The following is a 65,897-nucleotide window of genomic DNA, read 5'->3' on the forward strand; positions in this document are numbered from 1 at the left end:
CCTCAAACTGACCTTTGAGGTGACTTTGATTTGGACTGTTTGTAATAATATATTGAAATTTTTTGTTTTTAGGAAAGAAAGAAAGAAAGAAAGAAAGAAAGAAAGAAAGAAAGAAAGAAAGAAAGAAAGAAAGGGACCAGTGGCGTATCCATAATTGGGGTATAGGGTGGCACCGGCCTCCTCTGGTGTCTCTTCCACAACTAGTGCTATTTTATTTCTACGTGCTCAATCTCAATGTCAGTCTTACAAAGACAGTAGACTAGCGTTGTTATATAACTTTTACTGAACTATATTGTTATTGTACAGTGACACCAACAAATGTAAGGTTTAGCTTTGGCTTCCTCCCAAAGTCCAGAGACATGCAGTTAGCAGGGTTTGATTAACTGGTGATTCTAAATTGGTCATAGGTGTGAATGTGAGAGTGAGTAATTGTCTGTCTCTCTCTGTTTACCCTGTGACACATGACCTCCCCCAGGGTAACGATAGACTCCTGCAGAAAAAGAATTATTAAAGTGATGTAATTAGTTAAGATCAGATAGTTAGATGCATATGATCATTCAGTTCCTTTAAATTTAGGTACTTTGAAATATTTTGATCCTAAACATTTGAACCAATAGACCATCTAATTCGGATTATAACTTTTACATAAGTAGAGTCTAAATCCTTGTTTTGCCAGCTGCTAACTGTAATATGACGTTCTTGTGACACACCACTTTTCGTGTAATGCACTTGAAAAATCCTGGAAACACCTCCACTATTTTTTCGACATTGTTTTCCTGTTAAATACTTTTCTCGGGGGAATACCTTTTTATTTTATGTCTAATTATAGACATGAAATAGACCAGCTGTCACTGTCAATACCAGGGGCACTGGAAGCACTTGGTGATGTAATTAAGACACATCAAATCTAAATTATCAAAACAAAAGAAACCACCAAGTGACTTTAAAAAACGCTCTCACGTTTTCTAGAGAATTTGCTCAATTCCAGACTGAGATTTGATGGACTGTAACGATTAAAGCTGATGAAGATTTACGGGCGGGGGGTCCCGGTTTGTTAACCACCCACTGAGCCGGTCTCATGATTTCTGCATGACCGGGCTTTGTATCTGAGTTCTGGGCACACTGCCTTTTGTTCTCGCGCCCTCGGTGGGCGGCCGACAGGGCCCGAACCAGCACAGAGCCTCTTTTCACCGTTTGCTCGCCCATCACTCCGCTCCGCACGCGGCCAGGAGCACGTCCCCCCCGTCCACCCCTTTCTCTCTCTCTGCAGCTGAGCGGAAGCTCGGCTGTGCCATTTCTTACGAAGTGATCGGCCCAGATCGGAAACTTTACGCATCGTGTGCTTTCGTCAAGAATGAGTAAGACAGGGCAACGTGCCGCCAAGCGCGTCTAGGTTTCTTTAGAACACACCCATAGGAAGGCGGACTTAATTTTGAAGATACATAAGAGGTGTAGATACGAGGTTTATTTTAAACTGGATACACAGAGGCTGGCACAAACCCAACAAAGCGGTAAAACTTTAATTTTTAAACTTACTTTGCTGATTCATTTATGTCATTTATTACTGTAAAGAGATTTACTTTGCTTGAACTTAATTGTTATATTCTTTAGTGATACTGCTCATATAAAAGTGTTAAAGTAGCCTGTTGGGTGTAAAACATTTTTAAACTTTAATCCGGACATCAGTTCAGCATCATCTCCGGCTCCATCGCACCACATGGGTTATAATGCTCTCTGTAGACATCACTGAAGCGTTATTTTGTGCTTTATATGGATAGGAAATAAGGCAGGGCAGTAATTTAATTGGGAAAGATGAGGTTATATCACTTTTTCACTCTTTATAACTTTAAAACTGGGGAGCGAACAAGTGGAAGGTGAACAGAGAAATAGAGGGAGGGGCTTACTGTCATTGCTCTAACAAATTCTCCATCACAACTGACAGATTCACACATTGCCGAGAAGTGTCTCAACTGCCTGCGCATAGAGTCTCCCTTAACAGAATCCATTAGGGGTACGTACTCTATAGCTCTTAATATATATAAGAGGCTTCTTTTCTTTGTAAACCTCGAGATCCATAAAGATTGTCTGATGCTGGATTTTGATCAAAATATGGTTAATGTGTGTGTTTGCTTTGCTTATTGTTTTTCAGGTTTTCCTGCTGACTGCTTGCACACAGGTGTGCGCATAAAGAATTAAGACTCCCGCTGTCCTTTCTGTGAACATCAAACAGAAGAGATCAGGATGCAGCATCTGGATGATGACAAGGTGAACATCATAGTCTTTCGCTTATGCTCTTGTATAAGTGTCGCTGGTATTGTTTTCATTGGCATTCATTTTCATGATCAGAAATCAATTTGAACCTTTTTGACAATGAGCCAAATGCGTTGCACTGGAACGGATGCTGAGTTTCACTACCAAAAACCACCAAAGGATGAGTTTATGTGAGGCAAGTCGGAGTGAGCCTTATACAATAGACCTGCTGGTTTTCTGTATTTTTCCATGTTGGCAAAAGCAGGAGTGGCGGATGAGGGTTTGAGCACTTCAGGACATGAGTAAGAGAGTGTGATTGGGAGTCGAGACTGTTGGCTGGCAAGTCTGAACTTGAGCATGTCATAGTTCCTTGTTTTTATTGCGTCCTGCCTTGGAGAGAGGTGGGATGAGGGCATAGCAGTCCGACTGCAAACTTCCTTATAACAATAGCACAATGTTGTGATGCGTGCAGCACAGAGGAGTTAGTGTTATTGCTCATATAAATGAGCTTAATGCACCTGCTTCCCTGCTATCTCTGAACTTAGCATTTTGCAAAGCATTGCTGCGGTTTCTCTTTTGCAAGACGTTTCTTGCAGTTACTTCATTTTCATGGTTATTTCTTAACTTTTTTCTTTACATAATCTTGGACAGGCCAGACAATTGCATGATAGCATGAATGTGGAAGCTGAGTTCTGCTTTCCTATTTTATTATTATTTTAAGACAGGCATCAATCTAGACTAACTGCATGTACTTATTTATATTTTATTATTCTATTATTAATGTGAGAGGAAAAATCAGTCAGCAGTAAGACAAGAATTTAAGAGAGTCGAGTTTAGAAGGCGAAGTTCAAGCAGCTGCAGACTGATGCTTTCTTTTTTTCTTTTAGCTGAATCCTTAGTTGCAAACCAAAGTTGGACTAGTATGCAAATTCTACTCCAAAGTCATTAAAGAAAAATAGATATTGAGCAACACTGTGGGCTTGGCTGCTGATGTTACTAGTAACCTACAAATGGCACATGCATAAACAAACATGTGAATGCATGACTGTACAACCGCATGCCTCGGGACAAGTCGATACAACCCAGAGTCAGATGCGTTATGGTTGTAAGATATGTAATGCTCCGCTGCTCAGCTGGACACGCCCCAGTAAGAGGGGATTTTTTTAAGGGTGATTTTAAAGTCACATCTTAGGTAACACACACGTTTACACATGCACCCAGGAGCACCCGCTACACTCAGCCTCCATCTCCTCCACAATCAGACACACATAACTCTTATTTGCTCTTCAGATAACGCAGTGGTAATGTCACTGTTATTCTCAAAAATGAGGTCACTTCCAACATTTTTACCTTTTCTTCCCTCGCATCTAAAAGTCTTAGTTTGAATTAGAACTAACTGGAATTGTGAAATTGTCTTTAGTTCACCAACGTATGTCCTCATTACTACTGCAGTTTTCTAAAAGCAGGACTGACTGCAACCGCACAGACCCCACACATTATTGAATGTCACAAATAGCTAATTCCGCCCTAACACCTGTACGTTCAGCTTGTTTTAAGCGGTGATATCTCAGTGAGAAGCAGTGCAGCGTGCAGCCTCAGTCCTGGTGAAATATTGTCACTTATCAGCCCTCTGTCTTTATTTGGCTCGTCAGTTCCTCTTGCACGCTGTTTCATTCTGAGCCATGTGATATTTTCTGATAACTACAGCACACTGGAAATGAGTGCTGTAAACTACTTTTTCATTCTGAGCCATGTGGCAGTTTAAGATAGCTACATTGCACCAGCATTTTTCCTGTTTTGGTGATAGTACGGGAATTTGGTTTCCTGTAAAAATGTAGCATTTGAAAAAAGGGTTAACCACATGCAAAAATGGGCAGCTTGTTTGAGGCAGTCTGTGAGCAGCTGTTTAGAAGTCAGAATGTTGCTAATATTGAGGCAGTCTGTTCTCAAAAACTTTCAAGATGTTTAATCTGTCCAGACAGTGATATCATGTACGATAAATGGACAAGTCTCTGTGTGCTTATCTTGGCAGGACTGTTTCTAAAAGTGTCTGTTTTTGACTTGAGAAACTATAAAAAACAGGCTCCTAATCCATCTGATGAATGTTTCACGGATGCTGCTTAGTCGAGTTAATGTTGCATCAGCAGCAGATTTCGAAACTAGATGGATTAAACTTGATTAACATGGATTTCCTTTAATTAATGAGCCTGTTTGGACATTAGCCTTTCCTCATTAGATCGGAGACATGAAGGAAAGCTTTTGCAACAGTTCTTAGAGATTGTTATGTAACAATCTGTAAGGATGTAATCGTTAGGTTAGTTTTAAAGTCAAAGCGAAACTTGGATCGAGAGTCACATTTTCTCTTTATGCTGCCCACACGTAGCATGACTGAAGTACGGCGTCATTTAAACCAGTGTTCAGTTCTCCTTAGCTGAATGATTTTACATATTGGAAATGTCACTCCTCAAGCAAACCGTGCCAGTGTAAGGGATTAATGTGAGGTGTATTAGCTTGTTAGTATGCGCTAAGCCCATTTTAATTCTGAAACAAGCAGGAGCAAACACTCACAATAGGATTCAGACTTAGTCTCTCAGGGTGTCTTTAGCTACTTATCAGGGAAATACCTCAGAGCCACAAATCACGGCGCTTTGTTGCATTGCAGCGGGCCTACAGTTACTAATGCAGCGATGCGAAAACAAGAAGCGAGAGCAGATGGAGAAAGGCTCATTGTTTGTAATTACCAGTGTGACTGTAAACAACGAAAGCTTTGTAAAGCCCAGAAGAGGACATTCAAACTGAGGGACTGATTGGAGAGAGGCTTCATAGGCAATTTATTGTGGCAATAGATAATAACTCGGTGTTTTCTCCTCTCTCAACAGCCCAAGAAGAAGTTGACGCCTTACCTTCTCTACTGCGTTTCAACAGCAGTCATCGGCTCCCTACAATTTGGCTACAACACCGGCGTCATCAATGCACCCGAGCAGGTGTGTGATTGATTGAGTTCATGCACAGTTTTTCCCACGTTTTCAAAATGATAACTGGACTGGTTCTTATGTAGTGCCTTATGTAACATGTCTCACTGACCCATTCAACCACATTCATACAAGCACTTTTTTTCCTAAGTGCTTTCTATGTAACTTTCACACTCTTATTAAAAATTGTGAGCAACTAGGGGTTGCCCAAGGATACTTTGGCATGCAGACTGGACCAACCAGGAATCGAAACACCATCCTTCTGATTAGTAGATGTTCCTCCTGAACCACATCCACCTCTACAGAGAACATTAAAGCAGTCTGCACCATTCCTACATTAATCATATATGCATCCCTCTCATTCCCTCATATTATTGCAGTGATGACTGAAATGATACACAGTTGAGACATTTCTGGTGGTCAGTATTAACATTTGACCTACATGAGGGGTGTCCAACTCCAAGCCTCAAGGACCGATGTCCTGCAGGTTTTAGATGTGTCTTTGATCAAACACAGCTGATTTAAATGGCCAAACTACTTCCTCAACATGTCTTAAAGTTCTCTAGATGCTTGGTAATGAACTAATCATTTAATTAAGGTGTGTTGACCCAGGGTGATATCTAAAACCTGCAGGACACCGGCCCTTGAGGCCTGGAGTTGGATGCCTCTGGCCTACATGTCTGCTCTCATTTGTATAATGAGGATGGTAAAAGTTATACTGCCCCCATGTGGAAGAGTTAAAAACACCCCCTAAGTGACACTACATCTGGTAGACTTTACTGATGTTTCGTGAAATAATAATAATCTTAACACTCCAACCTTTTTTTGTTTGTTTTGTCAGAAACTGCGGACATTTTTCACTAATGTGTCTCAGAGCCGATACGGGGAGCCTTTTGAGCCACAGACAGTTACTCTGGTGTGGAGTTTTGCTGTGGCCATCTTTAGCGTGGGAGGCATGATCGGGTCCTTCTCTGTTGGAGCAATGGTTAACAAATTTGGCAGGTGAGAAAATCAAAGATAAACACTGTGGTGGTGGGACCAAACGATCTACTACTGAGAGTGCTTTACAGACTCTGATTTCCCTGGTTACCTATTTCACTTCTGTTTTTGTGTCTTACCACCAGGCGAAAGTCCATGCTGATGAACAACATCCTGGCTCTACTCGGTGGCGGTATGATGGGACTGGCAACTCTGAGTCAATCTTTTGAGATGGTCATCATCGGCCGGTTCATCATCGGTGTGTTCTGTGGTCTATGCACGGGTCTGACACCCATGTACGTGGGCGAGATCTCTCCCACCGCTGTCCGCGGAGCCTTCGGCACGCTGCACCAGCTGGGTGTAGTTATTGGCATCCTGGTGGCACAGGTACACAATCACGCTCAACACTAAACATGCAAACCGACATAATAATCTTTTCCTTTTTATAGAAGGCCACATTTACTCTCAACAGATACCATGTTTTATAAGCCGAACACTTTTTATTTTTATTTGAAGTAACACACTTTTTGCTTTTTTCCACCTCATTTCATCAAAATGGTGTCCCTCATCAAATGTCTCCAATCATATTCATGAATAAATTTCACATGACAGAGTGTGTATAATGAAAGAGGAAACAGACACTGCTCTGATAAAAGGCAGTGTAGCTAAAAACACTGGAGAGCTCACACTTTTCTGCACGTACCTGTGTGTGCGTGTCTGTGTACTCATAGCTGAAAGAGAAGAATTTCATATACCAGGAGTAAATTGACTCAAATGGGTCAATTTTATGCACCTCATTCCCTCATTATTTTTGCTGTGTGTTCCTCAGATCTTTGGTCTGGAGTTTTTGCTGGGCTCAGACACTCTGTGGCCTCTCCTGCTCGCTCTGACTATCCTGCCTGCCGTACTGCAGACAATCATGCTGCCCTTTTGCCCTGAAAGCCCTCGCTACCTCTTCATTGTTCTCAAACAAGAGGAGGAGGCTAGAAAAGGTCAGTCTTAAGTCAGTTTGCATACTTACAAACCAAGTTGGCAAAGTCGGGTTGGTGAGACCGATTCTGACTGATTTTTAATGATGTGTGGGAAACTTTACTTTGTTATATAACACTCCAGGCTGCTTTTTTCTTACTTATACTTACCTCCTCCTCCTCTTTCTTTTATCTATTTTACTTTTTGTAGCTCTGGTGCGTCTGCGTGGCACTGAAGACGTGGATGATGACATTCAAGAGATGAAGGAAGAAGGGAATAAGATGGCCATGGAAAAGAAAGTGACCATCTTAGAACTGTTCCGCTCGCCAAACTATCGCCAGCCAATCATTATCGCTATTATCCTGCAGCTCTCCCAGCAGCTGTCTGGCATCAACGCTGTGAGTAGACGTCACATCCCATAATACAGCGGCGTGATAGGGATATAATTAGCACATGTCAGACTGTGAGAAAGCGTCATGTGAGAAAAGCGATCTTTAAAGTTAGCCACGAATGCTTAAAGGAGCATTCATTGAATTCACACAAATGTTTTTGACAAGCATGTAAGAAGATGTGCTTCTTGGCTTCGGGCAATGTTAGATCGAGTGGAATAATTTAAGGCTGATTGGAAGAAGATAAGCACAGTGGTATTTAATAGCTATTTTGTTAATAAGGTCATGTAACCAGGCTGACTAAATTCATTAGCAGCTGCTGTGTCTGACCTGACAATCACTGTGAAGCAGCCTGGAGCTAAAGGCTGCAACATTAACACTCATGACCCATATCACTCACCAGAAAGACGCTGGTGCAGTTTTACACGCTGCTACGCGAATCGTTTTTTGTGCAACCGTTCCAAAACGTGCATTTATCAGATTTTGTATAGTCAAATGACTACACATGGAGAATTTCCATTCAGGTCTGCACTGTATCCTTGCACTCTCACTGCTCTCAGCAACCTTGTTTCCAGCCTCAACAGGAGGAAAGAAACTATTAAAGCCACTGTGTGACTACTGTAGCTGCTGAGCATAAAGGAGAATTTTGTTACAAGAGAATCAGATAATATATCAGGGGTTAGTGATGAGGCAAAAAAAAAAAGACAGAGAGGAAAAACTGAGTGTAATAGAAAATAAATACAGAAATGAATGAGTAAATAAACACATAATTACAAAAACTTACAATATAATAAAGATTTTTTATAAAACCTTCTGTTAATCTTGTTGTGATGGAAAAGAAAAATACCCTAAATATGATAGTATTAATTAAGTGTTCATATTGTTTCACTTCTTTCATGTTGCTAGACTCAAATGCAAGTCTTGCTCCATCTGCAGCATCAACTTCAGCTGTTTTTTTTTTTTGATCTGCCAAAAAGCGTCTAAAAACAAACTGATGCATGTGCAGTGAAATCATGTTCTGAGCACTTTTTATTCATCCGAATCAATATTAACTGACTTTTCCTTCATGTCCTCTTTCAGGTCTTTTACTACTCCACAGGCATCTTTAGTAACGCTGGTGTATCTGAGCCCATCTACGCCACCATCGGCGCTGGAGTCGTCAACACAGTGTTTACTGTGGTCTCTGTAAGTGTCTGAGTGCGCAGGTGGTTTAGTTAATCCAGTGCAGGTTAAATATTATGTTGAATGTCAGTCGATAATTGCGTTTCTTTGAACTCCAGCTCTTCCTGGTTGAACGGGCGGGACGCAGGACGTTGCACCTGATTGGACTGGGTGGAATGGCCATCTGCGCCCTGATCATGACCATCTCCCTGTCCTTAGTGGTGAGTTCCTCGCTGTAAAATAAAAATGAGAAGCCAGCCTATTGCTGCTGCATTACATCTTTTCCTCATGCTCTCTGTTTCTTTCTCCGAGCAGAAGACCACCCCATCTCTAAGTTATCTGGCAATTGTGGCTGTGTTTGGCTTTGTTGCCAGTTTTGAGATGGGTCCAGGTCCCATCCCCTGGTTCATCGTGGCTGAGCTCTTCTCCCAGGGGCCCCGACCTGCAGCCATGGCCGTCTCTGGTTTCTCAAACTGGACTGCCAACTTCCTGGTGGGGCTGGGTTTCCCTAGACTGGAGGTATTTTTCACATTTATCATCCCTGCAGAAAATGTTCACATGCACACACATGTACAAAATATTAGTCGTCTTCCAGTTTGTCTCACAACAAACATCCCTCTGATTTTCCCAGGAAATTTGTGGCCCTTACGTCTTCATCATCTTTATGGTCCTCCTCATCTTGTTCTTCATCTTCACCTACCTACGAGTTCCTGAGACAAAAGGGAGGACCTTTGACGACATTGCACAGGGATTCGCCGCCAGGGTGGAAAAACCCTCCCATTCCCCGGTGCCTGAGGCAGTTGTGGTTGAAAACAAAGACCCTGCACCGATGTCCCCCACAGAAAAAGTTCCCATGGTGAATCTTCCTTCAGAAGCAAAATGAAAAACTGTAGAAGATACGAAGGAAGATTTGGTGCAAAACAAAGCCGACAAACATGGGCCTTGCACATAGCTAGTGTAAAAGTTCTATTATTATATATACTATTTTATATTTATATATTAAGTTATATTGCATAAGTCAGAAATAATGAAAGGTATGTGTTTGGAAGAAGCCATTTCAGTGTACTAATGCAAAAAATAAGTTTTAGTATTTTATATGTGTGCTTTTAAAGTGCCTTTTAAAAAAATGAAAGAGTGTTTTTAAAGATCCCTCCCAGCTAGAAATGCTTAATTAATGGACAGAATTCCTCTTTAATCCTGCTTTAAACACGGTCTACACTTAAATGAATTACCAGTATTTAAGGTTTGTTGACATTTCCGGTGCCAGCTCCCATCCTTTTTTTTAAGAAGATCAGCATATGTTCTGTGTGAGGTCTTCAGCTACCAACAGTGTTAAAAGGTTGCAGGATTTGGGGGTTTATGTATTGAGGTCAAGCTTGAAAAGACGGATTTGGAGTTCGGTTGTTTGACCCCCAAAAAAGAAAAGATTGACTTGCTGTCCTGTCTGAAATGCCTTGTTGCCTGCCTTGAGGCAGAAAAAAAAGCACTGAGGAGGGTTTAGCAGCAGTTCCTCTCCACTTCAGATCCATATAGATTTTGAATAAATATATTTATGCATGTAGAAAACAAAGACTTCCTCTCATCCAGCAGTAGCACCACATCCCCTGACAGCAAAGGATGTCTCTGCTTGTCCGCTGTTTGGATGCGACAGCGTTTGTGCCGAGAAAGAAATAAAACAAGGCGACTTCTGTAAGCCGGAGCCGTCTGCATCAAATGTAATATTTGTATGAGGATGAGAGAGACGTAGTCTAGCACTGCCAAGCCTGAACAAAGCCTCTTTAAGGCTTCTCAAAAAAACAAAAGCTTACCTCTTTAGTTTGCAGATTTCACTGCAGGGTACAAAGTAGAACGTGAAAAAAAAAACTGCTAGCGTTTACAGCTCAGATTGGATTTTAGAAACTCAGGTGGCCAAATGTGTACGTTTATAGCTCCTAACTGTTACAGCACAGAAAGGATATTTATCCACCACTGTACTTGAAACTCTTTCCACATCTGTAGAGCATTTGAGAGAAGCAGCTATTGCAAAGTAGGTCGTAAAATAAAATACAGTTTTAAAGCAGTGTTTTAAAGTATTTGCTAGTGTGAAACTGTTACCTCATTTGAGGGATGTGTAGAAGCACATTGCGGTCTACTGATAACTAAACACACATCTCAGTCAAAACAGGTCATTACACACGCTAGACGATGTTGAATTAAAAAAAAAAACACTACGTGAATTGTATTTATTTTAGAACCGAAGTATCATTGTTTGCATTTGTTTCTAACTGTTTGAAATGATGTGTATGTATTGTAAAGGCTCCAGTTACTGCACACTGAGCAGCATCTTCTTCTGGGTGTGCACAAACTGATGAGCTTAGCAGGGTTATGTTAGCACTTTGGCAGTCAGACTACTGAATAATAATTGCGCATACTGTTTGTGCCTGTTACATGTAAATATGTCGCATGTGCTCGAGAGGTGTGCAGTTTTCACTTGTGAAACCTGTCACTTCCACTTTGATTTTTCTTGCACTCTGCACTCCTAGCATCACTGTATCAGACACAGTTGTGTTGCTTTGCAGTTTTCACATTTTTAATATGTATATTTTGCTCTTTTGTTATCTCTTTTTTGTTTGTGTAAATAAACAGAAGCAATTAGCCAAGTTGAGCGTGTGTCAGAGTTAGAGATGACCTTTGCTGCTCTGCATTTCGTGCGAGACACTTGGCTTAGAGAAACCAAGAAGAAAAAGTTTTACATGTTTCAAGGGAAAAGTGCCGCCTGACTAATGAGCGTAAACATCATAAGTTTTGTAAGTTTATAAGGCCACAAGTCAAAGCCAGTTAGTTATCATGAATGTTTAATGTTAACTGTCGCTCTGTGGTAATCCATCGGGCAACCACTTCTCCACTGCAGCGTTTCCTTCTCGTTTCGCTGTGGAAAAACCTCAGTGAGCTGTGAGGCGCAGTAATACAACACAAGCCACGAGCGCCGCTGTTGATGAATCAGGTTTAAATAATACATTTGTGTGTTGTGTTGACATTTTTGTTACGAGCTCAAAAATCAAATCAGAAGACGCAGAGGGAACTTCCTGTGATCTGTTTTTAAATCACTGATCTCGTGTTTCTGAGGTCACATCCAAAGGGACTCGCTTTTCAGAATAGCAAAAAGACACTGATTACGATGCTTCATTTAGAATTTGCTCGCAGACAAAACTGAGGCGAAAGTTGATATTAAAGGTTTTTGTCATTAGTATTGTAATACATTATCCGTCTTCAGTTTAAGCTGCGATCATGGCTCAAATTTCCATAATGCTTTGACAGATGAAGAGTCTGCTGAGTACCTGTGGGCTACAGATAATTTACATCCCACTATTTGTTTACGTGCCTGCATTACACTGAATTCATTAAAAGCTGTTAGCGACTCCAGTTTTCCATGATTTCTAAGCAGATTAATCATTTATTCACAATGATCGGAGTCACACTGAATCGGGTCTGTGTGACAGACTAAACCCCATACCTGTGCTCCAAAAGGGTGATCTCATTTCTAAGCACCTATGTGGACAACCAGACTGAGATTGAAATTTCTCCCCTAGTGAGGCGCACAAGTCAATTGTAGATGTTTACATATTTGTCTGAGAAGCAAAAAGGTGCCCAGTTTGATTCCATGAGGACACACAAATCCCTTGGCTGTTGTGTCAGAGGGCCATCTGGCATAAAAATCTGCTAAATCCAAGATGTAAAGCTACCTGCTCTGAGTGAAAGCTGAAATGACCTTTTTCCCTTTTTTGCTTATATCAAAATTTTTCTGACGATGGACAAGATAAGCTTCAGTCTGATTGGTCGCTTTAGCTATACAATATAATCTTCCATTTCCTGTTTGGCTTTACCTTGTGTACCTCAGCCCATCGAAGAAGCACACAGCCTTTGGTAAGGGGCCCCCTGGCTGGCTGGGAATGGGGCCATCTAACTGTGTCAAACCCACACAGCACATCTCCCTGCAAGAGTCCACGGCAGTTACTCACAGCAGTGAACTGGAGCATGAAAGCCCATCAACAAGCTGCAGTACTGCAGGCTGGCCAGCTAGTGGCGTGCACAGACCAGAAGGGCTGCTCAGCTGTGTGTGTGTGCGTGTGTGTGTGCCTGCGTGTCTACATACTGTCTGGATGAGCTGTCCTATGAGGCGAGGAGTGTGTCTGAGAGAGTAGGGTGGTGGTTGTGGTGGAGGGGTGTTAGAGCATGAAGCCACATGAAGGATGGCGAGCGTCCCAAAAAACGTGTCTAAATTATATTCATTTTCCATAAAGGCTGATCTGAGTGAGATCAAGAAGAACAGCAAAAGAAAAAAAGTTGGTCACTCTCACATGCCACAGCTTGAAAAAATGCGGGTTAGCACAGTGTCCAGACATGAGAGGGATGCCACAGTCTGCCAGCCAGCGTTGTAATGGACGCCGTTAGTCGTGTCTAGACGGCTGTTTTAAAGACCAGAAAAACTTGTTTATTAATTCTCTCGCTTCACTCTCTGTCACTCTCTTGTCGGCTCTCCTCTCTGTCTTTGTTTCTCCCAGATAAGAAAAAAACCCCTCTCTCCTACTTTCCTCCTCTCACTCGTTCTCTCCTCCTGTCTCTGTGACAACAGTGTTTTGTTTACTTCCTCACTTGGCAGCGTACTTATTGTATCTGCTGCTCTGTAAATATTTTTCTGCTTCCCTCATCCATTCATCCATCCACCCCCAATCCTCTCTCTCTTTCTCTCTCTCTCTTTTTCTTAGATAAAGGGAGCAAACAGACTCCACCCCCTCTCCACCCCCCCACCTCTTGCTCTGTCACACACACTCACTCTATCTCCCTCTTTCTCTTTCATACTCTCTCCCTCCCTCTCTCCCTGTCAGTGTCATTCTGTAGTGGAGATGTGGAGTGTCTTTCTGTCTCTCTGTCTGTTTTTCCAGCCTAACTCAGCTGAGGAAGGTAAGAACCAAACTTTTGATTGCATTTATTCACGTCAAACCTGTGACCGCACGCGCGCGTGTATGTGTGTGTGTGTGTGTTTGGTCATAAAGCTTGATGGCGTGTTTGTACAGCGCTCTCATCACGTTCCTGAAACAAGTCCACAAGTGAAGGATGGGCACTTAGTATGCAACTGTTATAGCTCTCTAAGAACAAGCTTCTGTGGGAATTAATGGGACTTTGACAATGTGTGAAACTGTGGCACATTAGTCTGCCACGCTACGAGTCAAGCCACCCTGGATTATGAGTCCTCCACCTGGACCTTGGGACCCCCGGAATAATTACCACCTTTACCCCTGCTTAGACAGCCCTTAGTTTTCTGGGCTCTGTATTGTGTCTCAAAGCAACAGTGCACATGAATATGCATGCAGATGCTTGTGTGCACCACTGTAGAAGCACATCAGATAGTAGTTTGTTGGCACGGAAGGGCCAGGTGCGTGCCAGGACCTATCAAGCTCCGGCAACAAAAGGATATGGAAATAAGGCAGAAGACAAATGAATAATAAGCCGCATAACCCCTTCTCTTTGCTATGCACTCGGTGACCTCCCACCCCCCTCCCATGTCACACATGATCTCATGGATGTGACAGCCGCAGGCCCCCTCTTCTTCTTATCATTGCCCCCCCGTTTTATTTCTTTTGCACTGGTGTCCTTAAAGAGTGTCTCCTGTTTCTCCTGTTCTCTCCTGGTAACTTTTAATGCTTTGCTTACATAAATGGAAAGAATGTGTGCTTTAAAAAGTGCAAGACTGAGTGACTGTTTGTGTGTGTCAGAGAGAGAGAGAAAGAGAGCGAGTGACAGACAGTCTGAAAAAGATGGATAATTAAGTGAGACTCCATCTATGAAGTGTTCTGTCAGATCAGAGTGGGCTGACTTGAGAAACCTGCAAAAACATGATGACTCAAACTGGCTTTGTGTGTGTATATATATATGTGTGTGCGTGTGTGTCTCCATATGTGTGTGGCTATAGGTGCATACATGCCTTTAGATTCGGCCTATACATAGCTCCCGCTCCTACACCCTGTCCCCAGCACTAGAGAGGGTGTCAGCAGTCAGCACGCAATTACTTTCAAAGGATATGTCTCTATGTTGCAAAGAGCTGCACCTGTTCACGCTCATCTTCTTCTTTGGCTTTAGTTTACTGCGAGGTGTGTGTCAGTAATAGTCTGTTACAGTGGTAACTTATATGTCAGCCTCACGCCGTGGATTCGAGCCGCGCTTGTAACAGATGGCTTGGACTAAGATGAGACAGAATGACTGCGAGGAGAGAGGCCGGGCAGTGTAACGAGCCCATACTGACTCTGTGTAATTGAAACAGAGCTCGACATAATACAGTATTAACCCAATAGCATGGGCGTCCCTATAAATCCACATGAAGTGAAACATCCAGTTACATCGTGAATGGACGGTTTGGCATCTGCCTGGGCTTTCATCGCAGCAAATGACGTCTGGACCGACTGGATATAGCTGCATGTTAACTATTTTTAAAGTCGTTCTTTCTATTGTGAAATGTGAGCCATCTGCTTTTCAAGTACACTATATCTGCATCAAAAATCCAAATTTTTGTCTATTTTTATATCACAAGATATGAGGAAGTGTCATTTTTTTCAATAGTTTCCTCTTTCCTAGATAAGAAAAAACCTAAATCTTTGCCGCTTCTCATGAAGACAAATCACAAGAGGTGTGAGCGACAACTGATTTGCGTCTCTCAAATGCAGCCATGTGTAAGTGTTGCTCCATTCGCCCACATGCATTGTTGATGTGGAGCCTCTGAACTGTACGAATCTGTGTCGAGGATTGCGTGTTCACTTTGGATTAACACCTCACACCCAAGGAAGGGCCTGAACGGGAGACACACCTGATGCCCCTCCGGCCCTTTCCATCATAGCTGAGCGGAGTTGCAGCGATGCTCACTGAACTATGCGGTTCCAGGAATTAACCTTGCACTGTTAGTTAAACTTGTTTCATGCCTTGAAAAGGTAATCTCTTCTGATTATCACCAGATGGCAACAGGCTGCTCAAAAAATGTATAGATCCTTTATTTTAACGACAACATTGATTAATGAATTCATGCATTTCTCTCAACGTAAAATAAAACGTTTCTTCTATAATTCTACTTAATTACATTTCTGAAGAAAATGCAATTTTTTTTTACTCCCTACACTTAATTCCATTCAATTCCATTTTATTTCTATAGCTCCAAATCTAATACGTATTGTAAGGTAAAGAGGTAGAGGAAGATATTACAGAGACAACACCAGCAATCAGACTACGCCCTATGAGCAAGCACTTCCCAACAGTGAGAAGGAAAAACTCGGAAACCGAAGTAGGCTCAGGGAGGGGCAGCCATTACCTGCCATCGGTTGGGAGTGAGGACGGGCGGAGCCTATCCCAGCCATCATAGGACGAGTGGACGGGTTGTCAGTCTATCGCAGGGCTTCACATAAAGATTTTACAAAAAAACCCTTATGATGTTATAAAATATCTCCCTAAATTTTTGCATAACTTTTTACAAAAAAAGCAGCCAGCTGTTACCACTTTACCAAATAGCGCCATTTAAATATCACATTTGAAACACTTCAATGTCAAAAAACTAATTTGTACAGAAAGACTTTGTTTCTCTCATCACCCTTCAAATGTGCTGTGAATCTACCACTAACCTACACCAGCACTATAAAAGTATAAAAACCTACTGTCTCCCTGTTGGGTACGTTTTGAGTTAGGTATCCTTCTCCTTCTTCTTTTTCTTTCTTCGGCTGCTCCCTTTAGGGGTTGGCACAGTGGATCATCTTCTTTCATCTCACCCTATCCCTAGCATCCTCCTCTGTCACACCAACCCTCTGCATGTCCTCTTTCACTACAGCCATTGTCCTTTTCCTTCTGTCTTTGTCCAGTATATCCACTATCTCTCCTCTGCAAACCATCGCAGGCTTGCCTCTCTGACTTCATCTTCTCATCCCTCTCTATCTTCAGCCAACAGTAGCACAGTTTCCACCGGCAGCCACTGTTTTGATTTCTTTATGTTATTCTGCTTTCTTGCCTCTCTTTACTTTGTTGGGTTCTTTTGCTTTTACCTGTTTAACTTTGGAAGTTGTTATCACCTACGTCTGACTTTGACTTTTGCCTCGTTCCTGTGACTGTCATTATTCTCTGCACCTATTTCTGATTTCCACTTCCCTTATTACACTGTGAATATAAACAGCCTGGCTCCCTATGATGGCCTTTTGGATATCGGTTTGTTTTCATTTTGGACTTTTATTTTTTTGGAGTTGGACTGCCAGCTAAATAAAGGTCCATTTTTGCCATTTGGTGTCTGCCTGGAGTCCTGCATTTTGGTCCTGTTTTCAAATACTGTGACAGCTACATGATTACAATGCTGCTTACAGACTGATGCATCAGTATTATGGATGTAATGATGTAAGAGGCCATTTTTCTGCAAGTAAGATCCTTTTACCTTGATATTTTAAGTGCACACTGCTGATAATAAGTCCATCTAGCCACTCTATACACACTGCTTTACTGCTGCTTTAAATTAAATAAAGGACATGAATCCTTCTTGAAACACCAGACTGCATAAATTTAAAGCCATGTTGACATTCTCACTCTAAGGTCATCTGGGCCATCTTTCCTGCTGTCTCTGGTTTTAACTGGGTATTAATTAGGCAGAGTACCCTCCCTATCCCAGGCGTAATAAGCCACTCTTTCAGGACATGATCAACTAGAGAAAGTGCGATAAGAAAATAAATGGCATGCTTGTCACAGTGGGAGTGCTGCAGAATGGATGCCGCTAAAAGCCCTCAGCAGCTTCTTGCGCCCATCCTTCCATCCTGCATGTGCACGGGGCTGCAGTAACCAAGAAATCACACGCTGGTGGGAAGTGGAGGACTCAACTCAACCCATCATTGACACTACAACACTTAACTGTGACCCAGCTTTATTTTTAGTTCCAGCATGCTGAGAGCTTTGTAATGACATTAGGCCACTTTTATTAAAATGAATGACACATCTGCCATTTGTGATATAAGAGGTTCAAGCCCTCAGACGGTGGCGAGCCAAGACTCTCCGCTTTGAGCCAGGCAATGTCGTGGCAGATAGCGTCACAGATAATACGCCTGTGTGGACAGGCAACGAGTTAGAGCCCAAAAAAAAAAAAATTACTAAAAGATGAACACGTGGCATGGGCCGCTGTAACTCTGGAATGCAGTTTTTAGTTTTGAATTTCACATTAAAGCAGCTGCCTGGCAGTTTGGGTGCTGGCACCAACCGAACGGAGAGAGAGCTGAGTTAGGCTGCTGAAGGCTTCACTAATGAGAAATGACACAGTGGGTTTGAATTAAACTGATCTCTTGCATTCCTTCATCTGGCAGCGGTGAGGATTGAGGGTGGAGAAGATGATGTTCGCGGCTTCTGTTTTTGGTGGTAACTGGATGTCTATTAATGGAGAAGTCAAGCCTGTTTAGAAGAAACGTTTACGCTTTTGTCTTTGTACACATTACTCCACTCAAGTGAATTATTAACCTCTTAACAATCAGCATGCCACTAGCAAAACATTTAGCATTCGGGTGAGGGGTAGGGTTTAGGTTGGGTTAATGCCCCCCACTTTTTATAGTACTTTTACTTATTTGGATTAAGTGAAAAATATTTAAAATTGAAACTGTTATGCCAAAATAATTATATGAAACTTTATTTGAAAGGTGACATTTGCCTATTTAACAAAGCTCAACTCTAACTCCACCCCTAGCATTCGTCACTGTTGACCTGGTGGATGAGTAAAAACTTGTATCACGATTGTTTTTGTCTTTCCAAAACGTTGAACTTCTCAGACTAAAATGAACAAGTGAAATATTTCTAATCTGCTCCTGACTTTAAAATCAAGCCCTTTGATCAAAGAAGAGGAGAAAGTTACACCTGAATTATACCTCGGTAGTGGAGTTGCCAACATGTTTAATCGTGTGCTGGTTGAGGATGACATTTAGTCATACTTCTGCATGTCAAATAGGTTTTGCAATTATGACATACCTATGGCACAGATCCATCCATTCATTTTCTTCTGCTTACCTAATTCAGGGCTGTTGGAGCCTTTCCCTGCTGTTACAGGGTGAGACGCAGGGTGGCATGGCGGTGTGGTGGTTAGCACTGTCAGCTCACAGCAACAAGGTCCTGGGTTTGAATCAAGATTGCAGGCTTGCTGCGTGGAGTTTGCACATTCTCCCCATCTTCCTCCACAGCCCAGAGAGCTGCATGGGGTTACCATGGGCAACCTCAGGTGTGAATGTGAATGTAGATTATACACAAAAATATAAAATTTTTATTAGATGCAGACGTAAAGAAAAAGTAAATACTTTTAACTTAGTAGGATATACCTTTATCTGCTCTTGACATAATACTGAGGTTAGAAAATTGATGCCACTCTCATGTCTGCACTGCTGACATTAAACCAGAACCTGTAGATGCTTGCCTTAGCGCCACACAGACACACATGAAAACTGCTACCCTGGCCTTGAAATACAACATGCCAGACCCACAGTATATCAACCCTGAAAGATCTAGCCAACCAAAATACTTTAACAAATCCTTTGTTATGAGGTTTTGAGAACTGGCAAGCAGATTTTACCCACCTTCCACCTTCATTGCTAAGCTAAGCTAAGTGGCAGTTTGTGTCTCCTATTTAACACCAGACATAAGAGTCAGTCTCCACATTTAAATTTAGTTTACCTACAATTTATTTAGTCATATATTCCTTACCTCCTTCAGATTTGGAGGCCTTTGTCGGACCATTTCTGTGACTTTCTGAAACTGACAATACAATATTCTCACCCACTTCACACTGTGATTGGCCAGCTATGAAGAAGTGTGAAAGTAAGCTGGGTTTGAACTTCTTTCCCAAGCTTACTTTTTTCATTTGTTACAGCTCTTTGTGGCACTTTCAGTGTGAAGAACAAAGTGAAACACTATGAATCCCTTCCAGGAATGTTGAGAGACCCATTAACGTCACCATCTTGGTTTTTGGAGCCAGAACTGACTATATTTAGAGTGCTAAGTTATCAAGTACCGCTAGCTAGCTAGCTTAGCAACGTGCATCCATAGACTGTATGGATACCTTAAAGATACCTGATTAGTGCAAGCTAATAAATAAATAAAACATTAGGATTTCACTCATCAAAACTGGAGCACTGACTTCTTCTTAACTGTCAGATAATTGTTCTAAAAACATGTAAAAGGCCCTAATAGCACAAACACAACAAAAGTCCAATTTAGTTAGCTGAGGTGACACATTGGCTGCATAACTGCTAGAAAATAAAAGCAAATACATTTTAAACTGGACAATTTTGAAAAAAAAATCCATCCAGCTGTTGTGTTTTGCACCAGACTGTAACATGTTTATTTCAGCTCTAAATTTGGACATTTTAACATTTGAGCTGCACTTTTTGGCACTTTGTGCTGGCTTCATTTTTTCAACTGCAGTGGTTGCTGCTTGCCACCATCCCACTAATGCCTGTTATTTCAATCTGCCTGCGAGCTTGCCTGAACAACTAAAACAGGTTTTTATTCCAACAAGATTGACAGAAAGCAAATAACTGTTTCTCTCAAGAAGTCAAACTATAATTTTAAAATCTTCAGGCCTGCCAGTTTTACTTTAGCAAACATGCTGTAATCAAGACAGAGAATCAGTTGTTTTGATGTGTCCTCCTACCTGTGCCTGTTGCTGCCTGCACGTAGGGATTGATCATCTAACCTGGTTGTTTGTGCTCTTTGGTGCAGCTGCACTTTCATTCATTTTTTTTTTGGGATAACTCCCTTTGACATGTGCATGCTTATTTCTGGAGACATGTTAATCCCCTTCCTTCCTTTCCTCCAACCTCCTCCTGCTCTCTTTCTGACTTGGCGTATCACTCTCTCACTGTGGTTGTTTGTAATGAGGGTTTGGTAAGGGCCTTGTCCTTGACTGACTGTCTGTGGGAGGGAGCATCTGGAGTGTATCAAGAAAGGGTGGAGATGGGTGGATGAGTGGACAAAAGACAAAACACAAGCTGACCGCTGCTCAAAACGCTTGCAGGCACTGTGGGAATTTTTTGTGTGTGTGTGTGTGTGCATGAGTGTGTTTCTGTAACGTGTTGTTACCTGTGAGCTCGCTGACTATGTCTTCTCTGCTGGTGCATTCACTTTGGTGTTAAAGGCATAATTTACACTCGGATCCCTCTAGTAGGCATTAATATTAACAGCAAATTTCTTTGCAGAGTGAGTCAGGAGAGGCTCCACTGCCTTGCAAAATTTGGCGTTAAAGTAGCATACATCTGCTGTCAAAGAGGCGTGACATGAACAACGGCACTACACTTAGCACTGGAGAGTGTCGGTGTATGCATGGCTGCACAGAGAGGAAAAGTGTTGGACTCAGAGAAATGGATGGAGAGAGCAGAGAGGGTCACTCAGCTGAAGTGAGCACTCCAGTGGCGGAGGGGACATTCATGAACTAATGCAGGTCACCTCTATAACAAGGCAGAAGAGCATTTACACCCACACCGTGGACAGAAAGAGAGGGGGAAAGAGCAAAAGAAACACATTCATATGCACAAACACAATCCCGCCAGCCTCTTCTTCCATAATGACGCTTTGTCTACTATATTGTCTCCCCCTTTTCTCTCTCTGAGTATCAAACCACTTTCCACACAAACAGCAGAGCTGCCATCAGTAACAGAGAAGAGTGTTTCTCTTTATCTGACAGACCCTACTGTCACATTTTGGATGAATAATACACACATGCAGAGAGGAAGAGGATACAAGGGACAAGGGACAAAATGGAGGTAGAGTTATCGAGCAGAGCGAGTAAAAAAAATCAGAGTGGAACAGGAGGACGTAAGAGGCCAGCGTGCATTAACGCAGCACTCAGGCTCAGATTGCAGACTCAGCACTTCGTCAAACTGTCAGGGACAAACTTCGAGCATCTCAGCCCTCGGATGGACCAATAACGGAGATGCTGTAGTGCTCTGCGCACATGGAGTGGGCTGTCTGAGAGTTAAATAAAGGGGCTTTTACTGCCAAGTGGACCTGCCAGTAAATGTCCCTCTCTTTTGTTCATGGTTGTCTCACGCACACACAAACAGACGCACACCAGAGCCACGGTGCCCAAGCTCCAACTAATCTTTGAAAGGTGTGCATAACACACCACTTCAATGCTAATCTTAGGATGTCATGGTGAATTATTCAACATGCTAATGTCACGCAATGAGACATGCATGAAGCACTTTGAACGCTCCTCCATGTAATCTTCATGTACAGGTTTATCCCGGGAAGAAAGAGCGGAGGCGATGTAAGGACCTCTGTCCCCAAGGCCCAGCGACAAGAAACTAAATAGTAGAGGCATAAATATTAATGTCAAAAATAGTTTGCTCCGTGTTATTTATGCATGACTGTGCCCTGAAGCAGAAGGTTAATTGAATTTGGAATGACACTTTTGCAGCATTTGTGTCTGTTGCTTATCTGATATAAATCAAATGGTGCTTAATGAGGTCACATATAACATGTTAGTCACTGATAAACCGAAGATTATTTTTCGCAGGGACAAGAAACTAATCAATAATGAGTTTGCATGCCATCACGCACAGCTGGAATGGCACACCGTTTCCAGCTGGAGTCAAACAAAGCCTGAAAGGTGTCTGACTAATGGATACTGTCAAGATTCGGAGGTTTAAGCATCCCTGGCTTGGTGAGTTTAGCTTTCTCCCTTTAGCTGATTTTATCCCGATTGCCTCCAAAATTCCACTAGCCAAGCTTCCCAGACGTGCGCGGCACTAAAAACTGTTTATTCTGATGCCTGTGGCTGCATATAATCCTTAGCTGTCACAGTCTATTTGTATTCTCTTCTTGATACAATTCATATCACTCCAAATTCTGGAGGACTTCCATGGAAAAATGTGTGAATTTACTAAGAGTGACATAAAGACCAGCCAGTGGGTGAAAACGGATAGACAGGCTGAGGGGTTTGGAAAGGGGGGAAAAAGAGAGGAGGGAAAGGAAGGCTTGAAGCACAGATTTGCGGGATGTCCATCTGTGACTATAATCCGAAAAAATCTGTTTACAGAGCAGTCAGAGAACAGTAGGGGTGGGGTCGATTCATGTCATGAGCCACAAATGATATAGTTTTCTTATTATTTGTTTTATTTATTGGGGCATGCGACAGGATTGAGTGTGCTCACGGTGCCACTGGGCACTTCTGTGTTTGACTGGCAGAAGGAGAGAGAGACACAATGTATCTGTTGGTGTTTTGGTGGACCGGGGAACCTTTTCAAATCCCCGTGTGTGAGTGCTGATTATGTAGATAATATTTTTCCGCCACCCTTTGTCTGGTTGTCAGTGAGAGAGGCAGGAAAAAAGAGAGGCCCCTTTTCTCTGGTGAATTATTGTGTGACACGCAATGGAAGCAAAAACATAAAAATTGTATAACGACAATGAGAAGAATTATTTATTTGTAAACAGAGGCGGATGCCTCCGGCCTCCAACAATGTCTTGTGTGTATACGTGTCTACAGCCCTTTAGTTGATTAGCGTTGTGCTTGATGCAATAAGGCACTGAGCGTTTTCCTCCATTACCTCCATCTGTGCAAGCATCCAAATCTGAAGTCTGATGTTTTTGGTACCTCTGCGTGCACGACAAACTTTGGCCCGCGTTCAGTCGGTGGCTCTTGAACAGCACCGAGCGCAGACTGTGCCAGACTGAAGGAGCGGCAGCCACCACGGTTTTGGAATGCTAATGGAAAATTCAAGGGCTTCAGTTTTTGTGTGGGAAGCTGCCATGTGTCAGCACGCAGCACTCAGCATTAAAGTCACTTTGCATGTGTGTGTCTGTGTGTGTAATTTCTTTGCCAGCTTGCTTTTTGAAGCACTTAAACCTAAAAGCAAATTATGGGAAAACACACTCCAGCATAAAAGTCATATGCTATTCTTGTGCTTTCGCTCTTGATCAGGGTTAATGAGCAAAACCTGCAACAAAAGAGGAACACAGAACATATTAACCCCCCCCCCCCAAACATGACGAAGGTTCCCTTTGGGACAAGCTATGAAAAGCATCAGCACGGCAAGTTTCAACAAATCGTGACAGTAACTGTTATGGCCTTTTAAAGTTGGAAAATTTGACCTTTAATCACAGTGCCCCATCAGGTCAATCAGTTTAATTTTTCAAACACCAGAATAGTGTGCCAGAGTGCATCATCACTTTATAGCAGTCATTAAATTTGACAGATGCACACAGCTGGAGCTCTCCTGGATTTTATTGGATGTGGTGGGAGAAAAATCAAAGAAAATGGGACTAATGGTTCCAACAACTTGTGGTATTTTACAAAAGGAAAAAAAAAGATTAATTATACAACCGCCTTCAAAAGGGATACTCTGCAAAGTGCTTTTCTGCTTCAGTTTCACTGGAGCAAATCCATGTTTTATATGTTTTTATGGCCTCACAGCCTCACACACTATTTGGTTTTCAGTCCTTCAGAGAATATCTCATGATTACAAATTCTGTTTAACAGTCACTTTGCTTTTATAGCACCGACTCCGTTTCTCAGTTAAATTCTTGAGCTGAAATCAAAGTTTGAAAAGCTCACGCACACGTCCGCCTGTTTTCTTTGCGTTAAAATGAAAGCATACGCAACTGTTTCCTGTCTGTTTTTTCTAACCTTTTCTTTGTCTCTGCTTCTTCGTCTCACAGTGATGCTGCTGGACACAACAGAGTCTACCTCAGAGCTGGGCTGGATCACCTATCCAGATACAGGGGTAAGCAGGGAGCTGAGTGTCAATGCGATTTCCAGCTGTTGCAGCATTAAAGCCATCTGTAGAATGTGTTATACACGTGTCGCACATGCTGATGTTTAAAGTGTCGGGTTATAATCGCATTGTTAGTCGGGCCTTGTGCTGTAATGCTAATGAGGGCTTAAAACAGGATGCTATGAAATAATACATTTAGTTTTATAACGTTTTTCATCATTCTGTCAGGCAGCTGGTGGTAAAGTTTAGACATTAAATCGATAATGGTGATAAATGGTACAGGACTGCAACTGATATTCGTTTTAATACTGATCGATTTGCTGTTTACACTCAGGATTTATTGCTCGGCACATGCGGGTTAGAAAATAATGGAAAGCCAAGGATGTTCATTGAACAACAAGAAATTTTGATAGATTTTCAAAATTCATTAGATGCCAGTCATTAAACTCAGATAAAAGTCTTTTGGGTGAGGTTCTGGTATGAGATAAAACAAATATTATTCTCCATGAACAGACTGAAGATATTGGAAATGTCAGATCTGTAGACATGTCGTGGTGTCGGGCTTTTGTTTTGTCTGGGTTGTGTTTTGGTTTGTTACGCTGGCTGGTTTTGTGGTTCTTCCAGTTTCTCTGGTCTCTGTCATCACATATTAATGTTACCTTTCATGTCTCAGTGTTAGCCACTTGTCGTTCATTTCTTACTGTTGTGCCTTGAAGGTGAGTTTTCTCCAGAGTCTTGCTCTAGTTTTACTTCCTGTTCCTTTCATGCCTTTGGGCTTTTATTCCCCAACCTCACCATGCATCCACTGTGGATTGTTTCCACCTGTGTCCTTCTATCACCTGTGCCTTGTTATTCAGTCTATTAGGTTTGAGCTACTGTACAGTCAGTTAATAAAACACTTTAAGACCAGAACAACAAACATATGCAGACAACGAGCCTTCATGAATGATCAGTTTGTTTGGTTATCAACATCTGTTGATGAATGTAATCCACTCCCCACCATCTTTTCACTTACATACATAAAAATCAAGCATGGATGGTGCTGTATTAACTTTTGTTTCTGGGACTTTTTGAATAGTGGAGAGATTAGAGTGACTGAGATGTGCAGCAGGCCTCCACAACAGCACTTGGAATTTACAGAAGTCGCAGATCAAAGATTATTAAGAATAAGGTTATAAATGCTTTATGTTTAGTTATGGTTTGAGGTAAGGATTATTATCTTCCTGAATGGCTGGCATATGTCACTGGTAATACCTCAAGTGCGCTGAACACAGTCTTAGACGGGGCAGGAACTCACCTTTCCTTTAAGATAACCTTGAAGGTCTAAATGCTCCCCCAATTCTTTTTATCTGTTGTTCTACTCCACTGTGTGTGTGTGTGTGTGTGTGTGCGTGTGTGTGTGTGTGTGCGTGTGTGTGTGTATGTTTGTGTGTGTGTGTGCCGCCATTCATAATGAAACTGCTCAGATTGAGCCATAGATCTCCCATCTCCCTTTTGAGTTGATTTGTATTCAAGGTTGTTGCTTTGCCTTGAGCTGTGTAAATATGTGTGTGTGTGTATGGAGGTTTGGGGGAGGAAGGAGGAGGTCACTTGTGTGACTGTGCGAGGGTCAACTCCTGGGGGCCAATCCGATTGTTAAATTCATTCATTTCTTTATGATTGCATCTCAGTTCTAATACGGCTTGTAGTTACACCCTTCCTACTGAAACACTACATTGATGCATCTATTAGACTCCATTTGAAATGGACATCACTTGTTCAACCACAACTGGCTGAATGCTACACTTTTATTTCTTATTTTGGCAAAAAAACAAACAAACAAAACAAAACTGAGTTGACTCTTGTGACCAGCTATTGTCAGGATGGAGTCTAATAGCTACTAACCAACATCTGGCAGGAATACATTACCACCCTCGTCTGGCCTCCAGTGTCAGAGCATAATTGTACATGATGTTTGAATAATTAGGGCCTCATGTGTGTTAGGAACTTGTGAACCATGATGGCAGCTGCTAATAGGAGAGCATCCAATTGTGTTTGAGTGTGCGTGTGTGTGCATGAGCAAGTCAAGCATTTGCATGAGTTTTTTTTTCTTTAGTCCCTGGATGAGAAGTGCTTCTGAGATGGAGATATGGTTATTTGACCCGGGGCATCAAGCTGAGAGAAGTAGAAAGACAGACCAAGAAAGGGGGATAGAGCGGGAGAGGTTGTGTGTGTGTGTGTCTTTGTGTGTGTGTGTGTTTTCTTTTTTAACCCCTTCCACACACCCCATCTCTTCTTTTGCTTTAGGGTCTGTGGATATTCTTTAATGTGTTTTCTCTCTTCCTGCGCTTTCTTTCTTTCTTACCGGCTACCCATTTTTACAATGTACTGACAAGCATCTTCATCTCTGCCTGTTTTTCCTCCCTCTTTTAATTTTTTCTCCCTTTGCCCTTCACAGCCACAGAGCCACTGGGTCTTTGCCTCATTTTTTTTCTTTTTATCCCCCAAGTCAGTCTCCACTCTGCCCCCTTATTTTTCTTCAGTGTCAAACCAGCAGAGACTTCCAGTCTCACTGCAGACTTTCCTTTTTATTTTTTTCCACCCTCCTGTTATTTTCACTCCCTGCTCTTCGTTTTTGTGTAAAAATATGCACATGTGCCTTTCTCTGCTTGTGTGTATCTGTGTCTGTGTGTCCACGGTTGTGTCCGAGGCCCTGCCCCTCCCTGCCCTCTGTCACTGCAGAGGTTGCGTGGCTCTCTGGCATTTCGGTTCAAATTAAATCACAAAGATGAGTCGTCCCTATAACGATTCATCCGCCCCCTCCTCCCCAATCTGGCCCGTTTTTTTTCCTCCTCTTTTTCTTTCTTCCTTTATAAGAGAGGAAGAAAACAAGACGTGGAAAAATAGGGAAGGGGGCAGGAGGCAAGGGGGGAGTGAGGTGGGGGTTTAGGGTCAGAAAACAAATGAAAGCTGTGTTTTTTTCACAAAGGTACAGAAGCGAGCTGCACGCGATGCCACACACGAACAACGGCGGCTTCTCTTTCCACCTAAAAGTCCCTGCCTGGCCACATACTCAGCATAGCTTTTATCGCACCCACCGCCGCGTGTCACAAAAAAATGCTCGTACACTCTTTCTGTTTGCTATTTTTCCCACATTTCTCCCTCCACCATCCGCATCCCTGCATCCCACCATGAGCTCAGTGATGTCCCCCTCTTTCGTCCGTTTTCCCTCATACACTGATCTGACAGAGTGAACCACAGCCCGGGAGAGAGAAAACTGCCCTTTCACTCCATTAGACTGACAGCGACTCCGGCACTTTCTATCTGCTCACTGATCTTATCATTATTTCAGCTGGACCAAATATGAATGCACTCTCTCATGGTGCGATGCTCAGTAGATTTCTGTTCACACTGGCTGTCAGAGCCACACAGAGAAAGAGACATAAGCATGCAGAGATACACTAACATGCACAAACAGTGATTCACACACTCTAAATACACCCTGATAGGGTGTCAGGACCTTTTGTCCTCTTGCCATTGTCATAGGGAGAATAATGATGATGAGGCCTAATACATAATTCCTCTGTGTTACAACAGAAAAGGCCCTGCTTGTCACTCAGGGCTACACAGGCTTAAAGCAGATCCTTTTCATCCTTCAACGCAACGTACTGTATAATTGGTGAAACTAAACCCTGCGGCTACATTAACATTTTGTCTCATCTTACAAAGTCTCATCCAGAGCCTTGTCTCCGGGCTGCTCCATTTTCTCCATGTGCGACTCTCTTTTACTCACATCCATTTGCGCATCTACTGTGGATTCATCTTCCCTAAAAATGCAACAAAATCTGCTGATTTTATTGCACAACAGCTGCCCTAAGTCAGGCACACAACTGTCTGCCACCTGTCACATGTGAACAATGGTGCACATGCAAATGCCAAAACTAGTGCGAGAGGAAAAAAAAACAAGCACATGTCACATTAATTGTTATTATAATACAGCATTATACTACTGTAACATATTACAATTGCAAAGTGCCAGCATCGCCCGTGAACTTCTTTCTTTCTTTCCTTTAGATATGTCAAGGCATGAAAAAAAAAGTTTCTCTTTCAAATGTGTCTCTGATAATTCGGCCTCCACCTCAGAGCAACAGCCGTGAATAGAATATATTTTTCATCTGAGCGTCGAAGAAATTCTAGCATCAATATGTCTTTTCACAGGCGTCCTTGTTGCTCTGTATTTCGTACTTTGTACTAAGGAAATGGTCCACTGACATTATCTTCTGTTGATTAACAAATACAATCAGTGCAGACTTTTTGAAAAAATCCATTGATTATCCTTTTTTTTAACATGAAGGATGACGGTGCCGATAATCATCACTTCAGTCCAATGTCTCAACAAAGTTTGGGTGAATGAAAGTACAGAAATCCATACTCCCCAGAACTTCACAGCTGAAATTACTGGTTAATGCTGCAGTCACACCAGGGAAAACAGTGGCTGAAGACCAGAAGTACTACAACTGTGACGATAAAATTATGACCTTAATACCTTTGGTTGCTTTGAAGATGGGGACCAGGTCATCTTCAGAGTGACTTTGGTGTGTCAAGAAGGTGATTAAAAAAGGTCTGCTATCAGTTTGCAACAGAATGGAGTCAAGTTGGCAGTTACATGCAGTTTGTTTGTGATATTACATTGATGAACTGTGATAACTTATTTACATACACAAGTTGAGTCAGAACTTCACAGATCTGAAACAGAAATTTAGAAATTCCTCCACAAACAGAGACGCAGATGCTGCAAAACTGCAAAATCACACTTTGCACACTTGCTTTGATATAGGAATATAACCAGAATACAGCTGGTGCAGTCTAACCCGGACTGAATGCAACATGTTGGGAATCTGTCTGCGTTTATAAATTAGTTGGAATTATTTCCAAACCTTCGCCGATCTGAAAGTGAATGTAGTCAGTCCAAGTCCTGACCATGAGTGTTTGGAGACACGTTCATTACGTGCATTAATTATTATCACATTTGATAAACCTTACTATAATGATCATATATAATGAGCATATATATGTCTGCATCTATCCTCAATAGGTGGACCAATCTGATCGTCACATACAATCCCAGTTCTTTTATATATTATGTTTATTTCAGCAACTTTAAGCATGTTTAGTTTTCCCTCATGAGGACAAGACTATAACATTTAAATTTATTGCAAGAATCCGTAATGCAATTTTCATCAATAATAACTATGCAGATCCCTCGTTGTCAGGTCACAATCAGGTTCTGCAATATTTAAAACCATGCATACAGCACAATTTTCAAAAATACTTCAGTGTAGAGACATTAAAAATGCAAAAATTAAAAAAAAAAAACATTACAAAGACGGTGCAGTTGAATATGTCAGTTAATGATAGCTTTTCTGTGTAATGTCATCATGCTACCATGCTAGAATAAGTACCAAATAATAGCTAGCAAGCATGCCAATGTAAGCATTTAGGTAAAAGTGCTGCTGTGCATCAGTTCCTCTCAGTCTTGTTAAATGTCACTTTTAAGCACCACAAACAGGCAAAAATCACCAAAACCCGAGAAGATAAAACCGAAACTGCCTCAAAGGCTCTACCACAGTGAGAGCTGAACCGTCCCTGTTAACACAGTTTTGTCTTCAACACCTGAAACATGTTGCTCTAAATGAAAGGCTGGAGCTGTTTAATTAAATTACTGTTCTTTTAATCATTGATTAAGTAATTAGAGAGCCTACTCTGTAGCACTATAGAGACGACCTAGATCAGTGAGGACAGGGAACAAAAGCTTTTCCTGTGATATTACAGCAAAAAAAAAACCCCCCAAAAAAACCCAACAACTGCTCTATCAGACTTATCTCAAGTAGCCTCCATAGAGAACACCCAGTGAAGGACAAGGCTGATGTCAGCAACAGCAGCAATATGTTCAATATTTACCTTGTAAAATGTAAACTGCCTTCTAAGTCATGAGTAAGATTCATGGCTGTGGAAAGGTCATAAACATATCGGCATTTTAACAGTTTATACAGGCCTATTCTGGAACCCTGTGCTTATAGTTTTATTTCTGTTTTGCTGAGCTCAGTTTACACAAGCTAATAATATTGTTTCTGTCTTCCAGTGGGATGAGGTCAGCGTCCTGGATGACCGAGGGAAGCTCATACGAACCTTTGAAGTCTGCAATGTCAACCAAAATCCCCGTCAGCAGGACAACTGGTTGGCTACTCCTTTCCTGTACCGCCACTCGGCTCCACGGGTGTTTGTCACGTTGCGTTTTTCTGTGCGAGACTGCGCGAGCCTGCGTTCACCGTCGCCCACCTGCAGGGAGACACTCACTCTATACTACAAGCAGGCCGACTCCCAGAGGGAGCTGGAGAGGACCTGGGTAGCTGAGGTAAGGTGAAACACTGGATGAGCTGCAATAATGCATTTAATTCTAAAGATGATGTATTATACTGTTGTTTATTTTCTGTCAAATAGTTTTACAGTGGTGGCTACTCATATTAAACATGGGCAGCTTCAACCAAATGGGAGCCAAAAGCTCAGCTTCAGGCTGCTCTGAGTGTTTAGTTTCAGGCAGTTTTTACTAGAAGTTGGCAGATCGAGCCAAATGTCCCTACCTGGATTGATACTAGTGTGAAAGCATCGGTACTTCGTTTCTTTCCCATGAGTTCAGTATGTACCACACTGTGTGTTGTGTTAAATAAATTATTTATTTTTTCTTTTGGAAATGAAAAAAAATATACCTCAAACATGCACTATGAAAAATGTATGAACATTTTTTTGTGTTGACTGTCACATTTATTTTATTTATAGCCTATAGCACATTTAAACAACAGAAATTCACCCGAGGCGCTTTAGAGATGGGCACATTTTCATTTCAGGTCTTCAAAAAACCTGAGTTTCAAAATACATGAAAACCTCAAAGGTGCATTTTCTTGTGTTAACTCTTTGAAAATCACAGTGGTCTTTAAAATATTCAGAATTTGCAAACTGATGATGATTCATCTCATAAATCATGAGACACTGCTCTCCCCTAAATATCCTGCTTTTATAGCTTAAAAGTGTCCTTACTGGTATTTGTATTGGCAGTGCTGGTCTTAGTTTAATTGTGAAGGCTAGCCAATCAGAAGAAAGTTGGCTTAAAAGGAGAAGCGCTAAAAACTGATTGTTTCAGACAGAGTTTGGACTAGATAGGCTGCACTAAGATTCAGGATATGATAAATATCATTATTTTGAAATGTGAACAATGCAAAGCTACATTAACAGAGTCCAAGAATAATAATCTGGAGTTGGAAAAGGGCCCTTAAAGTGTTTGTGGTTAGCACCAGAACTTAGCAAAAGAAAAGTTCTCTGTGAGCTAATCTGATGGCTAAATTCAAAGCATGTGCACCACATGGGCTAAAATGTCCTTAGCAGCACATGTTTGACTTCTAGCTAGCTGGTAGGACTGCATGTCATGTCACGGCTTTCTCCTGCTGTATTTCCTGTCTGTCTCTACTGCACGCGGCTCAAAAATGACAAAAAGATGAAGAAAGGTTTCTCCTCTGACGGGCTTGTTTTGAAATTTTGTTGCCTAAGCTTGTGCCACTCGTGCATTAGCCTAAATTCAGGTCACAGGGCTTAACATCCTCACAAGCCCAACAATTAATTTGGCAGCAAACACTCACCCAGTTCTGGCAGTATTTCTAGAAACACTCTTCTAACATCTGGATATGAAACAAACTCATCTGATCTAGGAAAAAAAAGAAACTAGCAGCAACCCAAGCGGTGGATTTTTAATAAAACTACTCTTCGATTGAAAATAATGCATCTGTAAGTAATGCTAAAAAAAGCCAAATTATAGTGATAAATAAATTACATATGTAGTATTAAACAGACTAAATGTGGCAACTGTAACAACAGTGAGGATTTATTCAGGCTTTTGTGTTTTATGACTGGTAATTAAAGATTTCAGGTTGGGGTTTGATAGACACATGAAAAAGAAAGTTTTCATGTGACTCTGTGTAGTCCTGTAGAAACAGTGCACCCAGAAGACGTAAGAGTTGCAGCAAGGCTGCAAGTCAAATGTATTTGCTTAATTGCTCAACAACAAGTGCGAGCAGCTCAATAAAAGCAGATGTTTTGGCAGTTTACTGCTCTAGAGAATTCAGGTGTGTGCTAAGATAACGTCGCAATCTTCTCAGGAGTGGATGTTCCAGCAAGTTCGAGGTCAGACCATGCAATGCTCAGAGAAATGGCAAAAACTCAAGAACTACATCTCTGAATCTACAGGCCTCAGTTAGTTAAAGTTCATGACATTTGATCAAGAAAAAGACAGAATACTGGCTTGTTTACAAGGATTGCCAGGAGAAAAGGCTCTTGTCTAAGCTTGGCTCAGGTCTGCAAAGTTACATGTGAACAAACCACAAGACTTCTGTCTTGTCACATCCTTTGAATAGGGCAGCTGTCAAGCATGGCGGAGGAGGGATGATGATTTGGGCTTGTTTTACGGCCAAAAGGCCTGGGCACCTTGCGGTCATTAAGTCGAACATTAATTTCTTTGTATAGCAAATAGTTTGAGAATCAAATGTAAGACAGCTGTAGCTTAGCCCAAACTGCGTTATGCAGCAGAACAAAGATCCCAAGCACAGCAGCAAATCTACAACAGAATGGCTGAAAGTGAAAAGAATCAAAGTGTTGTAATGGCCAAGTCAAAGTCCAGATCTGAAATGCAGTGGAGGGACCTGAACAGAGCTGCCTGCAAATCTTAATAAACTGAAGTAATGTTGTAAAGAATAATGGGGCAAAATTCCTCCACAATCATGAGCGAGACAGAAAACAGTTACCTCAAGTTGTTGCTGCTAAAGATGCTTCTACAAGCTATTGAATCATGCATGTTTTTACAGAGCGGCACAGTGGTTAGCACTGTTGCCGCACAGCAAGAAGGTCCTGAGTTCAATTCCACCATCAGGCCGGGGTCTTTCTGTGTGTTCTGAGTTTGCATGTTCTCCCTGTGTTTGCGTGGGTTTCCTCCTACTGTCCAAAGACGTGCAGTTTGTGGGGATTGATTAATCCAAATTGCCCATAGGAGTGAATGTGAGCATGAATGGTTGTCTGTCTCTGCGTTAACCCTGCGACAGACTGGTGACCTGTCCAGGGTGTACCCAGCCTCTCGCCCTATGACAGATGGGATAGGCTCCAGCGCCCCCTGTGGAAGCGAATGGATGGATAGATGGATGTTTTTCACTGACTCCATCAGTGTTGTTTATTCTAACTTTATTCTTTTGCATATTTCATCCAGATGAAATATACGTTGATACATTAGATAGAAACTATCAAGACTTTTACGTTACATTCAACAAACATACTGTAACTCTAAATAAGTAAACCACATATAATAGACTAACAATGACAGGTTAAGAAGTCAAACAGCCTGTTAAGTCTGCCTAATCACAGATTTCCCACTTGAAACTCTTTCACCACTTTATCTAGTTTTTACTCTAGCACTTAGCAGTTTTATACAAATGTAATAGTGGGTTTACAAAGCTTGTTGCAAGGCAGTCATGTCACAGTTTGCGTGCACTAATCCTAACATGCTGGGCTGCAGACTGCACTGAGATATCCTGTTGTTTGTTTTGGTTTTGTTTTGCTGCTCAGCATCCTCCAAGAACTACACAAACACATCAACTGGAAATCTAAAAAGTTGAGTAACTAATCTCTAATTGAGGCTCATATGGCCACAGTTGATTTGAACAAGTGTTAAATCCTGACTTTTTGTCACCGCTTGCGGCAAGGCCACCTGCAGAAGGAGTCATTAAACTCGAGCTGTGTTGGTGATTGATTGTTATTCCCCTAATGCTCCATCAAAACAGTAAATCCTATCATGTCCCATGGTACTGAGCAATTGTATAATCACTGATTGTTGAAGAAAAAATTATACCATCCTACTACACTGGTGCGAAGCACAATCTAGTGTCACTGTGGTCTCCATAAATGTCACTTCAGCCCCACTAATTACATCCTTAACACATCAAATGACCGTTTTCCACGGAGTGCGGAAAAATATCTGAACCCCACGTGTTGTCAGTGAAGACTGACACTTCCCATATGATTTATTTATTTATTTAAGCACTTAGTGTTGTTGGTGTTGTTTAATTTAGTGCTTTTCCTCTGCTGCTTTTCGAGCTACTGAGTCTGTGAATTGCCTGAACTACATCAGGAGACATCAGTGGGAGGGATTCGCTGTTTGTATAGATGAATGCGTTTCTCCTTGGGGAAGTCAAATGCTTTTTAAAAATGCAAATCAAAGCCTGATGAGGAATCAGAGGAGGGCTTTAGAAGAGCAGGAAGCAGTGCAGAGATGAAAGTCTTTGCAGGGACTTCAGCACGAATCCCCACTGGGACCTGCACAGATCTTAAGTCAATGATTACACTGCATACTAAACTACTTCATAGTATGCATATGCCTGCGACTAAAAAAGCACGATCTGAGCTTATCTTTAATCTTACCATGTTTCCAGACCATATTTATATGTAAACCAGTGCCTCCATAATTTTCCCCTTGTTTACTTCATGTCAGCCACACTCTCTTTAAGCTATTTTGTTTCCTCCTGACCAATAATTATCCTTTTTTCCATTGTCTCCTGTCTAATTTGTGTTTTCTTCAGCCATCGAGCGGGGAGAGGGAGACCAGGGAGGGCTGGGTAAAGATTGACACCATTGCAGCCGATAAGAGTTTTTCCAAGGTGGAGCCCAGCTCACCTCACCAGTATCAGCCCAACAGATACAGCCGTATCAACATTAAGACACGCAGCTTTGCCCCCCTCACACGCAAAGGGTAATCATTTCTGTATGACACTTTGTTTCTCACGATTTAAAAGCATCACTAAACCTTATGAATGCTGTCTGACGCCCTGCTTCTTAGATTTGTCTTGGCCATCGTCGACAGCGGAGCTTGCGTTTCCCTCATGGGGGTGTCTATCTTCTACCGCCGCTGTCCAGCCACAAGCCTCTACCTAGCTTCGTATCCACCGACTCCCTCAGGTGCCGAGCCAACTGCTTTAGTGCCTGTGACTGGGACGTGTGTCCCTCACAGTAAGGCACAAGGAGACACGCCCCCTCGCATGCACTGCAATGCTGAAGGAGAGTGGATGGTGCCCGTCGGTGGATGCGTCTGTGATGAAGGTTATGAGCCGAACCTCAATGGATCTGCCTGTCTGGGTGAGTCCGGTGGACACTCACATTGCCCTGTTCAGGTTGACGGACACTAAACAAATCAATGCTTCTTTGATGCAAAGCTTAGACATATGCTTTTATAAATGTCACAGAGCTGTGAGAGACAGATTTTAAAAAAGGTCAAAATCGCAGATTTTCTTTTATTTTTTCATATATTCTCTTAGTCGCTTGAATGGGACAAACATGATCTATTAAAGTAATCGTGTGGCGTTTCGGGTAATGCGCTTATTCAAAGCTGGCTGCCTGGCAGGACTCCAGGAGGTCACTGTAGCTGGTGAAGAAAAAATTTTGCTCAAAACGTCTGATAAACCCACAAACTGCTGTTGCAATGCTTTGGTTCTAAACAACCTGAGCATTAATTAGTGAGTTTTAGAGGTAATGATAGATGTAAAGAGCAAAAATTGTCGCCGTATAAAACTTTTTGCTCCAGGCTTGATTTCCGGCCAGCTCTCCTTTCTTTTTCTTTCTTTTTTTGTGATATTTGTTGAGATAAGCATCTGGATCAATACTGAATGGAGCTGCTGTCACCCTGATACTCTGCTGTGCTTGATGTAGAGACCAGAAGGAGATGAGGGCAGACAGGTCAGGTCAGGATAAGATGAGATGAAGAAGGACGAGACAATCCAAACAATGCATCTGGAGGGATTTAACAACTGCATCAGGACTTTTAAGGACAAATACAGAGAAACTGTTAAATCAGAGGTGCTATATTGACTGTTTACTGTTCCAGTGACTTTCAGTGGAGAGGCAGAGAGACAAAGGAGAGGCAGACCGATAATACTGAGGTCAGCATTTGCAAAACTGGTCAAAAAGTATTGCGCTTTTGAAAGTGGGTGTAAATAGTAGGGGTAAGAAGTGGGGAAAAATTTGATAGATGTCCAGACGGACACGAAGGGATACAGGGAGAGAGCAAGAGGAGGGAGAGAGTCATAGAGAGAGGGCTGTGACACATTTAGGTCATAGCGATGTAATGGCCACTCGTCTGTGAACAAGTGACAGAAACCGCAGGGGGAGAGAGAGAGTGGAGGGAAAATAGGGAGACGTGGAAGGAGAATGAAAGATAGGAGGATGCAAGTTAATGACTTTAAAGAACTGAGCAGGCAAAAAAGTACCGAGGGCGTGACGGCAGGGCTGTGCGACTGCCTTTGTGCGAATGTGTGAGTACACACAAGCGTATCTCGCCGGGATGCTGATGCTCAGCCCGTCCACATACGTCTGAGGATTACAGTCAAAAAACTGTATTCTCACAGGATTTTCAACGACTGTAATTCCTCAAGTCTAACTAATGGCAGCGCAATTAATCCTCCAATCCTGCCAAGTCAGCTGTGAAATGTGTTCATGCTCTTTTTGCTTTACATCTGCACCCGACCCGCCACTTGCGTTTGTCTCTGTTTGATTGATATCTACTGACAAATCACTCCTCGAAGCTGCTCGGCTGCCAGAGCAAAGACTTTTCCAGTGACTGTCTCTGAATGATCAAACACGTTGCGGCTTTCTTTCTTTCCTTTTTTTTTTTAATGATTATGTTTTGTTGGTCACTTCACTGACTAATGATGTGGATTGGCATCATTGCATTGTTGTCCTCTCTGCCTCCCTGGGAACGTCGAGAAAAGAGGCAGATGGTTAACTGCCAACGCAGCCGTCAACGATTATTAACAGTAGCCGATCCTTGTTCTCTTTAGAAACTGGAGCACTGAACTTCCTTAACTCTAACAACTTGTACATTTTGTTCTTGTTTAAATTAAACATCAAGGCTATTTAATAGTAACGCAAAGTGAGCAAATTATCAGCTGTGCTGCACTGAATTATTGGTTTGAAGCTGTATGTTTTTTTTATGCTGCTAGCACTTTAAATACAGGGAAAAAGCACTTTAAGAAGTTGACTGACATTAATTTCCACTGCCTTCAAGTGTCCAGTCTTAACTAATATGCCCATGCATTTCATTAAATGCATTTCATTTTAATTTTCACCAAAATTTGCATTACACTTACTATTTAAACTCCTACAATGTAAATGAATGCTGTTGGAAATCCACGTGACAACCACACACTCAGGCTTGTCGCCTCAAGCAAGACACCGTTTTTAGGGGCACGTAGGAGATTATCAGATCCCACCTCTCAGTCTCATGTGAAAATTACGATCGGTGTTAAATGATTGCTTTTAACTACAAGCAGCGCTAATAGCTTTTTATTTTTAGATCCAAGGCAAGATTATGCATTCCTTTATTTGCAAAACCATATTAATATGGCAAGGACGTAAGTTTCTTAAGTGTGGCCTATATGCATTTGCAGTGCATGGCTTCATGGATGTCCATGTTTTGAAAGATTTGATAAAACTATTAAATGGATTGCTACAAAATTTGTGCACACCTGACCAAATAGTGGGTATTTTTTTTTTCAAATGAGAGGACAAAAGAAAACGAAAGAATAGTTTGTAAAACTCCTTTAAAAGTATTTTTTGGTACAGATATAGTTTTGTGCAGTGCCACTAGTCACTCATATGAGGTGCAATCAAAAAGGTTAGAGGCTGGGCCTGTAAGCAGAAACTATAAAAAAAATATGCCTGCTATCTGCTTCAAGGTCGTAATCTTGTGCAGCAAAATATGTTTTGATTGGAAGACCTGTTCTGGCCACTTGCAGGTGTGCAATCGCAGCACACACTGGATCTCGACCACTGTGTCAAAAAAAGCACTTCAAGTCAAATTTCATTGTGGAAAAAGGGGAAGAGGTTGTAGGGAGCCACATCCTTTGAATAGGGCAGATGATGAGTAATGGTCTTGGTTGATTTCAGTCCTGATGTGCTTTCTTTGAGCTGCAGACTGCAGCTTTTTCTAAAAGTCTCTGTTTATAACTGGACCTCTCATTCCTGGTGATGATCCTTTAAAAGAAGGTCAGGTCAGTTTGACTGTGAAGTTGATGATGCAGATTGAGATCTGTGGCAGAGTCACAGATGCATATGTTTAAGTGGTCAGAAGGAGACTTTGAAGGAAATGGCAACCATAACTTTTAGTCGCATATGGTTTTCTCTTTGTTATAGAGCCAGTTACATACATTTTTGATCACATCTCTTAGTTAGAAACTGACTGAAAAAGTAGGTTTATTTGTTATTAATAAGAGCTGCATCTTGTGATGTTCTCCCAAAGTCAGATCTATTGTGAAACCATTTGTCATTGCTAGGGGTTTAAAATAAATCCCTGGTGAGAGACACTCACCACAGGCCTCCTAGTTTAGTAGGTTTACTGCGGGCATGATGCTTGATTATTCTGTTTTTTCAGGCTCACCAAAACAACACTTTGGACTGATGATAAATTGAGAATCCAACTGAAAGATCAGACACTTAGAAAAACACAGCCAGCCCTTTGGCAGACAAACATTAAAAGATCATCCCTTGATTATTTATGAACTTGTTTATCACGAGTAAGTCTACAAGAACACCCAAGTTCTATATGATCACTAAAATATTCAGAAGTCAGTTCGGGATAAAAACTCATCTGGAGTCTTTTATAAAACGATAAGAACAGAGGCAGACGTCACGCAGCAGCTGTCTGCTGTTATTTTATTTTTCTGCCAGGCAGCATAAGGACGTTTTTCTCCTTTGACATTTGCATCCCACAAGGGAGACAGAGACGTAGAGAGGACAGGCAGAAACATGACCGAGCATAAGCCACAGTTACACCTGTTCAGCCAAACATGAAACAGTTCTGTAGTTTGAGGCTGCTTGAGTTGGTCCCTGCTGGATGTGCATCATCCTCAGATAGACGCCCTCTGTTTGAGTCCCCTTAAGCAACTGTTGATGGTTTAGGACAAAGATTATTGTGGCGGATGCTCAGATGGAGCTTTGAGCTTACTTGAAGCCATGTTGATATTTTATGTGGCGTGAGACTACGTCCTGAAATATTCAACATGTCAGTTTGTCCTGATTTTTTGCCCAGAGCCCTTACTCTCAGCACAGACACATCCACCGACTACCCCGAGGCAGGTTGTGGTGGGAAACAAGAACATTTGGCCAGGGGAGGACGTACGAGTGCAAGTGTGACATTATTTTGAGTCTGCTTTAGTCCCAAACAAACACTCTTCACCAAATAACAAAGTAGATAATCGTCTCATAGAATATACAGACTACATTTTCCCAGTTGCAGTTGTGTCCCCTTCTTCATCAAGCCGTCAGTAAGCCTACTCATCAGCAGCGCTGGAATTCAATTGATTTTCCAGTCTATTAGTAAAGGTCAAGTACTGAGAGAAACACAGTTGAGTGAAATGATCAATGACGTACTGTATCGACTGGGCTGTGGGGTGCTGACATGCGGCGGAGATAAATCAGCTTGAACACACACGCATCATATCAAATCAATCTCTACATGAATCAAAACTCTGCTTTACGATGGTGTTCATTATATTTCACAGGGCAGTTCGGTGGAGAAATTCTCATTATTATAATCATTTTTTTAAACATTCATGTGAAATGGGGATGCTGGGCTCTCAAAAACTGTCACGTGAATCCACACATCCTCCAGCTTTATGAAACTTTATCACAGCAAATTTCAGAGTTCAGTTCATTGCCACCTCTTCTTTTTCAGTAAAAAAGCCACTGTACACTTTCTGCTTGGCACCAAACGGGCATGTAGACACACTTAGAGGCAGTCTGGCAAACCTATTGGAGCATTTAGCAGCTAAAAAGCCCAGAAAAGGCCTCCTGGGAAATGGTTAAAAAAACCCAGCAGAAACATGACTGCAAATTGCTAAATGTGGATATTAATAACTAAAAAAATACTGTTTTGAAAGAATTAAAATTATCCCTGTTAAGTCAGAAACGGTGCTGAGCTGTCGTGATTATTAGGCTGAGAGCTCAAATCTTACAGGGGCAGATGCAGGCCCAGGGAAGAGGAAACAAGACGTCAGCACGCTGAAAATTTAATGTGTGAAGGTCTTAGGTAAATATCACAGCTCCAACAGCTCCAACAGCTCCACCTACAATTAGGGTAATTTGCATTACATAACATCCATTTTTAGTGCACACTGTTGTCTTTTGAATCAGTTTACATCAGCTCGACAAAGAGTGTGCAGGTGAAAAGGTTGCCTCGTTAAATTGCACGATGTTCACCATGTGAGCGACGGTGAATCCTGTATCCTTCCAAGATTTCTGTGAACATGTAGGATTTGCCTAATGCAGTAATTTGTCAAGATATGTAAGAGGGAGTCTTCAAATCATTTTCTTTGTCGCTGCATCAGCGGTGAAAATCCAACAAAGGATTATTTTGCTTTCACGTGTGGTAGAGTGCTGCTGGAGCTTACGAGGAAGAGAGACAATATTAGAGCACATGATTCAGTGTGTGTCTTGTTTTCAGGCTGCACTAAATTACCGAATGTAGTCTGTTGTGTGGTCGCATCTGTGACTGTTGTGTGTTTGTGTGCGTGCGTTTGTTGTGTGTCTGAGCGAGAGAGAGAGAGAGAGAGAGAAACAGAGAGAGATTATGCTGGGAGCCAAAAGAGGGAATGAGTGCATGAAAGAGGGAGAGGAAGAGAAAAAAAAGACAGAAATTGGGTCAGTGATCTACATACCAACGTACAATGTTAACATCAAATTACTCACCTCGTGGCTTTCTTATTTCTGCTTGTGTTTATCTCTTTATCTCTTTAGAAAAAAAATGCAGTTTTCAGTCATCCCTCTTGCCTAATCTCATTCTCTTTCCATGCAGCCTTTGTCAAATTAATCCCTATCCCTATACGCCCGCCCGTCCGTCTATCAGTAAATACATACACGCATGCATGTAAACATCAATGCACTGTGGCAATAGCACACGAATAACACACCCAGTCATGTTTGTTGTGAGTTAGTTTCATAAATGATGCCACAAACTGACCTTATGACCTTAATCTCATCCCTGACTGCTTTAAGAGCGGTTTGCTGTTTTAAAATGAGCCACAAATTAAGAAAAAAATGCATAAACATAACGGATAAAAGTTGGCTCCTGTTTATATGCAGTACCTTCACACACTGCCCTCTTCCCATCACTCCTTTTCATTTCATTGCCCTTCATTTAGTAATCCACTGGATTATGATAAAAACATGGCAGGGATTTTTGAAGCAAGACCTAAAGGTATTATATATTTAAAAATAAGACCTCTCAGTTTTTTCTTTGTGTAAAGTTAGGGTAAAGCTGTAAGCACATCGGTATTCACATTTTCAGCTCGTCTATCGTTTGTTTGCAAACGGTCCATTTTCAAAATACTAATTGCTTAATTTCCATCTATCAAAAGCACAAAGTTTTAACTGTACTTAAGTAGAAAATCCTTACCTTTGGTTGGAAAAGATGAAAAACAAATAAATTATCAAAGTGTGTGTAGTCGGAGATTAATTTTCTGACGCTTAATCGTGTAATCTTTTCAGTTTGCATTTGAGTCACCTCAACAAACGAGCGATATTTATATCTCATTGCCAGAGACGCTCGTTTGTTTTGTTGGCAGGGCTCGCTGGGACTTTGCTGTGTGCACTTTTGCACACATGTAATGTAAAGGCATCTGTGACCGAGCTTATAATGGTGGTACGCTTTCTGTTTTATTGCTGGGTGGGTGACTGAGAGAGGGATGCAGATCAAGCAAGAGGGCAGAGGGCTCTGCACGTTCATTGGCTGCTCAAATCGGGCGGATGCGGGAGAGGAGGGGGAGGAAAAGGAGGAGGAGGGGGTTGAGGGAGCTCATAACGCTGGTGATGAGAGGCTTTGTAGCAAAGTCATGTTTCATGTCAGAGCTGTAGGAGAACACGTCTGCTAATGTGCATCTGGGACATAAAAGATGGAGGAAGTTATATTCCTCTCTATTCCTCTGTTGTCGCCCTCCTGCTGCTTTCCACTTTCAATTTCCTCATTGTCACCCATCATCTCAGGCTTATATACATAATCCTGCTGTTCATCCTACAGCTGTCTCAGTCCATCCGTCTCCATGTTCACTTCTTCCCCAGTTTGGTCTCTCTCTTTGTTGTCTTCACATTATTTTAGTCCCCCTTCCTTTTTCTCACTTCACACCTGTTTGAAAGCAAGGTGCGCTCTCAGAGACAAGTGAGAACACAGGAAGCCTTTTATCTGTTTATTCTCCACTTTTTTTTCCACTTTGTGCCTTCTTATCTCCCCCTCCCACACTGCTGCACCAGCGCCAAGCATGCATAAATGCATCCGTGCGCTCTTTCAGCACGTCAAGTTTAAGACATGCTACGCATTCTTGACAAGGTTATATAAACGAGGTCAGGGGTTTGCTCCCACTGATGCCCTCGCTCTCATTCTCCAACTCCGAGGGTACTGTAAGGCTCCAAAAACATATGAAACTGCTGGGTACATGTTTTATTTTTTTAGTGTGCCATTTGCACTCAACAATACAAGAGGTTGTCTGTCTGAGAATACGCACATACTCTACATTTAGCTTTCAGACAAAGGGAGCACATTTTGAACGATGCAACCTTTAGCCGACACTCCTTTAAGAGGCACTCACATGCCCACACACACTGGCAGTGTAAAAATGGCAGCAGACCAACCTGGAGGCTGTGGACTCAAAATCCTCATAAGTACGAGCACTCGAGGCTCAGGCTGGCAGCAGCATGAAGTCATGTGTCAGTCACCTTGACCTCAGCGGTCAGTTGACATTAACAACTGGCAGATTTCACAGATTTTTCCGTCATATAACACAGCCTGCAGGTTCAAATGGTATTTGTTTGCGTGCGTGCGTGCGTGCGTGCGTGCGTGCGTGCGTGCGTGTGTGTGTTAGTGTGTGTGTGAGAGAGAAAGAGCGAGAGAAATAATCAATTTATGCTTGAATGTGACTTGACTTGACAGTTCCAATGGATTATGAATTCCAGCACATGATTCCTGGACACATATGAGGACAATAGGCCTTTTTATTAAAAAAGGCCAATAAAATGTTTTAATAGGGAAATATTTGCCTAGGAATGCAGTGGTCCTGTTACGGTAATGTGCTAAAGTCTTGAGAAAACCCTTGTTTCTTTATTTTTTGCTTGGAGAATGAGAAATGCGTGCAGCTATTTATTGAAATGTGTCCAAACATACACGGAAATTTGTTATATAAGGGAACAAGAGAGCTTGTACAATTCTAACAAGTAAGCATTGAAAGTTATTAATTGGTATGACCACCTTTATCCTTTAACACAGCCTAAACTCTCTTAGGAAACTTTTCTTGTAATTTCTTTAAGTAGTCTTCAGGAATCGTTCTCCGGGCTTCATGAAGGACATTCAAAGCTCTTCTTTGGATGTTGGCTGCCTTTTTGTTCTGTTCTCTGTCAGGATGATCTCACAGTGCTTCAATAATGTTAAGGTCAATGTAGAGGCCAATCCTCAACTGATAGTGTTACATTGTGTATTTTTCTATCCAGGTATGCTTTTACTGCACAGTGTTAGTTTGTTTGGGATTATTGTCATTGCCAATGAAACACTTACTAGGTCATTTTGCATGGTGTATCATATTTTTCTGTGTTCATAATGCCATTAATTTTGACCATGACAGAGCCTCCACCTCGTTTTAAAGATGGCTGCAGACACTTATTGTTGTACCTGTCTCTTGATCTATGTTGATCATTTGAACCAAAAATCACAAATTTTGATTTATCACTCTATAAGACCTGTTAGCACTGATCTTAATTTCAGTTCTTGTGCAATTTGGCCTTAACACCCGCCCCTTTACTGAGACCATTTTTGTTCTATTCTTCAATTTGTTTCTATTTTATAAAAAACAACCCCCCCCCCCCCCCCCCCCCCAAAAAAAAAAAAACCCAGGGGTCAGATTCATCTCTCAGATCCTGTGTCAGGTCTTCATTATGTATTTCTTGAGGACTTTCAGCTACTGTTTGTGTGCTGTAGATAGTTTTTTAGACCTGTCACTTCTTAGTTTCTCGTCTATTTCTCGTCTATCCAGTTTACTCAAAAGTTTTGAGGACACATCGCACACCATGCAGCTCTACTTTATTTAATCCAACAAATTGTGCTTTCTTTGCCATTTTTAAAGATTCATCTAAAGAAACGGGAAAAGAATTATGCTTTTGTGACAGGCCAGGATTAGCAAATTGCCTAAAGATACAATTTAAAATAGATTCTTTGTGAAATTATCTCTTATGTGTAGACACAACACTGGTCAGTCCCTTGACTTTGGTGCCTTTTTGTACTTGATTCATAGGTCGGTGTTAAGTGGCTTAATAAGCAAAAAAATATTCCTCTAAAAATGGCTTGGAAAAAATGGAAAAAAAAAAAAAACAACCAGCATGCAAAGAAAAACCTTGAAAGAGAACTATTGCTCAAGATAACTTTACAGAAATTACAGGAAAATCTGACTCGTTTTTAAGAAAATATAAAGAAATTCGGAGTGGCTCAAGGCTTATATAACCTGTTTAGTACTTAATAAATATCTTTACACAGTTCTGCCACAACTTTAGAATCACAATCCTAATATTGTGTTGGCCTCCCTCGTGCTGCTGAAATAGCTCTGACCCATCGAGGCGTGGGCTTCACGAGACTTCTGAAGGTGTCGTGTGGTATCAGGCACCAGATGTTAGCATCAGATCCTTGAAGTTCTGTAGGATGAAAGTCAATCTGTTACACTGATACAGGCTCAACTCTTTTACATATTCCTCAAATACTTCCTTTAGAATTTTTTTCAGAGCAGCAGGGTGCATTATTCTGCTGAAAGAGACCACCGTCGTCAGACAAAAACTGTTGCCATGAAGGGATTACAGAGATTATTGTTAGGTAGGTCAAGAACGATCTTCCACGCTTGAGTTGCGATATTATCTCAGACAAGTTAGACAAGTTAAAAAACTTTAAAGGAGTGTTTTAACACTTGGGGAAAATATTTTCTACTCTTACTTGCTGTAAGGACTGACATCACTCTCTCTGCTGCTTTTTGTACGATAAATACAAATCATATAAGCAGTCGATTAGGCCAGGTTAGCATAAATACTGCAAAAGGAGAAAAAAAACAATCTAATTCTGTCCAAAGTGAGACAAATCTGCCCTACAGCAGCCCTACAGCTCACAAATCAACACACTCGAACTCCTAATTATGGTGTGTATAAATATTTATCATTAATTGCTTTTACCACATGAGACTGTGGCTAAACCGTCTCCTCCTGTTTACAGTCTTTATGCTGAAGTAAACTAACGCTTCTGTAAGTAATATCCTCATATTGCTTATTGTCCAGGAGGAGAGTGGTGTAGATGAGGTAAATAAGTCAACCTCCACTCTATGACCTTTCGTGTGTGTCTCTGTGTGTGTGTATGTGACTGTCGGTTTGCTGGCCACTTCCTCTATAAACAAAAGTAAATGATAGTGCCGGGTTAAGCCAACAACAAACAAGAGACCGCTGCCTTTCAGATGAACTTTTGAACCAACGGGAACCACAAGCCAAGCTGAAATTGATGCTTAACCCCAAACCAGTTACTGCAGTTTGATTTTGTTCTGGGCAAAATGAGCGGAACAATAAAAAGGGATTAAGTAAGAGGGTTTTTTTGTTTGTTTGTTTTTTTGATATTCGTGACTTCTGAGCTGCACATAATACAGATCATGAAGACCTTACATAAAACAAAACCTGGGCTGAATTGTCTGAATAATACCAGATGTTCATACTTCCTCTTAATTTAAACTACGTCGCACATGATGTACACGTGCACTTTCAGTGAACCTGTGAATATTAGCTGCACTTTGCAGTCAGAGTTGACAAAGCAATCTTAACCGAAGGTCCGCTTGCTGAGGTCTTCCCAAGTTTTCGCTTTGAATGTCATGCAGATTACTTTCCATTATCTACTTCCACAGTGCACTGACAACTGAGCTTTGAGGAAGATGGTGTGATATCACTGAAAGGTCCAGAAGAGGCTAGTCTGAGCGCCAAAGATATTTGGTCAGCTGAACTGATTTTAGCACTTTTATTAATGTATTTTAGCGACAAATCCAAGTGCTGGCTATTCTGAACTGGCTTGAATGTTATCAGTGTGTTATTTTCTGACCATATAAAAAAAAAAATAGTGGTATGTGCATCTGAGCCCAAATCTAAGCTTGTTTCTTTAACAGCAGCTGCAGCATTTCATAGTTTAAACCTGCAAACTCATAGCAGTGAACACCGCTAATGGAGCAGTGATCACTTTATTTATATAACCGCAAGCTGTTAATAAAACACAACCCCTCTTCTGTCTTCATGTCTCCTTACAGCCTGTCCTGTGGGCTACTTTAAGTCCATTTCAGGCTCTATTCCCTGCACTGTGTGCCCATCCAACAGCCGAACCAGCCATGAGGGATCGAGTGTGTGTGAATGTCGCAGCGGCTTTTACCGGGCCGCCAGCGATGCCAACTCTTCTGCCTGCACAAGTGAGCTTTGTCTGTTTGTTTGTTTACGCCTGGCTCCTCTGCGAGGCGTTCAAGGGGCCTCATTGGAGTCATTTGTCATTTACTCAGACTGTGAGAACCGAGATACACAGTCAGTGGAACAAAATCTTTTTGCTTTTAAAGACTCTTTTAATCTTTAAATTGCACCAACAGAAAAACCTGTTAAGCATGAAACTTTCCTACGCTCGTTCATATGAAATTGCCTCACCATCAAACTATTTTATAAAGTTCTTTCCGTTACTTTTCATTGCATAAATGTCTTTGCCAGCCTGCAGGTTCTTTCATATCTTAAACATTTTACCAGATGCTTCCATCTTAGAGTCCACCGCTTGCATTATGTATGTCAAACTCCTCCCATTCTCCCCATCTCTGCTTTCTCCTCAGCTCCTCCGTCTGCTCCTGTCTCTCTGACCTGGGAGTATGAGAGCGGCGATGGTGGGGTTTCCTTGAGGTGGCGCCCTCCGGTGGACATGGGAGGGCGAAGTGAGGTGTGGTACGGGGTGGTGTGTCGCATCTGTCCGTCACCGACCTTCACCAACTCGGCTTTGTGCTCTTGGTGTGGGGAGGGCGTCACCTTCAGCCCCTCCCAGACCAATCTGAAACAAACCAAGGTCACCCTCAACAACCTGCTGACCAGAGTCACGTATCTCATCCAGGTGCTGTGGAAAAACGGAAGATTCTTTTTTGTCTTATCTCACTCAAAGTTTGAAGCACTTCCTGGACCCACAGATGAGATGAATCCACTGTGCTCTATTATTTTTTTACAAGTGCCGCATCAGTAAATACACACCAACATTTATTATTTAGTTCGGCATACCTTGACTAAAGCGTCGCTTATTCCTTATTCATAATGGACAGATATTTCCCCATTTCCTGGCATTTGTCGACCTGTCATAGTGGACGCTGCACGTGTCTGTCTTTGTTTCTCAAACATTGAAGCGTGTCATAAATATAAATGGGGAAAAAAAGGCTTTGAAATTCACATCTGTGTGTTCTTGGCATTGACAGGTGCAAGCCATGAATGAAGTGTCAGCTTTGAGTCCTTTTCCAGTTCGATACTCAAGCATCAATTTCACTACGAGCCAGTCAGGTGAGAACAGGACGGAGAGGATGAAAAAGATGAGATGAAAGAGGAAGAGACGCTCTGATGATGATGTTTGCGTAGATACTGTGTGTGTGTGTGTGTGTGTGTGTGTGTGTGTGTGTGTGTGTGTGTGTGTACGTGTGTGTGTGTGTGTGTGTGTGTGTGTGTGTGTGTGTGTGTGTGTGTGTGTGTGTGTGTGTGTGTCAGTTTTCTCTCCCCCTTCTCCTCCCCTCTCTTTCGGTCTCTTTGCTCCATGTTTTCTGCTCCTGCTCTCTGAATGGGAGGTTGCTCGAGGTTACAAAATCCTGTCAGATCCCATTATGGTCACTGTGGAGGAAGAAAGGGACAAATGAGAGATGGGAAGACAAAGAGACGGAGAGAAAGAAAGATGAAAGCAGATGAGTGGGCAAAGGAGAGGAGAATGGGGCATTGTGCACACCAAGTACACAATTATACAATTTTCCATGAAACCGATCAAGACTGGCTAGGAGGTTCAATGAGCCCATATTATCTAAAATCTTCCTGTGAGTACTCTCAGAGCTTATTGATCAAATGAATGGAATGCAAGAAAGTTCCCTTTAACTGCTCCCAGCTCACTGAGTGAAACTAGATCCTGACTGGTGCACCATAAAAACTCCTACTTCACTTTTATGCTCGACTGAATTCCGTCTACATGTTTTGTAACACTGCCCTCATGTGGGCACTGTCACTTGTGAACTAACAGCTCTCCTGTTTTAACGTGCTCAAGTATCGTCTCTTGTCACCCACAGTTCCCAGTACCGTTCCTATGATGCACCAGCTGAGCCGGGCCCCGGACTCCATCACTCTGTCGTGGCCTCAGCCAGACAGGCCTAATGGAGACATCCTGGAGTATCAGCTCAGATACTATGACAAGGTATGTTCAGTGAAGGCACACATACCGGCAGAAGGTTTCAACATTAGTTTTTTTAACACAAATATCTAATCAGCCAGTTACATGAAGCTCAGCACATTTAGGTATGTAGACATGGTCAAGATAACTCTGAATATCTCAACACATCAAATCTGTAGCAGAAGACCATCTTGTAATGGATGGTGAGCTTTTATGGGCCTCTTGACTTTCACCGTGACTACAAGCATCTCTCTACCTACCCGACGTGTGGTGTATTCTTTTATTAGTGAGCTGGCCTGTTTTCACAGCAGTGAGCATGATCTTGCTGTTTTGACTGCAGTCTGTCATAATCTTCCAGTATTACCAGAATTTCTTTGTTTAACTGACAAATTATAATGTACAAAAATTTGCTAGAAACTACAAAAAGAACATTAACTCATGTTCACAATGGCCAGCCTGCGCAGGCAACAAGATGTTTTATAATGGAACCATTTTTTCCACCATAACGCAGTATGGCATTCAAACAACAAAACAACGGTCTTTTAAGTGTTCGCTGGGTGTAAATACACACAAAGACATCCTTTACTGAACATACTGGCCGTGATTGTACACAAAACAAACTGATCCCAAACAACAGACCCTTAACGTCATTCCTCTCTGTTCGTCAGGGTTCAGATGTGGACAGCGCATTGACTGTGTACAGTGAGACTAACACAGTGACCGTCAAGTCTCTGATTCCCGGCTCCATCTATGCCTTCCAGATCAGAGCTCGAAATGAGCGAGGCTACGGGCCCTACAGCAACACCATCTACTTCACGACGCTGCCTCTAGGTAATGCACACAGTCATTTCTTTTTTTATAGTTTAAGAAAAAAGTATATATTCTATTTTTGTAGGGTCTGTCCCTTACAATAGAAAGCATGTTGAGGCAACTGTTGTTGTGATTTGATGCTATATAAATACAACTGAATTGAACCGATTTGAAATGATTATAGAAAACTGTCAAAAGATCATATTGGCATAAGCATTAAAATAAATGCACATGCTGTTGTTTGAGTGTGGGTGTGCACAACTGTACTTAGTACAAAAACAAGAATTTACAAAGGAAAAACAGACAAAAGCTTGGGCAGCTTTCAATTACTGTAACTGCAGTTACATTCATCTCAGTGAAGTTGCATTACTATATGTAATACAAAGCTTAGTGCTCAATATAAGGCCTTACCATTCACATAAAAAATAGTAAGAGTAAGACCGGAGGAAGATATCAGGACAGCATGATAAATTCAGGAATAGCAATTAGAGAAACTAGGGCACAAACAATAAACTGTGAATCATTTTCAGTGCACTTTAATTAGTTCAATGTAAACTTAATCATGTAGAAATGAGAAGACTGTGTTGCAAACCAGAAGCACAAAACCAGCTATCAGCGACTAGATGTGATATAATTAGAAAAGGTGGACACACCAGGGTAACAAAATTAAAGGTGGTAATAATCAAAGACAACAAGACAGGAGGGAGAGAAATGATTGCCAAAATAAAACAGTAAGTTAGAAACCGAAGCTAAAAAGTGAGCAGACACAGGACGTTGAGACAGGAACTATTGAAGGAACACTTCTAAACTCTAAAATGGACTAAATTAAAACAAGAACTAAAGGCTCCAAAAATCCTCAAAAATAAAAAAGACAGAACAAAACTCTGAACACCTGAAAAAGAAAGAATTCAACATCAAAAACCCACAATCAGAACCGGGATGGTGACACTAGAAGGACCAAAGTTACACTATATGGATACATGTCCAGGGCCACCTACAGATCACTGCTTGGCCATAGAAACCCACACTGTGAACCAGTGTCTGTGTTGATGTTAACGTCAGAGGTTTGAAACTCAACAGTTATTGAATCAGCAGAAAGGTGCGTCTCAGTGACCTTGTGCTATAACTTAACATGGTCTGCCACTTCCTGCCTGAGCTGCTGTGGTTCCTGAGCGTGTTCGCTTCGCAATAATACAACTTACCGTTGATTGTGGAATAGCTAGGAGGAATAAGTTATTGCAACGGTTGCGTTCTGCTACAGTCCCACGCTCGACCTCAGTGAGGCATTTAGAATGACCTATGCTTTTACAGATGTTTCTAAAAACAGACTGCATGGCTGCACCTGTGGGAATAGGATTGAAAACACCTGAATTCAAAAATTAAGAGGTTAAACACCTCGGTATGAACGCAGCAAACATCTCTCTATAGTTATTTTGTCATTTTTAATACTAAGAAAATATCTCTGTCTCAGTGTTAACATCAATATCAAACTTTCAAATAGAACATATATCGCTGTAACTACAGATAAAGTGGTCTGTATATCCAATAAAAGCACATTTGAACTTGTTAAATCCAATGCTTTTAGCTGTAGATACAACAGATTTTTGTTACATAATGGGTTTCTCAGGTCAAAAAAGAGCTGAAAGCTCTGAGATAATGCAGCTGATGACACTCCTGAGACACACGATAGCTGAAGGTGTTTCATTTTCTCTCCCGCAGAGGAGCATTCACAGCAAATCCAGACTCGGCTTCCTCTGCTGGTGGGCTCGGTCATGGGTGGGGCCGCGTTTCTCCTTGTCGTGGCAGCCATTGTGGTTGTGGTGGTATTTCGCAGGTTGGTTGGTGGTATAAATGCCGTAACAGATGAATGCATGTATGTTTTAATCTGGTATTACAGTTTTGGATTGCTTTTACATGGCAGTAAGAGGAGGGAGAGTCCATACAGTGACCGACTCCAGAGGTACATCAGTAACAGAGGTGAGTGAACTATTATAAAATGAATTATTTATTTTGGGATTCATTGTTATTTTATAGGGAAAAAATAAAATGGCTCTATATTTTTATTATTGAATGGATAATACTAAAAAAAATCCTATCTGTGTGTAAAGCTCATCAGCTGTGCATTATAAAAGATAATATTTACCTTGTTTCTAGGATTACATGTCTAAAGTAAAGGACTAAAAGTTCAGTTTTCTAAAAGTAGATTTCTTGTTCCCAGGTGGAGTTAAGTATTATGTTGACCCATCCACTTATGAGGACCCCAGTGAGGCTGTCAAAGAATTTGCCCGCGAGATCGACCCCACTCACCTCAAGATTGAGGAGGTGATTGGTGCAGGTATGTTTCATGGTCTCCTTTCTTTTAAATCTTGCTGTAGTAACGTGCTGGCTGTCAGCACAGTGTAATCTCCTCCGTGTTTATTCCATTACAGCCCAATTTGGTGAGGTTTCTCGCGGTCGTTACCGTCCGCTGGGTCGCAGGGAAGTGCTGGTAGCAGTGAAGACTCTGCGCTGGGGAGCGTCAGACAGAGAGAGGGGAATGTTCCTCAGTGAAGCAGGAGTCCTGGGACAGTTTGACCACCCCAATGTGCTGAAACTAGAGGGTGTTATCACCCGTACCCCTCCAGAGAGGATCATCACTGAGTTCATGGAGAACGGGCCCCTGGATGCCTTCCTCAGGGTGAGAAAAACAACGCACTGTCAGGAATTCCTGCACATGTTACACCACACTGGAGACTTTTTTTTCTCCATCATGTCTCTTAATTTCTTCAGGAGAACGAAGGTCAGTTCAGTGTCCTCCAGCTTGTCGGGATGCTCAGGGGAGTTGGAGCAGGGATGCGTTACCTCTCTGAGAGAAACTTTGTTCACCGAGACCTGGCGGCCAGGAACGTGTTGGTCAACTCCAACCTGGTCTGTAAAGTATCTGATTTTGGCCTCTCCAGGCTTATGAGGGGATTGGACCACAACATACCAACTTATACTGCCTCACTGGTAGGTTAGAAGGGAAGGAGTGCCTTTTAACTTGGTTTCCATCATCACTGAGTGACTGTATATGTTTTTGCTCTGTTTTCATCTATCAGGGCAGTAAGATTCCTGTGAGATGGACGGCACCTGAATCATTTCAGCATCGCAAGTTCAGCTCAGCTAGTGATGTCTGGAGCTTTGGAATACTGATGTGGGAAGTTATGTCCTACGGAGAGCGTCCGTACTGGGACATGAGCAATCAAGAGGTGAGTATGAAGAAAAATGTTTCCTGAATTTTTAAAGAAGCAAATGTGCAAAACCTGTGCTATAGTGCAATTATCTTTATTATGGTGTAACAATATACAGTTAACTAGAATTACTACTTTGCTGTTGTGTGCTTCCACTAACTTGTCAGGTGGCAATTTACATCTGAGTTTTTTAAAAGTCTTATACTTAGACTAAGTGTTCAAGAAATTACATATCAACAACAGCAATTCAGTATTGGACTAAAGGTGCCCTCTGCTCATGTTTTACATAATAGACAGAAAAGTGTATTTAACATTATGATGTCAAAGTGAAGCTGACCTTTGACCTTTTGGATTTTTTTTCATATTTTGCATATAAGTTCTTAAGCTACATCCAAAAACGTGACATCAAAGTGATCTTGAACTTCATCTTCGAGTACAAACGGATATTTGCACCATAAGTATTCCTTCCAGCTGTTCCTGAGCTATAGCATTCATATCATTCATAAGAATGAGGTGCTCATGAAGTCAATAAATGGGATCACGGTGACCTAATGAAGTCCTTCTTTAGCCCAAATTAACATTTTGCCAAGCTCATGGATTAGGCATTATTATCTGTCTTTCTCAGAAGTTTTTAACAAAAAATCTCCTAAATTTTGCATTCAGTGCATCATGTAGCAGTCAAGTACCAATAAAATAAAATCACTACCGACACTGACAGATGCAGAAAATACTGTATCTGAAAAATAAAGATTAATTTATTTTTTGTAAATCATATTTTAAATGCTTAAGCTGTTAAAACAGCCTTCATTATGTACAATATTTCAGTAATCTAGAGGAATAAGCGTATTATTACACAAATGTGGCCCTCCAGTACTTAAATGTACTTCCCTCCCCCTCCTCCTGTTACACAACAGGCATATTTAAACGGTGACAAAATGCCAAACTGATGAAATTTGCATAATTTTCTTTTAGTCATTCTTGAAAGCTCTGAGTGATCTGTGACCTTTCATGGAGGCTAATTACACAAGACTCCATCTGCCCTACTTCTGTCTGATGCCTTCCTCTTTGTGTCTGCAGGTGATGAAGGCAGTAGCAGATCAGTACCGTCTCCCGGCCCCCCACAACTGCCCCCCTGCCCTCCACTCTCTAATGCTTCAGTGCTGGCAGGCCGACCGGGCAGACCGACCAGGTTTCGACTCAGTCCTGTCTTCTCTGGATCGACTCATCAGGCACCCCGCGTCCCTCAAAGCCGAGCCAACTCGGTGAGACGCCAGCTCCTGGCAAACGCTCCCGCAAAGCATATCCGAGGCAGCAGGTGATGCACAATCTGCTGCAGTTAAGGATTCTCGTGCTCTCATTTTTGACATTTACAGAAGCTGCTCCCAGCCGCTGCTCAGCCCCACCCCCACAGACTTATCGTCAGTGGCGACGGTCAGTGATTGGCTGAAAGCGCTGAGGATGGAGAGGTATCAGGATGAGTTTGATCGAGCACACCTGGACACGTTAGACAGAGTCAGCAAGCTTACGATGGAGTGAGTATGCATGGATGGTTACAAACGTAAAAATACAGAAAAATATATCAAACATTTTTAAAGCTGGCTTCTTGACTTAAGATTTAATTATATCATTCATTAATTTAATTTTAGCTATGTCATGAGTATTATCAAACACACTCATCAGGTATCCAGGAACCAGGTGGCTTATACACAACCTGAAACCTCAAGTCAAGTTGTTGCATAGTGGTAAAGAGCCCAGTGGGCCGACGTACTTTTAGACAGATGGGTCAATAGAAGGGCCAGCCATACAAGCACTGACAGCCTTGTTGTTCATTATCATTACTGTATTGCCCTATCAAACCTCTTAATGCAACTGGACCCTCCCCTATCTTTGCTGTGCTCTCACGCACCTTACTGAACAGAGTTTAGTGTGAAAGAAGAGCTGAAAAGGTGGCACTTGTCAGGTTTATATTGTTGATTGTCATTTATGCTTAGAGGTGTATAATCGATTGTGTAGTGATAGGATGTGTGATCCTTAGGAGTCTGCAAAGGCTTTGTGTGCATTCCAGAGTGCTCTGGCATTCACACCCACATCCTGGGAGCAGGGGAGAGGTCGTACCTTCTCTTATTGTTTTGTGGTAGGATAAACGTATCTATATCTGTTTTACTCTAAGTGCCTTTTGTTTAGATCAGGGGTGTCAAACTCAAATACACAGTGGGCCAAAATTCAAAACTGGAACAAAGTCGCAGGCTAACATTAATATTTATTGAAAAAAAAATCTTCCTCCAGATATAAGAATGAATCTTTTCTTATGGATTCAAACAAGTTTTGCTGAAAAACTGAATATGGAACAAGCAAAGCTTAATACTAAACAATATATATATTAGCTGTATAATACCAGTAGGCCAGCTCTAATAGTAATTTGGTATGGCTTCGCGGGCCAAATGTAATTAGGCTGCGGGCCAAATTTGGCCCGTGGGCCAGAGTTTGACACCTATGGTTTAGATGAACTGCTGGACTTCTAGACCAGCAGGTTTAGGGAAGTCGTTTATCGGGTCACACTCTGACCCCACACACACACACACACACACACACACACACACACACACACACACACACACACACAGGCAAGGTGCTCTTTGTGTGTATGTAGACGTCATATGTTAATGAACCTATGTATATTCATGTAACCTCAATAAAAGAGCAGTGTTACGGTGGAGCGGACGAGAGCGACTGGGGTCAAGCGAAGGAACGGCGTTGTCCAGTTCTCTCCCGTGCACGAGATACATAAAGAACTTTGCCTACTCGTGTCTTGCTTTGCTGTGCAATTGAATTGTTTTGAACGTTCCAGCGAATAGGTTTAAGCTACAAACCTATCAGCACTAAAAGCTAAGAGAGACAAAGAAAGAGAAGCTAGAAATAGATGCAGGAAATGTCAAATTAACCAACATGTTAGCTGTCAGGGCAATTGCTGCTGCGCTGTCAACAGTAGTAATGTCCCATCAACAAGCAGTAATGAGCCCTCATAGACACAGGAGGCAGCTGTAGCACTAGCTGTGGAGAAGCTGTGCAGGCGGAGGGACCGCAGTCCCAACAACAGAGTGAGGAACAGACAGAGGGAAATGAAATTAGTATAGTAAGAAAACAGATGAAGGGAGAGAGAGAGAGAGAGACTGCTGTAGACCGACTGCAACAAAAGTGCCAAGGCCGGTTTTTTTGTGCATTTCAGTGCACAAAAACATTTCAGTGCAGCCCTGCATACTGGTGCTTGGCCAGGACCTGTAGGTGTCTCATTGCAACTCACTGAGCACTCCTTTAGTGTTATGAAACAGTCACAATAAGATAAAGGTGCTCTGATGGTGTCGCCACTGATGAGGGACACATAGCTGAGAGGATTTTGCAGTTTTTGTAGGTATCTGATAACCAAAACATGTCACCATAAGATAAGGAAAAGAGAAACATCTGCAACCTGCAGATTTAATTCTTTAAACAATCTTAGAATAGAATAAGGACAGAATGGTGGGTCAGTAGTTAACACGAGGGTCCAAGAAGGTCCAAGAGGAACGAATGCATGAAGAACCCATGCTTGAGCTCCGATTTCAACCATCATCATAAAACATTGTAGATTACACCTGTATGCCTCGCACAGGTTTTTTGTTGATCTCGAAAGTTTTCCCTCCTGATTCTAATCTAATTTTCTTCATAAAACACATTTGAAACCATTTTTGCACATCAAAAAGGAATTTCATAACAAAATATTCAATATTCAGTTCAATTCAGTTCAGTTTTATTTATATTATACCAAATAACAACAACAGTTGGCTCAAGGCACTTTATGTTGTAAGGTAAAGACCCTACAATAATACAGAGAAAACAGAGAAAACCCCAACAATCATATGATCCCCTTTGAGCAAGCGCTTTGGGAACAGTGGGATGGAAAAACTCCCTTTTAACAGGAAGTAACCTCCAGCGGATTTAGGGTCAGGGAAGGGCAGCCGTGTGCTGTGACCAGTTGGGTGAGGGGAGGAAGACAAGCCAATGTGGACTGCAATATTCTTTTTGCAATTAATGTGGAGCCAGATTGATTGTATTCAATCGAATCATGCGGTTTCGGCATCTAACGCTAACCAAGCAGGAGCAACAAGGTGTAAAAATAAGACTCAAACTTCTGCTACTACCTCATTGTGCAGGTTTTCAGGCATTCGGCTCGTGGTAGTCTGAAGAGCTTGAAAACAACTGCATTTGTTTAAGTTTGTGTAGTTGTTTCACATCTCATCTAGGAAGTTTTCTTCAGTTCTGAGGTTCACAAACTTAAAGACGTCCAGTTGCCTACGTTTTTGGGGGTTGTTCTTTTTCATATTAGAAAATAGCACAAAGGGGTTGTTAGATTTTCTGTGTCAAAATCCAGTCTGTATTGATGCATGCTCAATCATCCTGGTAAGGAAATTCCAGAAAGTTGCGTTTTCAGTGGGATAAAATGCAGCGTCCAGGTGAACAGACTCAACTTTCTGGGATAATCCAAACTGTTAGAAAATTACCAAGGTAATTTTATGTTGCTCTTACTTATTGATTTTGTCAAGACATGATTATTGTTGTTTGAACTCTCCTTCAGAGACGTCCAGGATCTCGGCGTGAACCTGCTGGGACACCAGAGGAAGATCGTCAGCGCAGCCCAGCAGCTCAGGGCTCACCTGACACAGGGGCAGGTGGAGGTCTGAAACCTACCAGCAATACAACCTGTGCTGTGGATTTATGGGCTTCACATTCCTTTGCTTGTTGCGTCCAGTTTCCGCAACATTTTATTTGGATGGTGCACATTTTAACCGTAAAAAGAGAGAGAGAGAGCGAGAGAATCAGCTAACAGTGCCACTCTGTCTATTCTGATATACCTGACACTGCAACCAGAAGCAGTGAGAAAAGACTTTTTCAGCCAGTCATTCGAGACGACTAACAGAAGAGAGATACACTACAGGAGCTGCGGCCCAACACAAAGTGAGGCTACAAAGTTGCTGACAAGGAGGACTTTAAAGATTCCTCTATGTTTTTCCACTAGATTTCACTTTATTGTTGTCTGCCTTCTCCTCTCCTCCCCCTCTGCAGTCCAAACTCTCCCTTTCTCCTCCTCTACTCACCTTGCCTGAAATGCTTCTGTTTCCTCTGTGCTCAATAAAACCACAAAAGTATTTTTTGTTAAAGTATCTAGGGAGATCTCTTCTCACAAAGAATTGCGTGAAGACAATCAAAGCCTTTTTCTAATTTTTTTTTTTTGAGTTATTTGTAAAGTTGTATCACTTCCTCTCCACTTTAAATGCCAAATGCTAAACAAACAGTGTTACCTAGCAGCTAATGAATCACCTAATGAGGTGTTACCATTAGCTGTCAGAAAAATATATAGGTTGTTCAGTGTGACAGCAAATACTACGAACCACCAGTCCAAAGTCGGTACTGCAGATCCTTAAAGTTATATAGCAATCACTGCCATAATGTTGGGAAAATCAAACCTAAACACGAAAAGGCTTTTAATAAATGTAAGCCATGTTTTGTTTTTTTGGTTTTTTATCCCCCTTTAGAAGACATATCCAAGGTCTGAGAGCTGCCCTGTTTGTGCAACTCACTCTCACTGTAGAGCCTCTCAGTGACAGCAGAGCTCACTTACTCTAAAACACTTAACAAACTTCACCTCAGCTGCAAACACGAGCTTCTGCCTGCGATGGAAACAGAAGCTAACAGCACCCACCTTTACAGTATGTCTGCATTTCACACTTCACCTCTTTTGTTTGATTGCTAGAGTAACGACACTGAGTCATTGAAGCATTGTGAATGTGTGAAATGAGCAAGATGGACAAAATCTGATCTGATTTACACTTGAAGGAAGGAAGCAAAATGCTTTATAGGTAGCTGCCCTTATGTCTGTGTGCTGTATATGAGGCTCTGTTATTGTGTACATGCTGTACATGATGTGTGTGAGTGAGTGTGTCTGTGTGTGCATGTGTGTGCGCATGTGTGAGACAAGTGTGTCAGGCTACACACATTTATAGGTGTTTACTCGTATGAATGTTCACCACTGTTCAGTAATTGTGCAAATTTGTAAAATAAATATGATTTTATTTAAAGAAGCAGTCTCCTGCATTTTCTTTTTCTGCTCTTATATAAAAATAATAATTATCTGGAAACACTTGCAATATTAAATATGACTTGCAAAAAGAAAATAATGAATATAGTCATTTTCATGAGGCAAATGAATGCTTCAGTTCAGAAGACGCAAGCATGACACCACCCACACATGCAAACACCACAAAGCATATGTTTTGAATCCTGAGACTAAACCATTGTTAATATACACTTTGGCAAGTCGTAAGTTTACATATGCTCATTATGGGTATTAATGTCATGTAATTTAGGCATCATAATCTTTAATAAACCCTGGGTCAAAAGGATACATATAGGTTCAAGTATATACATACATTTACTTAAATCTAATTCTCACTGGAACATCCGAGGAACTCTGTGAAGATCTAAGGAGAGCTGTGAAAGTTTAGTAGAGTTATTTCTAAACAACCGCAGATTACAATATCATCCAAAAAAACTATACGTTAGTACAAATTATTCAGCTGTGTCAACAATTTGCCAAGGTCTGAAAGGAGACATAAAGTGTCACCCTCAGATGAAAGGAAATTAGTTGGTGTGCTCAGGATTAACCCATGAGCCACCAAGTCTCAAGCATGCCATGAACCAGGGACAGCTGGAACACCGGTGTCACAGTGGACAGCGATGCCATGAACGTAGAAAGAAACCCCTGTTTCTAAAATCAGCACTTTAAAAATTGACTGAAACTTGCAGCTGGAGAAAAGTTTTATGGTCAGACAAGACAAAGATTGAGCTGGCCACAATGACAAGAGCCATGTTTGGAGAAGAAACAGTGAAGCATCGTGCTCTGGGACTGTTTTGCTGAACAATAGTAATTATTGTTTAATTTTGACTGATGTGAATTTGACATGATAGGAGTAATAAAGAATGAGCAACACAAATTGCCCATATAACCAAGAGGAAAAAATACATGATAGATTTTTCTTGTTTAACATCATGTTTGGTGCAAAAGATGTGAGACAGAGGAAGAAAATCAGGTTGCAGCCACGGGGAAGGATAATGAAAGAAAGGTGCAAATTACTCATGATTTCATGGATTGGCACCTTTAAGTTTTTCTCAGATATGTTACATTATGATATTTATTTTCAAACTTTACTTTTTCAAATATAAAACTAATACTATATTTTACATTATGGTTGTGGTAGTTTTATTTACCTTCTCAACTGAGCCAAACAGTACATACAGCATGACAGCAGTCTGCATGGTTTTTGACCAAGAATAGTTTATAGAAACAAGTTATCTATCTGTCATGGTCAAACAATAGTGTCAGAAGATTGTGTAACAAAAGATAAACACAAGTGGCATGTCACGGTCATGGGCAAAGCAACAGAATGACTAACATGGTCACAGATTTACATATTTATGGTCACATTTCGCTTGAAAAAATATGTAAACATTTCCCCTGGTTTGAACAAGGCTCACCTTGTTCCGCTAATATCACCTTCACAGTGTCCAAAAGTGAACTTCTCAGACTCCTCGCACTTCACATTCCACACATCAGCAGGTTAGTGTAAAATCAGAATTAGAGATCTGCTGGGATCAGCAGTAATCCAAGAACAGAAACAGGTCTCCCACATGTCCCAGTGGTGCTGATATCAGAGCAGATCTGGACTGATATAAAGACTACAAAAACCTCCGTTTCATGGCTGCCAGAGTAATCTGGCTGGCGCCTTGCTGTATTTTACTGTATATGTATTTTTCATACTGCAGAGCATTGCATCCCAATGTCAAACTGCGGGATAATTATAACAATATTTACACCAACAAAACTTTACTTTATGAATTGTCATCCATATCCTGAGATCACACTGAGACAGCTTTAAGATCTTTTCAACTTCATGCATTTTCTATTCTTTTACATTGCAGAGTAAAATTACACATCTATGTGGTAACTATTAACAGCTGTTATTTTGCAGACTAGGATTTTACGTTAAAAATGCATGACAACTAACATGATGTAATTTGTTGCAATATATTGAACTCCCTGGCAATATTTACAGTTAGAATAAACACAGATGAAGAATATATTATATAAAAATGAAAGAAATACAACAATTTAGGTCATAAACTGTCTAAAACTGACACTATGCACTTTGTCTTTTGCACTGTTTAATTTGCTATAAAACCTTTTTTTTATTGTGTAGCACTGGCAGACGTGGTTATAAGTATTCATACCATTTACAAAATTAAGTCTTTATTGAAAGTGTTCTTAAATTAAAGCACAAAAGCAACATCAGCGAAACATACACAACAAAACCATTTACAGACCCTCCATTGAATTCAGATTTTTTTTTTTCCCTTTTCAATTGCAAATACTTTGAACTATTGACTTTAGGATCTATCACCCTAATGAAACTGCTGTTCTTAGAGTTTCTCATGGCATTTTAATGAAGAGAGATGCAGATGAAAACATTGTTCAGCTACATTTGACACAATTGATCATGGTATTTCGATTGACAGGTTAGCAACATGGCTGGGCATCTCTGGATCAGACTTAAAATGTTTTTAATTCTTATTTCCAGACAGAACTTACTCAGTTGCTGCTGACAGCTTGGTGTCCTCATTTGCAACTTTGTGCTATGGTGTGCTCCAAGGTTCTGTTTTGGGACCTGTTCTGTTTGCACTGTATTTACTATCACTTCAACACATTTAAATGTGTCTCATATCATTGTTATACAGATGAGATCCAATTGTACATTTCTTTTACTCCAAAGAATGTTGTAAAAATATCCATCCTTTAACCCTGGAGAACCCATGGGGTCAAATTTGACCCCATGGTTTCCCTAGAAAACCAATGGGGTCGGATCTGACCCCATGGGTTCTCCAGGGTTAAGCCTGTATTGATGCCATACAGAACTGGATAGCTGCTAATTATTTTCACTTAACACAGAGAGAGGTTTTTGTTTGTGCTACTGACAGCTTTGTTTGCACTCTGATTATTAGTCTTGGGTCTTCATCATTGCTTCAATCAAATGTCAAAAATGTAGGTGTCAGATTTGATCAGGCTCTTAGTTTTAATACACATATCAATAGCCTTGTGGGATCCTGCATTTTATCTGTGAAATGCTGCCCACCTCATTCGAATGGTGTCCAAGTCAGAATTAGAAATGATAATTCATGCTTTTGATTCCTTAAAGTTGTAATTCACTGTACGTTGGCCTCAGTAAGTCCTTTCTGCATTACTTACAAATCACTCACTGCAAAGTGCAGCTACTTATTAGGCTCTCTAGTGATCTCACTTGACACCTATTTTGCTGTCTTTGCATTATGTATCTTTGTGATTATTTCCAGAGCTATGCATGGTTGAATGCCTACTTACTTAGTGAACTGCAGTCATATAAAACATGCAGGTCATTGAGATCTTTGGACCAAAACCTGTTGGTGGTTCATCTTTCTGGACTGAACATTAAAAGAGACTGTCTGTTTGAGGTTGTGGCTTCTTAACTATGGTATGCACCACCACTACAGCAGATTTCGTTTCTGTGGGCTGCAATGAAACTGTTAAAAAGTAGCTCAAGACTTACTTGTACAGGCTTGCTTTTAAATTATGAATATTATTGTTGTGTTTTAATGTCTATATTTTTATTTGTTGATTGTTGTTGTGAATAACTTTGTGATCCTTGTCTACAATGGTTCTACATAAATACATTTTACTTATTTACTTGGTGCTATGTTAAATTTAACTCATAAAAACTATCTTCCACTGACATTAAGTTAAACACAAAGACTCAAATAAACACTATGCATGTCAGACTGTGGATGAAGATGAAGAATGTTAAAAAGGTGCAATTTGTTCAAGATTTAAATAAAAATATGCTTTAATTTCAATTCTGATCACATAAAGACAGACAACCCCGCTTTAATCTAAAACGTTAATTTTAATTACCCTCTCTTAAAACTTTAAGGAAGCAGTAATTCACAAAATTTGAAAATAGCATTATTTTTGTAACAGACTTTTTTTTTCATTTTACAACGACATTGTACTCATGTAGGCTGAACAGTTGTTAAAAATTATGTTTTGTATATTTGATTTCATTTGCAGTATAACCTTGCAAATGAAATTAAAATATTTTCTGCAAAGTACTGAGTGAACATGTACTTCGTCCTACTGAATTATTAACGTAACCCTCTGAAGCCTGAACCATGAAATAACTGCCTTTTTAGTAAAACTGGAGTGTTTATTGAAGCTTGTGACAATTTTGTTTAAACAAGAAATTAAATATTAATTTACATATATGAGTTTTAATAATTTTTGCTCACACCACTTTATGTGTCTAACTTTACACATCTGGTTTTTAAGGGGTAAAAAATCACATTGACGTCTCAAAACGTGTGTATAAAATATGACACATTTGGCATTATGGGGTCAAAGAAAGACTCAAAATATTTTTTAACACTGAAAATACCTGATGATGAACTAAAGAGTAATATGAGAATAACTCATGTGACCTGGAATTTTCCAGATCATATTACAGCAGATGACAGAGGGGAAAGATGGTTTTACATAATCCAATTTAATCACGATTTAAAGTGTATTTAAAATACACATTATAATACATCTTAATTGCAATATAATTTAATGCAGTCCATTAGGAATAATTAAAGTTTGGATATTAAGAAGCATGTGGGGGGAAGTTTTTTTTTTAAATTTCATTCTTACAGTTTTTCAAAGAGTTTTTCAAATTACTGTGATTAATGTTCACACAAGAAAGTTGTAGGTTCAAATCTCTGGCCAGTCGGGGGACTTTTGTTGAGTCGCTCTAGAGACATCCTGTCTGTGACTCTGTGGGTGTCCCTGGGTCCAAAGACATGCATGTCAGGTTATCGGTGAGATTGTCGGCTGACCTGTCTAGGGTGTACCCTGCCACTCGCCCTGTGACAGCTGGGATAGACTCCAGCTCACCTGTGACCCTAAGAGAGCTGGTTAGGAAAATGGTTGTTCCAGACTGAGTGTGTTTATCCTCCCGACTCCGGTCTGTGCAGACCCCAGAGGTGTACATTTGTTGTCATATCTCACAAGTGCTTCCTCGACAATTCACTTTTTTTTTTACCACTTTTGTCAATCATGTTGTTCTTTATGTTGTATCACTTTCTATTTTAATGCTTTGATTAATGCTTTTTAAAAATAAAAATGTTTTGGGGTATGCATGTTAAATATGTTGGAAGGATCAAAAAAGGTTTTGCACTGGTCTATTTTTCTTTTTATCATTCTAGGATATTTCTTTTTTTATAGATATTCAGGATTATGTAATCCTTACACATTTATAGACTCACAGCTATAAGGAATCAGTCTCAGTTAATATCTTCCTCTTGATCCTTGTTGTCCTGACAGATTTGACCAAGTTCACAAAAACTACAAAAGATATTTCCTGAAGATTTCTTTCATTTTAATTGGATTTCTATTACTAAACAGTTTGGGGGATTTTACGCCTAGTTTAACTTTCGTTTTGGTTTGGCTCTTAAATAACGGTCATCAAGTACTATTAAGTCACTCTGGACTCAGGAGTCAGCTGTCATAAGATTTCTGTAATAAGTGTTTTCTGTGGTGTCTCACCTCAAATTAACTCAGTGTTGTTACATATGTCCAGAAACAGTGAACACCAAAGCCACAAAATCATGTTTTTTTATGGTGTTATTGTTTCCTTATAAAGACCTTAGCAGTTTTGAAACTACTGGTCTTTATGACACTGCTTAAAGATGGTGCTCTCTGTCTGGTAAACAGCTATTATCTCCACAATACTAAATGATGGCCACATTGGCAGCCATTATCAGGGCCTCCTATAGTCTTCCTAAACCCTGTTTATCCAGTGGTTAACCAGCTCTTTAGTCATGACCTAAAAATGGTGCAGAAAAATATGTGTCCACTACAGCCGAGGTGACCAGAAATTTAAATGTTCGCTGATTCAATAGTTTGTAAATAAATCAGATCTGTGTAAATGAAATTTGTGGCTTTTTATCAGCTGAATGTGTCAACTCTGAAACTAATTGCAGTTTCACAAAACAACACGCGCCATTAGCTTTGTTTTCCACATTCAGAGAAAAGTGACATTCCCTCATTGAACATGATGCTGCTGCCAGCCTCTAGATGATCATTATAGTCTTTGTAGTGCAGTAATTACCGCATCTGGGATCATTCCTGTTGACACATGAATGGTGCTCAACATGTTATATCACTGTGAATGAAGCTAGATGTTTAGTGTTTGTGTGTCCAAGAAGCAGCATGGTGGAAAATCCTTTATAATCTCCATATTTTCCAAATAATTCCAGTTTCACTCTGACAATTTTGCTCATTCATTAAAAAAAGATGCTAACTAAACCGCAATGCCATAAAGCGAGGTATAGAACAGCATGCTTGCAATTTCCAAACAGGTTTTCTTAACAGTTCACTACAAGTGGTGTGTTGACTGTCATGATCTTGCTGAATTTTCATAGTGGCCATGCAGGTTTCGGTGGTAGTCAGAGGAATGCAGAGAGGCCTGGTGATTGCATAGATATCCGCGAACTGGGGACTGGACCATTGTCACTTTGCTTTTAAGGAGACAAGATCAAGCCAATAATTTTAGATCAGCATGACAAAGGAGTTCCTTGTCAACAGGAAGTTGATGCACAGCTTTCTCTGTGGCACCTCTGACCAGTGAAAGTCTCCTTGCTCATTACTGCGTCACTGTCTTATTCTTACCTGTCAGCTTTCCATGCATCCTCCTTCTCCACCCATTCGCTCTCATGTCTCCTCCCTC

The 65,897-nt window shown here is 41.2% G+C and overlaps 2 protein-coding genes across 2 annotated transcripts; both read left to right on the top strand.

Moving 5' to 3' along the window:
- Positions 1-1,217: 1,217 nt before the first annotated feature.
- On the top strand, positions 1,218-11,478 carry slc2a3b (solute carrier family 2 member 3b). Its single transcript, XM_063485725.1, has 12 exons — positions 1,218-1,511; positions 1,943-2,011; positions 2,150-2,265; positions 5,130-5,234; positions 6,064-6,224; positions 6,347-6,587; positions 7,030-7,192; positions 7,380-7,567; positions 8,639-8,743; positions 8,839-8,940; positions 9,035-9,238; positions 9,351-11,478. The coding sequence occupies exons 3-12, from the start codon at positions 2,242-2,244 to the stop codon at positions 9,600-9,602; spliced, it is 1,545 nt and encodes a 514-aa protein (XP_063341795.1). The 5' UTR covers positions 1,218-1,511; positions 1,943-2,011; positions 2,150-2,241; the 3' UTR covers positions 9,603-11,478.
- Positions 11,479-13,552: 2,074 nt separating this feature from the next.
- Positions 13,553-59,120, top strand: ephb6 (eph receptor B6). Its single transcript, XM_063488616.1, has 19 exons — positions 13,553-13,660; positions 24,398-24,462; positions 30,575-30,847; positions 35,103-35,272; positions 35,360-35,655; positions 46,869-47,024; positions 47,427-47,698; positions 48,051-48,132; positions 48,897-49,021; positions 49,666-49,828; positions 51,527-51,641; positions 51,729-51,784; positions 52,026-52,142; positions 52,237-52,484; positions 52,577-52,795; positions 52,885-53,034; positions 54,094-54,278; positions 54,390-54,548; positions 57,626-59,120. Exons 1-19 carry the CDS (start codon positions 13,603-13,605, stop codon positions 57,729-57,731), a joined length of 3,015 nt encoding a protein of 1,004 aa, XP_063344686.1. The 5' UTR covers positions 13,553-13,602; the 3' UTR covers positions 57,732-59,120.
- Positions 59,121-65,897: the final 6,777 nt, after the last annotated feature.

This window comes from Pelmatolapia mariae, linkage group LG10_11 (genome assembly GCF_036321145.2).
Source record: "Pelmatolapia mariae isolate MD_Pm_ZW linkage group LG10_11, Pm_UMD_F_2, whole genome shotgun sequence".
Classification (NCBI taxonomy): domain Eukaryota; kingdom Metazoa; phylum Chordata; class Actinopteri; order Cichliformes; family Cichlidae; genus Pelmatolapia; species Pelmatolapia mariae.

What these genes read in the sequence shown, in the direction of transcription:
- slc2a3b (XM_063485725.1), top strand. Translation starts at nt 2,242, where the DNA reads ATGCAGCATCTGGATGATGACAAG. An exon ending in ATGGTTAACAAATTTGGCAG is followed by an intron (nt 6,225 to 6,346) that starts GTGAGAAAATCA and finishes TCTTACCACCAG; the next exon opens with GCGAAAGTCCATGCTGATGA. An exon ending in CCATCTCCCTGTCCTTAGTG is followed by an intron (nt 8,941 to 9,034) that starts GTGAGTTCCTCG and finishes TTCTCCGAGCAG; the next exon opens with AAGACCACCCCATCTCTAAG.
- ephb6 (XM_063488616.1), top strand. Translation starts at nt 13,603, where the DNA reads ATGTGGAGTGTCTTTCTGTCTCTCTGTCTGTTTTTCCAGCCTAACTCA. An exon ending in GAGTCACGTATCTCATCCAG is followed by an intron (nt 47,699 to 48,050) that starts GTGCTGTGGAAA and finishes TGGCATTGACAG; the next exon opens with GTGCAAGCCATGAATGAAGT. An exon ending in CAACTTATACTGCCTCACTG is followed by an intron (nt 52,796 to 52,884) that starts GTAGGTTAGAAG and finishes TTCATCTATCAG; the next exon opens with GGCAGTAAGATTCCTGTGAG.